The following is a 68080-nucleotide window of genomic DNA, read 5'->3' on the forward strand; positions in this document are numbered from 1 at the left end:
CCAGAGGGGAGCTGAAGGCTGGGGGGGGGGCAAGGGGCTGGGGCTGGCATCTGCCCAGGGGTGCCCAGGGCCAAGGGGCACAGAGTGGAGGCCAGGAGGGGGAAAGTTGCTTGGGGTGAGGCTGCCAGCTCTGGGCTCCCCACCACCAGCAGCTGCAGAGGGCCTGGGAGCTGCTGGGGGGGGAGTCCAGGGGGGGCTGGGAAGGTGCTGAGGGGACCTGGAGCAAAGGCTGAGAGCTGCCTGGGGCTGAGAGCAGCCCCAGAGGGGAGCTGAGCAATGCCCCCAGCAGCAGCTTGGCCATTTGGGGGGGGGCTCAGAGCTGAGGCTTCACTGGACAAAGGCTGTCCCTAAAGTGGGGGGGGTCAATGAAACCCCAACAAAAGAGCACAGCCAGGCTTGGCCTGCAGCTCTCCTGGGCTGGGGGGGCACTGAGCTGGGTGCCAGGGGGATGTGGAGTGGAAAGCAGGAGCCAGAGCAAGGGGCTGGAGGTGGCTCCTGGCCAAGAGGGTTGAGAGACCTCCACCCTCAGCAGCCCTCCCCCTCCAGAGCTGCTCCCTGAGCCCCTCTCAGCCCCGAGGCAGGAATGCAAAAGCCTCAGGAGTGGCCTCAGGCTGCTGCCCAGGCTGATGCCAGCAGCCCTGGGCAGGGCACAGTGCCAGCAGCCCTGGGCAGGGCACAGTGCCAGCAGCTGTGCTGAGGCAGCCCCAGACCCCAGCAGAGCCAAGTGTGGGCAGGGGGCAAGGCTGCCCGCATCCCTCTCACACCTCCCAGCACAGGGACAGCACCCTGGCACCACCTCTGCCCACAGGGCTGGGAAGGGAACCCCCTGGAGGGCAGCTCCTGCACCCCCTCTGCCCCAGCAGGGCTCCCCCCAGGGGGGCACAGTGCCCAGGAGGGGTTGGAAGCTCTCCACAACCTCTCTGGGCTCAGCCTGCTGCAGGCCTCCAGCAGCCTCCCCCCCAACAACTTTCCCACTCCTGGGCTCTACTCTGTGCCCCTTGGCCCTGGGCACCCCTGGGCAGGTGCCAGCCCCAGCCCCTTGCCCCCTCCCTGGGCACCACTGAGCAGATACCAGCCCCAGCTCCTTGGCCTCTCCCTGGGCACCCCTGGGCAGATGCCAGCCCCAGCCCCTTGCCCCCCCCCCAGCCTTCAGCTCCCCTCTGGGGCTGCTCTCCTCCAGGCTCTCAGCCCCAGGCAGCTCTCAGCCTTTGCTCCAGGTCCCCTCAGCACCTTCCCAGCCCCCCCTGGAGCCTCCCCAGGCCCTCTGCAGGTGGGGAGGGGGAGCCCAGCCCTGGCCTCCAGCCCCTCCAGAGGTGACCTCCCCGGGAGGGCGGAGAGCAGAGTCTGGCCCCAGCCCCTCGCTCCCTGCCGCACCCTTTGGATGTTGATAAGCACTGATAAGGCCCTGCTGGGGCAGCACTGAAGCATCACAGCTGGGAGGATCAGCCTGGCCCCAGGCACCATCACCTTCACCCTTCACCATCATCACCATCATCACCTTCACCTCGGGGAGGAAATTGGTTCACAGCCAGCCCTGGGAGAAGCTGACTCAGCACAGCTGCCCTCAGCCCACTTTGGCTTTGTGGCCTCTCTGTGGGCACCTCAGAAACCACCTCCTACCTCCCCTCCCCCTCCCCCCCCACCCCGAGGCTCTCTCCTTCATACCCACAGCCCCCCCCCGGAGGCTGTGCCCCCTCTCTGATGCCCTCCCCATCCCCCCTGGCTGCCCCGAGAGAGGGGTGGGAGGGACGCTCCCAACCCCTGGGACCACCCCAGGTCAGGTTGGGTTTGAGCATAGAGCCCTAAAGGTTGGGAGGGGGTGCACGGGGGGGGCAAAAAAAGCTCTCAGTGAGAGCCTTGAGTCCAACCTCCTGCCCAGCACCTCCATGCCCACCAGCCCAAGCCCCCCCAGTGCCAACCCTCAGCACTTCCAAGCATGGTGACTCCACCACCCCCACCCTGGGGCAGCCTTCCCAGGGGGGTCCCTGCTGCCTGCAGGACCAGAGGAGCTTTGGGGGATCCACCACAGCCCCCCCCAGAGTCCAGCCTTGAGTCCAACCTCCTGCCCAGCACCTCCATGCCCACCCCAGTGCCAACCCTGAGCACTTCCAAGCATGGTGACTCCACCACCCCCACCCTGGGGCAGCCTCCCCAGAGGGGTCCCTGCTGCCTGCAGGACCAGAGGAGCTTTGGGGGATCCACCACAGCCCCCCCAGAGTCCAGCCCCCTGCCCAGCACCTCCATGCCCACCAGCCCATGCCCCCCCAGTGCCAACCCTGAGCACTTCCAAGCACGGTGACTCCACACACCCCCACCCTGGGGCAGCCTCCCTGCAGCCTGCAGGACCAGAGGAGCTTTGGGGGGTCCACCACAGCCCCCCCCAGATACCAGCCTTGAGTCCAACCTCCTGCCCAGCACCTCCATGCCCACCCCAGTGCCAACCCTGAGCACTTCCAAGCACAGGCACTTCACCACCCCCACCCTGGGGCAGCCTCCCTGCTGCCTGCAGGACCAGAGGAGCTTTGGGGGGACCCACCACCCCCCAAACCCCCCCCCCAGGCTGGGGGTTTATGGACTGAGGCTTCCCCAGCATGGCCCAGAGCCAGGGCAGGGCTGCAGCTGCCAGGGGGGGGAGCTGCTGGGGGGCTGCTGCCAGCCCCTCGCAGTTGTTCAGCTCCACACTGAGGCCATTCAAGCCTGGGCAGGGAGGGGGGTGGGAGGGCAGACAGGTGGGCACCCCGGCCCTGGCACCACCACCCCCCCACCTCAGTGGGGCAGATGGCCTCAGGGCCTCAGCTTCAGCTGTCTGGGAGCGTGGCAAAGGGAACAGGATGGGGGCATGGGGACCCTGGCTGCTGGCAGGGCAGCAGGAGGCGATGCCAACCAGGCTGGTGCCCCCCCCCAGGGACTCCTCCTGTGCCTGTCCCAGTGCCACCTCCAGGGGTTGCAGCTCCCTGGGCACCCTGTCCCAGTGCCACCCTCCAGGGGTGAGGACTCCCCTGGGCACCCTGTGCCAATTCCTGTCCCAGTGCCACCTCGAGCTCCTGGGCACCCCTGCCCCTGTGCCACCTCCAGGGGTGGCAGTTCCCTGGGCACCCTGTCCCTGTGCCACCTCCAGGGGGTGGCAGCTCCCTGGGCACCCTGTCCCTCCTCCAGGGGTGAGGACTCCCCTGGGCACCCTGTCCCAGTGCCACCTCCAGGGGGTGGCAGCTCCCCGGGCACCCTGTCCCAGTGCCACCTCCAGGGGTGGGAGCTCCCTGGGCACCCTGTCCCTGTGCCAATGCCTGTGCCAGTGCCACCTCCAGGGGGTAGGGACTCCCCTGGGCACCCTGTCCCCTGTGCCTGTCCTAATGCCTGTGCCAGTGCCACCTCCAGGGGGTGGCAGCTCCCCTGGGCACCCTGTCCCAATGCCTGTCCCAGTGCCACATCCAGGGGGTGGCAGCTCCCTGGGCACCCCTGTCCCTGTGCCTGTCCCAGTGCCACCTCCAGGGGGTGGCAGCTCCCCTGGGCACCCTGTCCCCAGTGCCACCTCCAGGGGGTGGCAGCTCCCCCTGGGCACCCTGTCCCAGTGCCTGGCATCTATTCCCAGGGCAGGAACCTGCTGCCCCTCAAAGGCAGAGACCAAGGAGCCGGCAGCAGCTCCCTGTGCCCCACCCTGGCCCTGCCACTCTCTCCACATGCCAGGGAGGGCTCCCACGCTCCTGCTGGGGCCCCGGGGGGGGAAGCCTCTCGCCGGGCTCCAGACAACTGAAGTGAGTGGCAAACACTCGTGGCAGCGCCGCCTGGCACCGCCTGGCAACAGGGGGCACCTTCCCGCAGCCCACCCGGGGCCGATTCCCCTTCCCAATTCGCTTCTACAGTGCCTCAGCTGCGAGGTTCTGCTCCTGATTGTCACTGGGGGCGGGGGGGGGGGGGGGGAGGATCCTACAGTACCCCCGGGAGCCGACGGGGGACCCCCCGGGAGCCGCCGGGAACGGGACGGGGCCGGGCGGGGGACACACACCCGAGAGCCGCCGGGGCCGGGGGGCCGGGGACCCCGGGAAGCCGCCGAGCCGGGCCGGGGAGGGGGGGACGGGGACCGCGGGACGGGCCGGGGAGGGGTTGTTGCCGGGGGGGGGGGAACACCCGGGAGCCGCCGGGACGGGACGGGGGAGGGGGTGGCCGGGGGGTGGGGGAACACCCGGGAGCCGCCGGGACGAGGCGGGCCGGGGGGGGGGGGACCCCCGGGAGCCGCCGGGACGAGGCGGGCCGGGGGGGGGGGACCCCCGGGAGCCGCCGGGACGAGGCGGGCCGGGGGGGGGGGGACCCCCGGGAGCCGCCGGGCCGGGGCGGGCCGGGGGGGGGGGGGGGGCCGGGGACCCCCCGGGAGCCGCCGGGCCGGGGCGGGCCGGGGCGGGGGGGACACCTCAGCGACCGCAGAGGCACAAAACGAAAGCGCTGAAGGGTTTTCCCCCCCCCCTTCCTCCACCCAACTCGCTCGGGGTGGCGGGGGGGGGGGGGGGGGGGGGGAAGAGCTGGAAAAAAAGCTCCCTGGGGCTGTTTGCAAGGCCAACAAAATGCCCCCACCCCCCACCCCCCCCCGGCAGAAATAAGCGGGGGGAGGGCACAAAATATTCAGCCTCGAAGCGAGGGAGCTGCGGAGCCCCTTGGCACCTCCCGAGCTGGGCACCAGCAGTCGGTCCCTGCGCCGGGGCGGCGCGTCCGAGAGGGTCCCCAAGGGGCACGGAGGGGGGGGGTGGAATGTGTGTTGGGGGGGGCGGGGGGGGGTCCACGTCGCCTGCTCTCCCCCCCCCCTGCTCCCCCTACAAGCTGCTCTTTGTTGGCTCCAAAGGGCAAATCCAAACCGTTCCCTGCCTGGCAGCGTTTTTTCCATCAGCCGGGGGGGGGCGGCAGGGGGGAGGGGGGAGGAAAGGAAGCAGCTCAGCAGCCTCAGCTTCACCCCCACGCAAAAATGTTCCCAGCGCAGGGGCAGAGAGGCAGCGCCCAGCCCCGCGGCCAGGAACAGTTGGGGTTGGAGGTTTTGGGCTTTCCCCCCCTCCCCCTTTCTTTTTCTGGTTGTTTTCCTTTATTTTCCCCTTCCCTCCCTCTTCTTTCTTTCTTCTTCCCCCTTTCTTTTCCCCCTTTATTCCCTTCCTTCCTTCCCCGTTTCCTTTCTTTCTTTCCCCCCTTTTTTCTTTCTTTCCTTCCTTTTCCCCCCTTTCTTTTTCCTTTCTTCCCCATTACTCCTTTCCTTCCTTCCTTTCTCTTCCTTTCCTTCCTTTTCCCCCCTTTCTTTTTCCTTTCTTCCCCATTACTCCTTTTCCCCCTTTACTTCCTCCTCCCTTCCTTCCCTTCTTCCCTTCCTTCCATTTCTTTTCCCCCTTTACTTCCTTCCTTTCCCCCTTCCTTCCCTTCTTCCCTTCCCTTCCTTCCATTTCTTTTCCCCCTTTACTTCCTTCCTTTCCCCCCTTCCTTCCCTTCCTTCCTTCCCTTCCTTCCATTTCTTGTCCCCCTTCCCTTCTTTCCTTTCCCCCTTCCTTCCCTTCTTCCCTTCCCCCCTTCCTTCCCTTCCTTTTCCCCCTTTATTTCCTTCCTTTCCCCCCTTCCTTCCCTTCTTCCCTTCCCTTCCTTCCATTTCTTTTCCCCCTTCCCTTCCTTCCTTTCCCCCTTCCTTCCCTTCTTCCCTTCCCTTCCTTCCATTTCTTTTCCCCGTTCCCTTCCTTCCTTTCCCCCTTCCTTCCCTTCCTTCCATTTCTTTTCCCCCTTTACTTCCTTCCCTTTCCCCTTCCTTCCCTTCTTTCCTTCCCTTCCTTCCATTTCTTTTCCCCCTTTACTTCCTTCCTTTCCCCCCTTCCTTCCCTTCCCCCTTCCTTCCCTTCCCCCCTTTCTTTTTCCTCTTTCTTCCTTTCCTTCCCTTTATTTCTTTCCCCCCTTTACTTCCTTCCTTTTCCCCCCTTCCTTCCCTTCCCCCCTTCCTTCCCTTCCCCCCCTTTTTCTTTCTTTCCTTCCTTCCCTTTCTTTTTCCCCCTTTCTTCCTTCTTTCTTCTTTCCCCCCTTTTTTCCTTCCTTCCCTTTCTTCTTTCCTTCCTTCCTTCCTTCCCAGTCCCCGGATCTTCCTCTTCTGCTCTTTCCCCCGAAAGGAAAACAGCTTGGAGCAAAAAACCAAATCCAATCCACCTGGGGATGGGCAAAGGGCGCTGGGGGTTCACCCCAACTCTCCCTGCAGCCTGCCCTGCCCTTGGCTGAGGTTTTCCTCCCCACAACGACCTTCAGAAGAGGGAGGGAGGGGGGGAGGAATTTTTTTGCCTCGTTAGGGCCTGGGATGAGATGTGGGGGAGGAGCAGGCACAGCCCAGGCGCTGCCCAGGGCGCCGAGGTGTAATCAGGTTAAGGGCTGCAATTCAGGAAGCCATCGCTCCTCAGGCGAGCTGCTAACGAGGGCCTCCTTCCTCTTTTCAGGGGAAGGAGCTGGCCACAGCACGGCCACAGCGCGGCCACAGCGCGGCCACCCCCCGGCCCGTGGGAACGGCGAACTGAGAACCCCCCTGCCCGAGCTCATCCTTTGGGGGTACCCAAAGGCCACATCCACACAGCCCTGTGACCCCCCCCCCCGACTGGGGCCGGCACTGCCAAACGCCTCTGGGTCTGGGCTGAGGTGGCTCCTAAGGTAGCAGCTGGGCTGAGCTGACTCCTGAGGGGAGCAAGGCGAGGGCTGGGGCTCCTGTTTGCACCCCAGAGCCGGCCCGCGGGGAGGGGGGGTGATGGGCAGGACCCAGGCTGCAGAGCATCTCCCTGCAGCTGCAGCCCCAGTGCCCTTCAAAGCCACCTGGCTGCCCTCCCCTGGGGAATGCAGCTCAGGGGACCCCTGGGAGAGTGGCAATTCAGGCTGGTGCTGGCTCTCCCCACACCCTGGGAGGGGATGATGCCAGGCAGTGCCAGCGCCCCTGAGTCACCAAGCACCCTGCACCGCACCCTCTACCTCGCCTCACGCGTGGCTCTGGCACCGCCGGTGGGCTGGGGAAGCCCAGGGCCTTGGGGACACAAGTGGCACAGGCCCAGGCAGAGATGCCCAGAGGGGGAAGGAGGAGTCCACTGTCCCTGGGGCACCAGCAGTGCCCAGGCTGCACAGGGACCGGGGTGCAAGGAGCTGGGGCTGGGCGCTTCGGGAAACCCCTTCCGGGCCAGCGAGCAGGCAGGGGGAAGGGTGCAGCCTGCAGGGAGGAGCAGGCAGGCAGGAGGCAGTGGGGGTGGGCAGGGAGGCAGTGGGGTGGCAGGAGGCAGTGGGGTGGCAGGAGGCAGTGGTGGTGGCAGGAGGCAGTGGGGTGGCAGGAGGCAGTGGGGGTGGCAGGAGGCAGTGGGGTGGCAGGAGGCACAGGGCAGGCACCTCTCGACCCACCTGTGCCCCAGGCTGGCCCAGACCCTCCTCCACCCACGCAGCTCTTGCCCCACCGCATCGGCAGCTGGCGAGACCGGTCTGCTGCCTGCACCCCACCCCCAGATGGGGCACCTAGCTCCTCACCCTCCCCAGTGAGGGCCAACAGAGCTTGGGCACCGTGCCCACAGCCAGAAATGCCCTCCCCAGACCCCCACCCCCCCCCCCACCCCCCAGCCTGCCTCCCGCCCTTCCTCCTGCGCCGCCGAGACAAACCCCCGCGGGGGCGGCAGCGGCGACGCTGTGGGCACTGATAAGAGGGTCCCCGAGCTGCCTGCCCCATGGCAGATACCCAGGCACATCCCCGGGCCCCCGAGGGGCACAGAGAGCTGCACCCACGGTGTCCCTGCACCCAAGGCAGCCCAGAGAGCCCCAGGGGCTCAGGGATGGGCAGGTGGAGCCGGCGCCTCCCTGCCAAGGTCAGCACCGGAGTGCCCCACCCCCGAGAGTGGCACCCAGGCCCTTCCTCACCCCCCTGGACCTCTCTGCCCCATCCACAGGGTTTGGGCTCGTGGCTGCCCCATTGGGTAAGGCTCAGGGTACCCCTGGGCTCCGTTGAGAGCCCTGGGGGCAGCACTCACAGCCGGCAGCCAATTTCTGCTCCAAGCTGCCGCACCGAGGAGGTGCCCAGCGGCACCAGAGGAGCTGCAGCCCCCTTGGCAGGGGGGGTTTGGGGGTTGGAAAGTGGCCTCAATCCCCCTGCCCAAGGCAAAAAGAGGGAGGAACGAAGAGCATTGGTGGAGCCACTCTCTCCCCCCCCAGCCCAAACCATGACTCAGAGACAACTCAGCTCCAAACCTCCTTCAGGAACTCCCCTACAAGCCATCTCCGACCCAAGAGCTGCTCTGGGGGAACCCCTCCCTGGAGTCAAAACTCACTTTCAGGGGGATCTGCCAGCGGCAGGGAACAAACCCAGCAGCTCCAGAAGACAGAAAAACCTTAAACCCACATTTTTTTTCCCCCCCCGCCTGCCGCCGCTGCGGGCCGGGCATTTTTTCCAGCCCTCGAAAGATCGCGGCCAAGATAGCTCCGGGTTTGCACAAGGCAGCAAGAAAGCCTTGGGACGGCCCCCAGCCCGCGCTCCCCCCCAGCTCCTAGCTGCTCGGGGTCTGCTGGGAAGGGGTTGGGGAGCTCCCCCAAACCCTCCTCGGAGGGGTTTTTCCTTTTCGCTGGGCCCCGCTGCCTTTATCTAGGATCGGAGCCGCACGGGAAACAGAGAGAGGCAGAGAGCTAAATATAAACCAGCGCCCGGCGCTCGGAGACAGCTGGGAGGGAGGCTGCGAGGCTGAGCCCCCCCCTGCCCTGGAGGTAGAATATTTATGGCAGCTTCTGAAGCAGTTAATTTTAGCCTCATTTTGGTCCAGGCTCCCAACGAGGTGGTGCAGGAGAGGCAAAAGGAGGTGAAACGGGAGGCAGAGGAATCCCTCCCGCCCGGTCCCCCCGAAGGCAAAAGCTGAGGCTGGAAAGGGAACTGCTGGTCCCTTCCGCGGAGTGGGGCTACAGGACCTGAGCGTGACAGGGACACCATCCCAGCGCCACACCGGCTCGGCCGAGCCCCCGGGGCAAGCCCTGCAGCCAGTCCCAGCGGTGTGGCACCGGCCCAGGGAGAACCGCGCTGGGCGTCTGCCCACCGCACCCCGCCGGGAGGGGGAAGGGGCAGAGGCTCCCAAGCGGCCGACGGGGGTGGGAAGCTTCTCCCGTGGGGGATGGCAAAGACCAAAACCCGACGGGAAGAGGCCGGGTGGGGGACTGAGCTTCAAAACGGACCTGGAGCACATCACCCCACAGCCAGGCGATGGTGGGGGGAGAGAAGCGGGGAAGGAGTCGCCCCAGCCTTGCTTGACCCGAAGCAGGGGAAACCCCTCCACGGACCACCACCACCACCACCCCTCCAGGGAGCAGTTCGGCACAGGGAGGGTTAAAGGCGAGCAAAACCCCGAGCAGGTCGTTTAAGGGGGTGCCAGAAACAGCGGAGGAAAGCCCGGACGAGCGGCAAGGTCTGTGGGCAGGACGGAGCCAGCTGGCTGGCACCGCTTCCCGCTCCGCGCCTGCCGGAATAGCTCCGGGATGACGAAGGCAGAGGAGCGGCCAGCGCCCCGCAGACCCTGCCCGGGGAGCGGCCCCTCAACTCCCAACACCCCCCCCTACCCCCCCCCCCCAGCTTTGCCAGCTCCCCAACGCCCCTCCAAGGCCAGCCCGAGCCGAAAAAACGCCCCACGGAAGCCGGGCAGCCACAGGGATACTTTTCTTGCCTCCCTCCCTCCCCTCTCTCTCTCAGTCCTTGCCCTGCACTCTCCTGCGCCTGTCACGGGTTTCCCTCTTCTCCCTGCCTCCTCCGGGTCTCCTTTTCCTCCTGGCCGGCTCCCTGCCAAGCGTGACGACAGCGACAGTCCCACCGACGACAGCGACAGTCCCACCGACGACAGCGACAGTCCCACCGACGAGTCCATTCCCCTGCCCCTCCCCCCCCCCCCCCCGACCCCAGACGCAGACCCTCCCGAGGGACACTCACCGAGCTTTCAGCTCCTTGTGCTCCTCCCGGACTTTGCTGAGCTCCAGCTGCAGCCGAGCCCTCTCCTTGGCCACCGAATCCAAGGTCTTGCGGGCATCGGCCAGCTCCGACTCGTAGGCAGCCTTGATGCCGGACACCTCCCGGCTCACCACCTCCTCCGACTCGGTGATGCGGAGCCGCAGCCCCCGCGTTCTCCAGCTCCAGCGACCGAACCTTGTCGATGTAAACGGCCAAGCGGTCGTTCAGCTCCTGCAGGTCCTCCTTCTCCTGCAGGCGAGTGATGCGGGTCGGGGGACAAGGGGGGTCCCCCGAAGCCCCGCTGCGGGTGCTCCTCTTCTGCGAAGGCGTCGTCGCCCATCGGGGCCGGCGTCGGAGACGAAGGACACGGCACAGGTCACGGCTCGCTGGCCCCCACGCCACGCCACCCACCCAGCTGTCTCGGCTCTCCGCGGGTGCCTGAGGGAGTTGCTTATATCCCCAGCCGGGCTCTGCGCGGGGAGGAGGAGCTGCGAGGAGGAGGAGGAAGAGGAGGAGGAGTTTAGGCCGAGCCTAGGTGGGGCCAGCAGACTTGCATCAGGCTCAGGCTTTTCCTTGGGGAAAAGGCTGGAAAAGCATCCCTGGGGGCAAAAAAATAGGGGGGGAGACACTCGGTGGGCAGGTCCTGGGGGGAGAGGGGGAGCATCGCAACCTATGGGATTGCAGCCGGTTGGAAGGGGGTGCCCTCCCCCACCCCCCCCTAAAAGGTCATCTTGTCCTGCAGAGGCAGCAGGGACAGCTCCGACCAGAGCAGGCTGCCCGAGGGCCACATCCAGGCTGAGCCTGGAAGTCTCCCGGGATGGGGCCCCCACCACATCCCCTGGCAGACTTACTCACGGCCCCCCCTTTTTCACTGACAGCCGAGGCCGCCCAGCTCAGGGGCACCCCGAGGTGCAAAGTGAACCCTCAGAGGGGCTGCAGCAGCAACAGGACACAGCCAGGCACCGATGCCCCCGGGGGACAGGGCAGGTGGCACCTCCCAGGGGTGCTGGGGGGGGGGACCCCTGGCACACACCAAGTGCAGGATCCTGCCGGGTCCCCAGCGCTGGGCTCCAGGCACCCAAAGCTCCAGGTCACTCCAGACGCTGTTGCTTGGATCCCTCGGGGACAACACAGCCCTGGGGCTCCAGGGGACTCCCCCCCCTCCCCAGTTCCCCACTTCCCAGCTCTTCCCAGTCCCAGCCGTGTCCACTTTAATCCTCCTCCCCCCCCCCGCTGTCCCATCCCAGCCGTGCCCAGTTCCCTGCACCAGCCCAGTCCAGTTCCTCCCCCAATCCTCCCCCACTCCTCCCCAGCCCCCTGTGCCAGCTGCTTCCCATTCTCCCAGCCTCCCAGACCCAGCCATTCCCAGTTCCACCAGCACCCAGCCAGTCCCTCCAGTTCCCTGCAGGAAGTGATTCCCTGCCCTCCCAGCTGGGAGCTGGGTGTCCTGCCTGCCCCCCAAGCCCTGCTGGCACTCAGCCCTGTGGCACTGCCAGCTCTGCCACAAGCTTCCTGGAACCACCAATGCTGCCAAGGGGGAGGTTGTCCTCTCTTTGGACTTTGTTCCCCCCCCCATGCTTTGCAGCACAAAACCACCCCCACCCCCCACACCTGCACGGGGCTGGGACAACTGGGAATGGGTTATGGAGTGGTAGGGGGTGGGAAGGGAGCTCTGGAGAGCATCTCCTGCAACCCTCCCCCCCGCTGCTGCCCATGCTCCGGCAGGACCAGGCAGGGCAGGGGACACAGGGACACATCCAGGTGGGTTTGGAAAGCCCTCCAGGCAAGGAGACTCCACCAACCTCTCTGGGCAGCCTGCTCCAGGCCCCCCAGCAGCCTCTCACCAAACAGCTTTCAGCTGCCTGGGCTCCACTCTGTGCCCCTTGAGCAGATGCCAGCCCCAGCCTCTTGCTCTTGCCAGGCTGCAAGCTCTCCACAACCTCTCTGGGCAGCCTGCTCCAGGCCCCCAGCAGCCTCTCCCCCAAAGAGCTTTCAGCTGCCTGGCCTCCACTCTGTGCCCCTTGAGCAGATGCCAGCCCCAGCCTCTTGTCCCCCCAGCCTCTTGCTCCTGCCTGGCTGCAAGCTCTCCACAGCCCTCTCTGGGCTCAGCCTGCTCCAGGCCCCCAGCAGCCTCTCCCCAAACAGCTTTCTGCCTCCTGGGCTCCACTCTGTGCCCCTTGAGCAGATGCCAGCCCCAGCCTCTTGCTCTTGCCTGGCTGCAAGCTCTCCACAGCCCTCTCTGGGCTCAGCCTGCTCCAGGCCCCCAGCAGCCTCTCCCCAAACAGCTTTCTCCCTCCTGGGCTCCACTCTGTGCCCCTTGAGCAGATGCCAGCCCCAGCCTCTTGCCCCCCCAGCCTCTTGCCCCCCCCAGCCTCTTGCCCTCCAGCCTCTTGCCCCCCCAGCCTCTTGCTCTTGCCTGGCTGCAAGCTCTCCACAACCTCTCTGGGCTCAGCCTGCTCCAGGCCCCCAGCAGCCTCTCCCCAAAGAGCTTTCTGCCTCCTGAGCTCCACTCTGTGCCCCTTGAGCAGATGCCAGCCCCAGCCTCTTGCCCCCCCAGCCTCTTGCTCCTGCCTGGCTGCAAGCTCTCTGCAGCCCTCTCTGGGCTCAGCCTGCTCCAGGCCCCCAGCAGCCTCTCACCAAACAGCTTTCTGCTTCCTGGCCTCCACTCTGTGCCCCTTGAGCAGATGCCAGCCCCAGCCTCTTGCCCCCCCCCAGCCTCTTGCCCCCCAGCCTCTTGCTCTTGCCTGGCTGCAAGCTCTCCACAACCTCTCTGGGCTCAGCCTGCTCCAGGCCCCCAGCAGCCTCTCCCCAAACAGCTTTCTCCCTCCTGCTCAGCTGGAAGCTGCTGGGCTCCAAGCCTGGCAAAGTGAATGGCAGAAGCCACCACCTTGGCACCCCAGGAACGAGAGGCTGAGGCAGGACCTTAGTGGGTGGTGGCCACGGGGGGTGTGTGGGGAGTGGGGAGTGGTTGGAGGGGGGTGGGAGGGGCAGCACATCTCTCCCTCCTGGTGCAATCAATTGGGTGAAGCCAGCTGGGACACCAAAGGTGCCCCACGCTCCTGGGCACACTGCTGGCAGCCCCGGGCAGCGTTGCCCACTCCCCATACCCCACTCTACCCCCCCTCTCCACCCCCCTCCATGTGGCATTCCCGGGCCCGGGGCTTGCCCAGCTCTCCTGCCGCTGCCTCCAGCCGGCTCCACTCTCTTCCCAGTTAATTGTGAGCTCTGGGCAGGCTGGGAATGACTCACGCAGCAACCAGAGCAACAAACAAGGGGGGGTTCCCCTCACCCCCCCCCGCCGGCCCCACGCGTGTGCCTGTGCCGCTGATTCACCACCGGCAGCCCTGACTCACCGCACGGTAGCGGCCCCGGGGGGGGAAGGAGAGGGAGGGGAGGAAGAGGGAGACCCTGGCAGAGGTCCAGCCTCCAGCGTTCAAAAAGCAACGGCCCAAGGCTGGGGGCATCGGCCCTGGCACGGTGGCAGGGCTGGGAGGGGGCACCGCTGGTTATGGAGGATGGGATGGGGGTGGGGGGCCGGGGGGGGGAGGGAAGGGAGGCTGAGTACCCCCAGGTTGGGTGCCAGCCCCTTCCTCCTCCTCCTGCTTGCTTGCTGAGGGTCTCTCTCTGCACCCTAAGGCAGCCAGGGAGGGGGGTGACCATGCTGGCACCCACCTGGCTGGTAGTCCTGCCTGGGGGGTGCCAACACTCTGCTACCCACCCCCCCCACTTCCTATCCCCCCCCCCCCCCCCCCCCTCTTCAATCCTTGCCCTCCCTTGTGTCTGGATTCTCCTTTGCCTCCCTCCTGCTCCTGGGCTGCTTTGCCTCCCCCCCCCCCCCCGCCCCCTCCAGGTCCCCTGCCCCGGGGAGGTGCTGCGGGGGGTGGGGACTCTACAACGTGGCACCTCTCCAAGGGGGGGGTGACAGGGTGGCACCTAAGAGGGGTGCCAGGGTGGCATCTCACTAAGAGGGGTGCCAGGGTGGCACCTAGGAGGGGTGCCAGGGTGGCATCTCACTAAGAGGGGTGACAGGGTGGCACCTAGGAGGGGTGCTAGGGTGGAACCTCACTAAGAGGGGTGCCAGGGTGGTACCTAAGAGGGGTGCCAGGGTGGCATCTCACTAAGAGGAATGCCAGGGTGGCACCTAGGAGGGGTGACAGGGTGGCACCTCTCTAAGGGGGGGTGACAGACTGGGACCTCACTAAGAGGGGTGGAACCTAAGAGGGGGTGCCAGGGTGGCACCTAGGAGGGGTGCTAGGGTGGCACCTAGGAGGGGTGCCAGTGTGGCACCTAAGAGGGGTGACAGGGTGGCATCTCACTAAGAGGGGTGCCAGGGGTGGGCACCTAGGAGGGATGACAGGGTGGCACCTCACTAAGGGGGGGTGACAGACTGGGACCTCACTAAGAGGGGGTGGAACCTAAGAGGGGTTACAGAGTGGCATCTCACTAAGAGGGGTGCCAGTGTGGTACCTAAGAGGGGTGCCAGGGTGGCATCTCACTAAGAGGGGTGCCAGTGTGGCACCTAAGAGGGGTGCCAGGGTGGCATCTCACTAAGAGGGGTGCCAGGGTGGCACCTCACTAAGAGGGGTGCCAGGGGTGGCACCTCGCCAAGGGGGGGTGGTGGTGGCACAATGTCACTTCCCCGAGGCGGGGGGGGGGTGTCACAGTGTGGCACCTCACCAAGGGAAGTGCCAACCCACAGCCCCCCCCGGGGCCTGGGCAGTGCATTCAGGAGCCACAGGCGAGGGTGGCGCTGGCACCGCCACACGCCGCGGGCCTGGGCTGGGGCTCGGTGCCCCCCGGTGGCCCCCCGCGGGGCACAGGGCGCAGCCGCGGGCGGGGTCGGTGGCGGCGGCGGCCAAGCCGCAGGGCAGTGTGGGACCGGCGGCAGCCTTCCGCTCCCGGCTGTGTTTGCGTTCAAAAAGTGACCCCGGGGAGAGGAGGCGAAGGCAGCCGGGGAGGGAGCAGGGAAAGGAGAAAGGAGGGATGGGAGCAGGCATGGGAGCAGGGATGGGAGCAGGGATGGGAGCAGGGATGGGAGCAGGGAAGGGAGAGAGAAGGGAAGGGTGCAGGGAAGGGAGAAAGGGAGGCAGCAGGGGAGACAGCAGGGAATGGAGCAAGGAAGGGAGCAGGGAACGGAGCAGGGAAGGGAGACGGGAAGGGAGCAGGGAACGGAGCAGGGGAGCAGGGAAGGGAGAGGGAAATGGAGCAGGGATGGGAGAAGGGAAGGGAGAGGGGAAGGGAAAGGGGAAGGGAGCAGGGAAGGGAAAGGGGAAGGGAGCAGGGAAGGAGAAAGGAGGGATGGGAGCAGGGATGGGAGCAGGGAAGGGAGAGAGAAGGGAAGGGTGCAGGGAAGGGAGAAAGGGAGGCAGCAGGGAATGGAGCAAGGAAGGGGAGCAGGGAACGGAGCAGGGGAGCAGGGAAGGGAAAGGGGAAGGGAGCAGGGAAGGGAGAGGGGGAAGGGAGAGGGGAAGGGAGAGGGGGAAGGGAGCAGGGAAGGGAGAGGGGAAGGGAGAGGGGAAGGGAGAGGGGAAGAGAGCAGGGAAGGGAGAGGGGAAGGGAAAGGGGAAGGGAGAGGGGAAGGGGAGCAGGGAAGGGAGAAAGGAAGGCAGAAGGGAAAAGGGGAGAAGGGAAGGGAGGGGGAAGGGAGCAGGGAAGGGGAGCAGGGAAGGCAGCAGAGAAGGGAGCAGAGAAGGGAAAGGGGAAGGGAGCAGGGGAGGCAGCAGGGAATGGAGCAAGGAAGGGAGCAGGGAAGGGAGAGGGGAAGGGAGCAAGGGAGCGGGGAAGGGAGCAAGGGAGCGGGGAAGGGAGCAAGGGAGCGGGGAAGGGAGCAGGGGAGCAGGGAAGGGAGCAGGGAAGGGACCAAGGAAGGGAGCAGGGAAGGCAGCAGAGAAGGGAGCAGGGGAGCAAAGAAGGGAGCAGGGAAGGGAGAGGGGAAGGGAGCAGGGGAGCAGGGAAAGGAGCAGGGAAGACAGCAGAGAAGGGAGCAAGGAAGGGAGAAGGGAAGGCAGCAGGGAAGGGAGCAGGGGAGCAAAGAAGGGAGCAGGGAAGGGAGCAAGGAAGGCAGCAGGGAGGGGAGCAGGGAAGGCAGCAGGGAATGGAGCAAGGAAGGGAGCAGGGAAGGCAGCAGAGAAGGGGAGCAGGGAAGGGAGCAGTGAAGGCAGCAGGGAATGGAGCAAGGAAGGGAGCAGGGAAGGCAGCAGAGAAGGGAGCAGGGGAGCAGGGAAGGCAGCAGAGAAGGCAGCAGGGAAGGGAGAAGGGAAGGCAGCAGGGAAGGCAGCAGGGAAGGGAGTAGGGAAGGCAGCAGGGAAGGGAGTAAGGAAGGCAGCAGAGAAGGGAGCAAGGAAGGCAGCAGCTCGGTGCCCTTTGCCTCCTGGAGCTGTCATGAGCTTGGCCATGGTGATCCCGTGGGATGAGGGCAGCCCTGGCGTGGGAAGCCAAGGAGGGAGCAGGTTGGGCAACAGCTGGAATCACAGCTAAGGGTCACTGGCACCTCCTGGCACTGTCCTGCCAGTCCCAGCGAGCCCTGGGCTGCTTCTGGTCCCCATGTGGCAACCCTGGCACTCAATGCCATGTGCCCTGTCCTGGGGGGTGAGCCTGGGGCTTGTCCTGGGCTGGAGGCAGCAGGGGGGACTGCAGGGGGGGGTCTGCAGGCTGGAGGTCTGCCTGCAGTTGTCCTTGGTGGGGTTGGTGGCAGGGAGGGAAGAGAACCTGGGGAGGGTCAGAGCCTGGTTCATGGATGTGTGGAATTCCAGACTAGGATGGGTGGGAAGAGACCTTCAGAGCTCCTCCCTGCAGCCAGCAGGGACAGCCCCAAGCAGAGCCCCAAACCAAGCTGAGCTGAGCTGGTGCCAGCCCTGGGGGCACCTCCCACCCCCTCTGGGCAGCCTGGGCCAGGCTCAGCAGCACCAATTGCTCCTCCTCTCCACTCTCCATCTCTCTCTTGTGCTTCCAAACCATCTCCCCCCTTGTCCTGCCACCGCAGGCCCTGCTCCAAACTCTGTCCCCAGCTTTCTGCTCAGCCCTGGGAGGTCTCAAGGTCTCCCCAGGTTGTTCAGCTTGGAGAGGAGGAGGCTGAGGAGAGACCTTCTGGCTCTCTACAGGTCCCTGGAAGAAGGCTGGAGCCAGGTGGGGGTTGGGCTCTTCTGTCAAGGACCAAGGGACAGGACAAGAGGAAAGGGCCTCAGGTTTGTCCCAGGAGAGGCTGAGGTTGGACAGCAGAAGAAACTTCTCCACTGGGAAGGGTTCTCAGACCCTGGCCCAGGCTGCCCAAGGGAGAGAGGGAGGCTGAGTCCCCACCCCTGGAGGGGGTTTGCAGAGCTGTGGTGCTGAGGGCCACAACTGAGCCCCAGCCTTGGTAGGGGCTGGAGCATGCTTGGAGTGGAGGAGCTGAGAGATCTTTTCCAAGCCAAGCCAAGCCAAGCTGTGGCTCTAGGACTCTGCTCTCTGATTGAAACCAGACGAGCTGGGCTGCAGCAGAAGGCAGCTGGGAGGCTGCCCTGGGCTCTGCTCCTCACCTCCCTTCCCCTCCCCACCGTGGCACAGCGCAGGCTGGGGGCACAAGGGGGGTGGGATGGATGCTTCAAGCCCCAGAAAGGGATTCCTGTGGTTTCCAGAGGCTGCAGCAGCAGCAGAAGGGGTCCAGGCTTGGGGGGGAGGAGGGGGATGACAATGGGGTGGAGGCTCTGTGGGGCTGCAGGAGAGGCTCAGGACCGTGGGCTGCAGATCCTTGGCATGACTCAGAGGGCTGAGAGCAGTCACGTCCCTGGAATCTCAATCCCCCCTCTTCCAGCCTCCAAACCTCCCTGGCCCTGCACAGCAGCCTGCAAACGTTTGTGGCCTGCAAATGCCACGCTGCAAACTTCCCTGGGCAGTGGCCAAGCTGCTCTGTGTGGGGGTCAGGGGCACCCCCAAGCTGAGGGACACAAGGAGTAGGGGGAGGGGGGTGGGATGTGGCATCAAGGCTGGGCAGAGCCTGCTTGGCAAAAAGGCTTTCCAGCTCTTTTTGGGGGGGGACTCTGGGGAGATGGGGGTGGTCAGAAGCCAGGCAGGACTGAGCCACCCCCCCTTTTGTCCCAGCACCTCTTCAAGTGCTGTCCCCAACCTCTGTGTTCCCCCTCGCTCCTGGCCCCAGCCCCCGGGGGCTGCGTCTCCAGCTCCTTCCTTTCCAAACCAGACACACCCCAATTCCAAGCAGGGATTTTCCTTTCCCAACCCTTTCTTCTTGGCCAGCCAGGCACAGGCTGTTAGCTCCACAGCCCCAACCAGCCTGGGAGATGGTCCCAACCTTTCCCCCCCCCCACCCCCACCCCCCTTCCTTCCCAGTCTGCTCCCCAGCTTGGCTGCCCCCAGCAGTTCCCCTTCCTCGCAGGGAGCCTCAGAAGGCTTTGGGGTTGGGAAAGCTCTTTCCAGCTCCTCCACCCCAACCATTCATTCTCTCAGCCTAAGCAAGGCTGGGGCTCAGCCATGGCCCTCAGCACCACAGCTCTGAGGGTGGGGGTTCAGCCACCCTGCCCTGCCTGGGCAGCTTGGGGCAGGGTCTGAGAACCCTTCCAGGGGAGAAGTCTCTCCTGCTGTCCAGCCTCAGCCTCCCCTGCTGCCACCTGAGGCCATTTCCTCTTCTCCTGGCCCTTGCTCCCTGGGAGAGGAGAGCTCTGCTGCTTCCTCTGCTGCCAGCATTGGGAAGGCTCCGAGGTGACCTAATTGTGGCCTTCCAGGCTCTGCAGGGGGCTGCAGGAGGGCTGGGGAGGGACTGCTCAGGATCTCAGGCAGTGATAGGACTGGGGGGGATGGAATGAAGCTGGAGGTGGGGAGATTCAGGCTGGAGGGAGGAGGAAGTTCTTCCCCATGAGAGTGGTGAAGCCCTGGGATGGGTTGGCCAGGGAGGTGGTCGAGGCCCCATCCCTGGAGGTGTTTAAGCCCAGGCTGGATGAGGCTCTGGGCAGCCTGACCTAGTGTGGGGTGTCCCTGCCCATGGCAGGGGGGTTGGAACTGGATGATCTTTGTGGTCCCTTCCAACCCTGAAACTATGAAGAATGGAATGGACTGGACTGGACTAGACCAGACCAGACCAGACCAGGTTGGAAGAGACCTTCAAGATCATCACATCCAACCCACCAACCAATCCAACCCCACCTAAACAACTAACCCCTCTGGAGAGCTTCTGACCTTCCAGCAGCCCCTGGCCAGCTTGCTGTCACCTGCAGAGTGACTTGGGGAGGGCTTCCATGTCCTCACCCTAGGACTGAAGCGTCCCCAGCTCTGAGCAGCACCAACTGGAGTCACCTCCCTCCCTCCCCCACCCCTTGGGCTTTGCCATCAGCCACTTTAGGATAATAATGATCACAAAAACCAGGTTGGGAGAGACCTTTGAGATCATCACATCCAACCCATCAACCAATCCAACCCCACCTGAACAACGCCCCCCTGGCACCCAGCACCCCACCAAGTCTCCTCCTGAACACCTCCAGGGATGGGGACTCCACCACCTCCCCAGGCAGCACATCCCCAGGGCCAATCTCTCTCTCTGGGTAGAACTTCTTCCTAACATCCAGCCTGAACCTCCCCTGGCACAGCTTGAGACTGTGTCCTCTTGTTCTGGGGCTGGCTGCCTGGGAGAAGAGACCAACCTCTGCCTGGCTGCAACCTCCCTGCAGGGAGTTGCAGAGAGCAATGAGGTCTCCCCTGAGCCTCCTCTTCTGCAGGCTAAGCAGCCCCAGCTCCCTCAGCCTCTCCTCCCAGGGCTGTGCCCCAGACCCCTCCCCAGCCCTGTGCCCCAGCCCCCTCCCCAGTCCTGTGCCCCAGACCCCTCCCCAGCTCTGTTGCCCTTCTCTGGACACCTTCCAGCAGCTCAACCTCCTTCCTAATCTGAGGAGCCCAGAACTGGACACAGGACTCCAGGTGTGGCCTCAGCAGTGCTGAGCACAGGGCAGGATGAGCTCCCTGCTCCTGCTGGCCACACTCTGCCTGCTGCAGGCCAGGCTGCTCTTGGCTGCCTGGGCACACTGCTGGCTCATGTTCAGCCTCCCATCCACCAGCACCCCCAGGTCCCTCTCTGCCTGGCTGCTCTCAGCCACTCTGCCCCCAGCCTGTAGCACTGCCTGGGGTTGCTGTGGTCAAGGTGCAGCTCCTGGCACTTGGATGTGTTCAACCTCCTGCCCTTGGGCTCTGCCCCTCCCCGTGCCCTCCTCCCCCCTGCCCCCAAACCTCTGCGGGAGGGAACTCTCGGAGCCCTCTCCCCACACTGCAGACCCTGCCTGGCAGCCTCGGCTCGGGGCGGGGGGCAGCTGCTGGTGCTGCAAGGACCCTCCCCCCCCCCTCCTCATGCCCTCCCCACCCCCTCTCCATCCCCCTCCTCAGACCCTCTCCATCCCCCACCCCCAACCCCAGACCAAAGAGGTCCCACCCCCAAACCAACAGATCCCACCCCCAAACCAAGAGATCCCCCTGATGCCAACAGATCCCACCCCCAGACCAAGAAGATCTCCCCCAGACCAAGAGATCCCCCCCAAGCCAACAGATCCCACCCCCAGACCAAGGAGATCCCACCCCAGAGATCTCCCCAGACCAAAGAGATCCCACCCCCCCAAACCAAGAGATCCCCCTGAAGCCAACAGATCCCACCCCCAGACCAAGAGATCCCAACCTCAGACCAAAGAGATCCCCCCAAAGCCAACAGATCCCACACCCAGGCCAAGGAGAACCCCCCCAGACCAAGAGATCCCTCCTAAGCCAACAGATCCCACCCCCAGACCAAGAGATCCCCCCCAAGCCAACAGATCCCACCCCCAGACCAAGGAGCTCCCACCATCCACCACCCCCCCCAGGTCCCTCTCTGCCTGGCTGCTCTCAGCCACTCTGCCCCCAGCCTGTGGCACTGCCTGGGGTTGCTGTGGCCAAGGTGCAGCTCCTGGCACTGGGATGTGTTCAACCTCCTGCCCCTGGGGCTCTGCCCCTCTGCCCAGCCTGCCCAGGGCCCTCTGCAGAGCCTCTCCTGCCCTCTAACAGACCAACTCCTGCCCCCAGCTTGGTGTCATCTGCACATTCACTGCTGATGGACTCAATGCCCTCCTCCAGCTCATCCATGAAGATGTCACTGAGCACAGGGCCCAGCACTGCTCCCTGGGGCACAGCCCTGGTGCCTGGCTGCCAGCTGGCCGTGGCACCATTCACCACCCCCCTCTGGGCTCAGCCCTCCAGCCAGCTCCTCACCCAATGCACTTCCACCCTCATGCCCATGCTAGAGGCAGGGATGAGACCTGGAGCTCCTCTTCCATCATCCCAACCCATCCCTACCATCACCTCCTCCGCCCCACCCCAAGTCCTTCTGACCCACCAGGCAAGGGGGCTTCCAGCTCCCCCTCCCCCCCCAATCTGTGCACACAAGGGGGGGGTGGGGGCTTGGGCTGTGTGTGGAGAGGAGCTTTAATTAGCTAATAATCTTTAATAGGCCTTAATTGCCTTGTTATAAAAGGTAATTACTGCAATACATCAATTAGAGCTGGAAAATTAATTGATTTACCAGTTGGATTTATGGAGGGAGCTGCAACCCCGCAGTCAGCAGCAGCTGGAGCCACCCTGGCACCACCTCTGCCCACAGGAGTGGGAAGGGAACCCCCCTGGAGGGCATCCCCTGCACCCCCCCCTGCCCCAGCAGGGCTCCCCCCAGGGGGGCACAGTGCCCAGGGGGGGATTGGAAGCTCTCCACAACCTCTCTGGGCTCAGCCTGCTGCAGGCCTCCAGCAGCCTCCCCCCAAACAACTTTCCCCCTCCTGGGCTCCACTCTGTGCCCCTTGGCCCTGGGCACCCCTGGGCAGACCCCAGCCCCTTGCCCCCCCCCAGCCTTCAGCTCCCCTCTGGGGCTGCTCTCCTGCAGGCTCTCAGCCCCAGGCAGCTCTCAGCCTTTGCTCCAGGTCCCCTCAGCACCTTCCCAGCCCCCCCTGGAGCCTCCCCAGCAGCCCCCAGGCCCTCTGCAGCTGCTGGTGGTGGGGAGCCCAGAGCTGGCAGCCTCACACCAAGCAACTTCCCCTCCTGGGCTCCACTCTGTGCCCCTTGGCCCTGGGCACCACTGGGCAGATGCCAGCCCCAGCCCCTTGCCCCCTCCCTGGGCACCCCTGGGCAGATGCCAGCCCCAGCCCCTTGGCCTCTCCCTGGGCACCCCTGGGCAGATGCCAGCCCCAGCCTCTTGGCCTCTCCCTGGGCACCCCTGGGCAGATGCCAGCCCCAGCCCCTTGCCCCCTCCCTGGGCACCACTGGGCAGATGCCAGCCTCAGCCCCTTGGCCTCTGCCTGGGCACCACTGAGCAGATGCCAGCCCCAGCTCCTTGGCCTCTCCCTGGGCACCCCTGGGCAGATGCCAGCCCCAGCCCCTTGGCCTCTGCCTGGGCACCCCTGGGCAGATGCCAGCCCCAGCCCCTTGGCCTCTCCCTGGGCACCCCTGGGCAGATGCCAGCCCCAGCCCCTTGGCCTCTCCCTGGGCACCACAGGGCAGATGCCAGCCTCAGCCCCTTGCCCCCTCCCTGGGCACCACTGGGCAGATGCCAGCCCCAGCCTCTTGCCCCCTCCCTGGGCACCACTGGGCAGATGCCAGCCCCCGCCCCTTGCCCTCTCCTTGGGCACCCCTGGGCAGATGCCAGCCTCAGCCCCTTGCCCTCTCCCTGGGCACCACTGGGCAGATGCCAACCCCAGCCCCTTGGCCTCCCCCTGGGCACCACTGAGCAGATGCCAGCCCCAGCCCCTTGCCCCCTCCCTGGGCACCACTGGGCAGATGCCAGCCCCAGCCCCTTGGCCTCTCCCTGGGCACCACAGGGCAGATGCCAGCCCCAGCCACTTGGCCTCTCTCTGGGCACCACTGAGCAGATGCCAGCCCCAGCCCCTTGGCCTCTCCCTGGGCACCACTGGGCAGATGCCAGCCCCAGCCCCTTGGCCTCTCTCTGGGCACCACTGAGCAGATGCCAGCCCCAGCCCCTTGGCCTCTCTCTGGGCACCACTGAGCAGATGCCAGCCCCAGCCCCTTGCCCCCTCCCTGGGCACCACTGGGCAGATGCCAGCCCCAGCCCCTTGGCCTCTCCCTGGGCACCCCTGGGCAGATGCCAGCCCCAGCCCCTTGCCCCCTCCCTGGGCACCACTGGGCAGATGCCAGCCCCAGCCCCTTGGCCTCTGCCTGGGCACCACTGAGCAGATGCCAACCCCAGCTCCTTGGCCTCTCCCTGGGCACCACTGAGCAGATGCCAGCCCCAGCTCCTTGGCCTCTCCCTGGGCACCCCTGGGCAGATGCCAGCCCCAGCCCCTTGGCCTCTGCCTGGGCACCACTGAGCAGATGCCAGCCCCAGCCCCTTGGCCTCTGCCTGGGCACCCCTGGGCAGATGCCAACCCCAGCTCCTTGGCCTCTCCCTGGGCACCCCTGGGCAGATGCCAGCCCCAGCCCCTTGCCCCCTCCCTGGGCACCACTGGGCAGATGCCAGCCCCAGCCCCTTGCCCTCTCCCTGGGCACCCCTGGGCAGATGCCAGCCCCAGCCCCTTGCCCCCCCCCAGCCTTCAGCTCCCCTCTGGGGCTGCTCTCCTCCAGGCTCTGCTGTGGGGCTGAGACCTCCCCAGGCAGGGCTGGAGCTGGCCTGGGCTGGAGGACAGCTCCGTGGCACAGCCAGGGACGCCTGGCAGGGCTGTGGGAGGTTTCCACCTGCACCAGCTCAGCCTGGCATCCAACTGCCAGAGCCTCTGAGCCCTTGGCAGGTCTGGGGTGCCAGCACCCCCCTGGGCAGGATGCAGACCTCCTGCCCTCATCCCCTGGCCAGAGGAATCCCTTCTGTGTCAGCAGGGGCGGCAGCTGCCCAGCTTCCTCCCAGGGCAGCAGAGGTGCCAGAGGGGATGTGTGTGCAGGATGGGAGCTGGAGGAGGTCCAGGGGCGTTGGGGGTGCTCAGCCTCCCTCAGCTGCCATGCTGGAAGGCCCACAGGAAAGGTGGAGAAGAGCTGCTCTGCTCCCCAGCATCCTCCCCCAGCCCAGCTGCGGAGGGGAAGGGCTGGGGGGAGGGACCCAGGGGGGATGCCCAAGTGGCCAAGGGCACAGGGAGGGGGAGTCAGGCCTCAGGCCCAGGAGCTAAAGAGCCTGAAACAGGACCTCAGGTTGCACCAGGAGAGGTTTAGGTTGGGTAGGGAGAACAATTTGTGCCCTGCAGGGGTGCTCAGGGGCTGGCCCAGGCTGCCCAGGGAGTCCTGATCCCTGTGGCCATGGCACCTGGGGGCCAGGGTTTGGTGCCCAGGGTGGGGTTGGGTTGCTGCTTAGCCTTGGAGGGTCTCAGAAGGCTTCTCCAACCCAACTAATTCCAAGGTTCAATGTCATAAGGAACCTTTTGTGCCCTGCTGGGGTGGTCAGGGATGGGCAAAGGCTGCCCAGGGAGGTGGTGGAGTCCCCAGCCCTGGAGGTGCCCAAGAAATGTGTGGCCATGGCACTTGGAGGCCAGAGTTTGGTGCCCAGGGAGGGGTTGGGTTGCTGGTTGGCCTTGGAGGGTCTCAGAAGGCTTCTCCAACCCAACTAATTCCAAGGTTCTGTGTCATGAGGAACCTTTTGTGCCCTGCTGGGGTGCTCAGGGGCTGGCCCAGGCTGCTCAGGGAGTCCTGATCCCTGTGGCCATGGCACTGGGGGCCAGGGTTTGGTGCCCAGGGTGGGGTTGGGTTGCTGCTTAGCCTTGGAGGGTCTCAGAAGGCTTCTCCAACCCAACTAATTCCAAGGTTCTGTGTCATGAGGAACCTTTTGTGCCCTGCTGGGGTGCTCAGGGATGGGCAAAGGCTGCCCAGGGAGGTGGTGGAGTCCATAGCCCTGGAGGTGCCCAAGAAATGTGTGGCCATGGCACTGGGGGTCAAGGTTTGGTGCCCAGGGTGGGGTTGGGCTGCTGGTTGGCCTTGGAGGGTCTCAGAAGGCTTCTCCAACCCAACTAATTCCATGGCTCTGTGTCATGAGAATCCATTTGTGCCCTGCTGGGGTGGTCAGGGGCTGGCCCAGGCTGCTCAGAGAGTCCTGATCCCTGTGGCCATGGCACTGGGGGCCAGGGTTTGGTGGCCCAGGGTGGGGTTGGGCTGCTGGTTGGCCTTGGAGGGTCTCAGAAGGCTTCTCCAACCCAACTAATTCCATGGCTCTGTGTCATGAGGAACCTTTTGTGCCCTGCTGGGGTGGTCAGGGGCTGGCAGAGGCTGCCCAGGGTGGTGGTGGAGTCCTGATCCCTGTGGCCATGGCACTGGGGGGCAGGATTTGGTGCCCAGGGTGGGGTTGGGCTGCTGCTTGGCCCTGGAGGGTCTCAGAAGGCTTCTCCAACCCAACTAATTCCATGGCTCTGTGTCATGAGGAACCTTTTGTGCCCTGCTGGGGTGCTCAGGGGCTGGCAGAGGCTGCCCAGGGTGGTGGTGGAGTCCCCAACCCTGTGGCCATGGCACCTGGGGGCCAGGGTTTGGTGGCCCAGGGTGGGGTTGGGTTGCTGGTTGGCCTTGGAGGGTCTCAGAAGGCTTCTCCAACCCAACTAATTCCAAGGTTCTATGTCATGAGGAACAATTTGTGCCCTGCAGGGGTGGTCAGGGGCTGGCCCAGGCTGCCCAGGGTGGTGGTGGAGTCCCCAGCCCTGGAGGTGCCCAAGAAATGTGTGGCCATGGCACCTGGGGGCCAGGGTTTGGTGCCCAGGGTGGGGTTGGGCTACTGCTTGGCCTTGGAGGGTCTCAGAAGGCTTCTCCAACCCAACTAATTCCATGGCTCTGTGTCATGAGGAACCTTTTGTGCCCTGCTGGGGTGGTCAGGGGCTGGCAGAGGCTGCTCAGGGAGGTGGTGGAGTCCCCAGCCCTGTGGCCATGGCACTGGGGGCCAGGGTTTGGTGCTCAGGGTGGGGTTGGGTTGCTGCTTGGCCCTGGAGGGTCTCAGAAAGCTTCTCCAACCCAACTAATTCCATGGCTCTGTGTCATGAGAATCCATTTGTGCCCTGCTGGGGTGGTCAGGGATGGGCAAAGGCTGCCCAGGGAGGTGGTGGAGTCCCCAGCCCTGTGGCCATGGCACTGGGGGCCAAGGTTTGGTGCCCAGGGAGGGGTTGGGTTGCTGGTTGGCCTTGGAGGGTCTCAGAAGGCTTCTCCAACCCAACTAATTCCATGGCTCTGTGTCATGAGAATCCATTTGTGCCCTGCTGGGGTGCTCAGGGGCTGGCCCAGGCTGCCCAGGGAGTCCTGATCCCTGTGGCCATGGCACCTGGGGGTCAAGGTTTGGTGCCCAGGGTGGGGTTGGGCTGCTGCTTGGCCTTGGAGGTCTCCCCCAGCCTTCATGATTCTGACTCTCTGCTTCTCCCCTGCAGCAGGCTGTGGGCTGCTGGCCCCAGCAGGCTCCAGCTCTGCAGGAAAACCACCAAAGAAGAGAGAATTTGCACTCGAAATAGCAGCAGGAGGAAGTGCTGGGGGAGTCCCCTGGCCCGGAGGAGGGAAGGGAAGGAGCTGAGCTGCAGAGAGGAGAGCAGGGCACAGCCCCAGGATTCGCTCACTGCTTGCTCCAGAGCCTCAGCCAACCCCAGAGGGCTCCCTGCTCCCAGCTCTGGGTGCCAGAAGCTCTTCCCTGCCAGGCAGGGGGAATCCAGCAGCCCCTTGTGGGGCAGAGCTCTGCTCCAGAGAAGGGAGCAAAGCCTCCCCCCGTCCAAGACCCCCCTAAAATGCTTTGGAAGTGGGAGCCACAGACCACCAAGGCGGAGGAAAGCCTGGAGCAGCATCTCTGGGCATGGGGGTGGAGGAGCTGGGGGCGGGGAGGGGGCCAGGAGAGGAACACCAAAGGACCAAGGGGGGTGGAAAAGTGACTCCTGTGGGGCCTGGCCCAGCCCAAGCAGCAGGCTGGACCTTTCCTCCCCGGCCTGGAGCAGTGCCAGGCTGTGGGGCGGGCAGAGCCCAGCGCCCAGCTCGGGCTGCCGGGTGTTTGTTTGCCTCGTTGCCAAGGGGCTGTGGCTTGGGGTTGGTGCTGCAGCCGCCCTTGGCCAGCAGGGGGCAGCGGGGAGCCAGGGACAGCCTTGCCCTCGACATGAGAGCAGAGCTGGAAGCAGAGGCTTGGGAGGGACCGGGCGGGGTGGAGCCTGCGGCACCACCCCCGAAGGGGTCTGAGGTGGTCCTGCTGGCGCCAGAGGAGAGCCTGAGGGCCGCAGGAGAGGGGAGGGTGGAGGTGGTGCCCTCAAAAGCGCCATCAGCAACCCCCCCCCCCAGCTCGCCCAGGAGGAGCCTGGGGGGGGTGGGGGGGTTGGGGGTGGGGGCAGGTGGCACAAGCCCTGAGAAACCAATCGGAGCTGGAGGAGAAATCCCAACAGGAATGACCCAGGGAGAGGCAGGGAAGAACTTTGGCTCTGCTGGCAAAGAGGGAGACCAGCAAAGGATCCCTCCTGGGCTCAGCCGTGGGTGCTGTGCCAGGCGGAGCGGGTCCGGGGCTGGGCTCAGCCGTGGGTGCTGTGCCAGGCGGAGCGGGTCCGGGGCTGGGCTCAGCCGTGGGTGCTGTGCCAGGCGGAGCGGGTCCGGGGCTGGGCTCAGCCGTGGGTGCTCTGCCAGGCCGGGACTGGGCTCAGCCGTGGGTGCTGTGCCAGGCGGAGCGGGTCCGAGGCTGGGCTCAGCCGTGGGTGCTGTGCCAGGCGGAGCGGGTCCGGGGCTGGGCTCAGCCGTGGGTGCTGTGCCAGGCTGGGCTCAGCCGTGGGTGCTGTGCCAGGCGGAGCGGGTCCGGGGCTGGGCTCAGCCGTGGGTGCTGTGCCAGGCTGGGCTCAGCCGTGGGTGCTGTGCCAGGCGGAGCGGGTCCGGGCCTGGGCTCAGCCGTGGGTGCTCTGCCAGGCCGGGACTGGGCTCAGCCGTGGGTGCTGTGCCAGGCAGAGCGGGCTCGGGGCTGGGCTCAGCCGTGGGTGCTGTGCCAGGCCGGGGCTGGGCTCAGCCGTGGGTGCTGTGCCAGGCGGAGCGGGTCCGGGGCTGGGCTCAGCCGTGGGTGCTGTGCCAGGCGGAGCGGGTCCGGGGCTGGGCTCAGCCGTGGGTGCTGTGCCAGGCTGGGCTCAGCCGTGGGTGCTGTGCCAGGCGGAGCGGGTTCGGGGCTGGGCTCAGCCGTGGGTGCTGTGCCAGGCCGGGCTCAGCCATGGGTGCTGTGCCAGGCGGAGCGGGTTCGGGGCTGGGCTCAGCCGTGGGTGCTGTGCCAGGCGGAGCGGGTCCGGGGCTGGGCTCAGCCGTGAGTGCTGTGCCAGGCCGGGCTCAGCCGTGGGTGCTGTGCCAGGCTGGGCTCAGCCGTGGGTGCTGTGCCAGGCGGAGCGGGTCCGGGGCTGGGCTCAGCCGTGGGTGCTGTGCCAGGCTGGGCTCAGCCGTGGGTGCTGTGCCAGGCGGAGCGGGTCCGGGGCTGGGCTCAGCCGTGGGTGCTGTGCCAGGCTGGGCTCAGCCGTGGGTGCTGTGCCAGGCGGAGCGGGTCCGGGGCTGGGCTCAGCCGTGGGTGCTGTGCCAGGCGGAGCGGGTCCGGGGCTGGGCTCAGCCGTGGGTGCTGTGCCAGGCGGAGCGGGTTCGGGGCTGGGCTCAGCCGTGGGTGCTGTGCCAGGCTGGGCTCAGCCGTGGGTGCTGTGCCAGGCCGGGGCTGGGCTCAGCCGTGGGTGCTGTGCCAGGCGGAGCGGGTTCGGGGCTGGGCTCAGCGCTGCGCTCCCAGGCAGGTCCAGCAGCGCCACCTGGTGGCTGCCGTGCGCAGCACAGCAGAGTCCAGCCCCGGCGCAGCGCTGCCTGCGGCTCCTCCCTGCCCCAGCGCCTGGCACCCTGAGGCAGGAGGCCGCTCTGAGAGCTGCCAGCCTCTCGGCCACCCTCAGCCTGTGGCTCCCAGAGGAGATTCCAGACTGGGTTGGGCGGGAAGGGATCTTCAAAGCTCCTCCCTGCAGCCAGCAGCGACAGCCCCAACCACAGCAGGTTGCTCGCAGCCCCAAACAAGCTGAGCTGGGCTGGTGCCAGTCCTGGAGGCATCTCCCACCCCTCTGGGCAGCCTGGGCCAAGCTCTGCCCAGCCTCAGCAGCACCAATTGCTCCTCCTCTCCCTCTTCTTGCACTTCCAAACCATCCCTCCCCTTGTCCTGCCAGCACAGGCCCTGCTCCAAGCTCTGTCCCCAGCTTTCTTCTCAGGATTGGAAGGTCCCAAGAAGGTCTCCCCGGAGCCTTCTCTCCTCCAGGCTGAACTCTCTCAGCTTTGCTGTCACTCATCTCTGAGAGGTTCCCAGCCTGGAGCCTGCCCAGCTCCTGGCAGCTCCTCCAAGAGCTTCCAGGGGGCTCCCATCAGTCTCACCCCTGAGGATGCCACCCCCTGGGTGCCCTGTGCCACCCTGCTGCATGCATCCCTGCTCTCCCTGCAAGCACATGGCACAGAGAGCAGGGGCACAGCTTCATTTCCATGGGCACAGCTTCATTTCGACGGGCACAGTGCCAGGGCTGAGAAGCTGCTGCTCATTAGAAGGGCAGAGCCTGGCAGCCAGCGGTGCCCAGCCTCCCATAAAGGGCTGGCACCCTACCAAGGGCTGGAGAAGGGCAGAGGGAGAGGAGGTTCCCTCAGCAGGGTCTGCACTGCCTGCAGTGCTTCTCCCTGGGCACCCAACACAGCTCAAGGTGGTGGAGACCACCCCTGCAGCCCCTTGCTTCTGCTTGGGGCCGGTGTGGGCAGGAGCAGCCATGCCAGCCCTGGGGTTGGCAGCAGCTCCCTGTCTGTGGGCAGCAACCAGGCCTAGGGTTGGCCCAGTTCTCCCTCCGGGCTGTTGGCCAACAGGAGGCTGCAGAGGGAGGAGAGAGGGCCAGCAGATACCCCCCGTGTGCCAGGCAGGAGCCAGGACGCGGTGCCAGCCGGGCTGCTGGGTGAGAGCAGGACTCAGAGAGCAGCTAAGGTGGTGGCACCGAGGAGCAGGGCTTTGAGAGGAGCCCAGAGCAGGTAAAACCTGACAGAGGCAGACCAGAGAGACAGCTCTGGGCCATGGAGAGCTGGGGTGCTGCCAGGAGCCTCCTGAAGATCCAGCAGGGCATGGGGAGGGTCCTGCCCCCCCCTGGGGAGGGACAACCTCCTGCAGCAGGACTCTCCCCAGCAGCTCCACAGAGAAGGAGCTGGCAGTGCCTGGGGGGGCAAGAAGGTGCCCAGGAGGCAGCAAGGAGCCCCCCATGGGCAAGGAGCCCCCCAGGGGCTGCTGGGGGCAGGCAGGGTGGGCAGCAGGGCAAGGGAGGCTCTGCTGCCCCTCTGCTCTCTGCCCTCCTGAGGTCACCTCTGCAGCGCTGGGGCCAGGGCTGGGCTCCCCCTCCCCACTTGCAGAGGGCCTGGGGGCTGCTGGGGAGGCTCCAGGGGGGGCTGGGAAGGTGCTGAGGGGACCTGGAGCAAAGGCTGAGAGCTGCCTGGGGCTGAGAGCCTGGAGGAGAGCAGCCCCAGAGGGGAGCTGAAGGCTGGGGGGGGGGGAAAGGGGCTGGGGCTGGCATCTGCCCAGGAGTGCCCAGGGAGAAGCCAAGGGGCACAGAGTGGAGGCCAGGAGGAGGCTGTAGCTGAGCAGGAGGAGAAAGTTGCTTGGGGTGAGGCTGCCAGCTCTGGGCTCCCCACCACCAGCAGCTGCAGAGGGCCTGGCAGCTCCTGGGGGGGGAGTCCAGGGGAGGCTGGGATCTGGTTGCTGCCCAGGCAGGGAGCCAGGAGCTGGGAGTGGGGCTGGGGGGCAGGAGGATGTTTGGCCTGAGCTGCAGGTGTTGGGCTGAGAGCTTTCCCCTCCCTGGGCTCAGCTCAGGGCAGTGCCAACACTTCTCTGGTTTCCAGACACAGGATCCCTTGGGGAGGTTTCCTGACTCCAGCACCAACTGGCAGCCACCATGGAACCTTCCCAGCCCCTTCCAGGACACCACAAAACCTTCCCAGCCCCTCCAGGGCACCACAAAACCTTCCCAGCCCCTTCCAGGGCACCACAGAACCTTCCCAGCCCCTTCCAGGGCACCACAGAACCTTCCCAGCCCCTCCAGGACACCAAAGATCCTCCACTTCCAAGCCAGGGATGGAGACTCCAAGCCTCAGCCAGGTCTGGCCAAGCCTCCAGGGGCAGAAATTGTTCCTCCTGCCCAAGCTGAACCTCCCCTGGGGCAGCCCTGAGGTCATCTCCTCTTGTCCTGGCCCTTGGTCCTGGCTGATTTTCCCTCCAGGTCACAGCTCCAGTGATGCCTTCATGCCCTGAGCATGGGGAGGTCCAGAGCAGCTCCCAGGGCACCTCACTGCCCACCAGGGCTCACTGCTGCCTCCTGGGCACCTCACTGCCCACCAGGGCTCACTCCTGGCCCCTGGGCACCACACTGCCCACCAGGGCTCACTGCTGCCTCCTGGGCACCCCACTGCCCACCAGGGCTCACTCCTGGCCCCTGGGCACCACACTGCCCACCAGGGCTCACTGCTGCCTCCTGGGCACCCCACTGCCCACCAGGGCTCACTGCTGGCTCCTGGGCACCACACTGCTGGCTCCTGGGCACTCCACTGCCCACCAGGGCTCATTGCTGCCTCCTGGGCACCTCACTGCCCACCAGGGCTCACTGCTGCCTCCTGGGCACCCCACTGCCCACCAGGGCTCACTGCTGGCTCCTGGGCACCTCACTGCCCACCAGGGCTCACTGCTGGCTCCTGGGCACCTCACTGCCCACCAGGGCTCACTGCTTGCTCCTGGGCACCTCACTGCCCACCAGGGCACACTGCTGGCTCCTGGGCACCACACTGCTGCCTCCTGGGCACCCCACTGCCCACCAGGGCTCACTGCTTGCTCCTGGGCACCTCACTGCCCACCAGGGCACACTGCTGGCTCCTGGGCACCACACTGCTGGCTCCTGGGCACCCCACTGCCCACCAGGGCTCACTGCTGGCTCCTGGGCACCTCACTGCCCACCAGGGCTCACTGCTGGCTCCTGGGCACCACACTGCTGGCTCCTGGGCACCCCACTGCCCACCAGGGCTCACTGCTTGCTCCTGGGCACCCCACTGCCCACCAGGGCTCACTGCTTGCTCCTGGGCACCCCACTGCCCACCAGGGCTCACTGCTTGCTCCTGGGCACCCCACTGCCCACCAGGGCTCACTGCTGCCTCCTGGGCACCCCACTGCCCACCAGGGCTCACTGCTGCCTCCTGGGCACCACACTGCCCACCAGGGCTCACTGCTGGCTCCTGGGCACCCCACTGCCCACCAGGGCTCACTGCTGCCTCCTGGGCACCACACTGCTGCCTCCTGGGCACCCCACTGCCCACCAGGGCTCACTGCTTGCTCCTGGGCACCCCACTGCCCACCAGGGCTCACTGCTTGCTCCTGGGCACCACACTGCTGCCTCCTGGGCACCTCACTGCCCACCAGGGCTCACTGCTGCCTCCTGAGCAGCTCATTGCCCACCAGGGCTCACTGCTGCCTCCTGGGCACCCCACTGCCCACCAGGGCTCACTGCTGGCTCCTGGGCACCTCACTGCCCACCAGGGCTCACTGCTGGCTCCTGGGCACCTCACTGCCCACCAGGGCTCACTGCTGGCTCCTGGGCACCTCACTGCCCATCAGGACTCACTGCTTGCTCCTGGGCACCTCACTGCCCACCAGGACTCACTGCTGCCTCCTGGGCACCACACTGCTGCCTCCTGGGCACCACACTGCCCACCAGGGCTCACTGCTGCTTCCTGGGCACCACACTGCTGTCTCCTGGGCACCTCACTGCCCACCAGGGCTCACTGCTGCCTCCTGGGCACCCCACTGCTGGCTCCTGGGCACCCCACTGCCCACCAGGGCTCCCAGATCTTTCCCCAGAGCTAAGGATGGATTCTCAGCTCCCTCCTGGACCCCCACCCCACCCTCCTTGCCCCAGGCTGCTGGTGCCAGCCTGCTCTGGAGGAGGCCAGGGAGGTGTCCACTTGGCAGTGCCCGGGGGAGCAGCTGCCCCCTCCCTCCCTCCCCATCACCATGGCAACTCTGCCTTTAAAGCAAACCACATCCCAGCAGCAGCAGCAGCACCTCCAGGAGCAGCAGCAATAAAGGCAGCAGTAATGACTGCTAATTGGGAAAGAGCTCTTAATGAGGGAGGTGCCCTCAGCTGCCTGCCCCTGCAGGAGCCAGGCCTGGGGACAGGGATCTGCCACCCAAAGGGGGGGAGGAGGGGAGGGGAGGGAGATGGGGAGGGGAGGATGAGGCCAAGCAGCCTCGGAGGCAGCAGAGTGGAGGCAGCAGCTCAGAAGGGCTCAGGGAGGGCTCAGCCCTTGAGCTGGCTCAGGAGGGTGTCTAGACTGCTAAGCAGCAAGAGTTCAGTTGGCTCAGGGCCTCATCCTGCTCCCCCTCCCCCCCCCAGGGCCTGGCAGGCACCAGAGAGAGGCTGGGGGGCAGCCCATGGGTCCTGGGGGGTCACATCCTGGCTTGGGAAAGGCCTCTGGGATCCTCCAGGCCGAGCAGGGAGCCACCAGCAGCGTGGCCACCAAGCCAGGCAGCCCCTCAGCACCTCCAGGGGTGGGCACTGCGCCACCCCCTGGCCTGGGCCAGGCCCCTGGGGCCTTGAGCAGCTTGGGCTGGTGGCAGGGTGGAGATCATCCAGGCCCAAGGGCTTCGCCCAGGGCAGGGGGCTTGGAACTGGATGGTCTTCAAGGCCTCTTCCAACCCAGCTCAGGATCTCTTCCAACCCAGCTCAGGATCTCTTCCAACCCAGCTCAGGATCTCTTCCAACCCAACTGGATGGCCTTCAAGGCCTCTTCCAACCCAACTGGATGATCTTCAAGGTCTCTTCCAACCCAGCTCAGGATCTCTTCCAACCCAACTCATGATCTCTTCCAACCCAACTCAAGGTCTCTTCCAACCCAACTCAAGGTCTCTTCCAACCCACTTCAAGGCCTCTTCCAACCCAACTGGATGGTCTTCAAGGTCTCTTCCAACCCAACTGGATGGTCTTCAAGGCCTCTTCCAACCCAACTGAATGGTCTTCAAGGCCTCTTCCAACCCAACTGGATGGTCTTCAAGGCCTCTTCCAACCCAACTGGATGGCCTTCAAGGTCTCTTCCAACCCAACTGGATGGTCTTCAAGGTCTCTTCCAACCCAACTGGATGGCCTTCAAGGTCTCTTCCAACCCAACTGGATGGTCTTCAAGGTCTCTTCCAACCCAACTCAGGATCTCTTCCAACACAACTGGATGATCTTCAAGGTCTCTTCCAACCCAACTGGATGATCTTCAAGGTCTCTTCCAACCCAACTCAGGATCTCTTCCAACACAACTGGATGGTCTTCAAGGTCTCTTCCAACCCAACTGGATGGTCTTCAAGGTCTCTTCCAACCCAACTCATGATCTCTTCCAACCCAACTGGATGGTCTTCAAGGTCTCTTCCAACCCAACTCAAGGTCTCTTCCAACCCAACTCATGATCTCTTCCAACCCAACTGGATGGTCTTCAAGGTCTCTACCAACCCAACTCATGGTCTCTTCCAACCCACTTCAAGGCCTCTTCCAACCCAACTGGGTGGTCTTCAAGGCTTCTTCCAACCCAACTGGATGGTCTTCAAGGCCTCTTCCAACCCAACTGAATGGTCTTCAAGGCCTCTTCCAATCCAACTGGATGGTCTTCAAGGCCTCTTCCAACCCAACTGGATGGTCTTCAAGGCCTCTTCCAACCCATCTCAGGAGCTCTTCCAACCCAACTGGGTGGTCTTCAAGGTCTCTTCCAACCCAACTGGATGGTCTTCGAGGCCTCTTCCAACCCAACTCAAGGTCTCTTCCAACCCAACTCAGGATCTCTTCCAACGCACTTCAAGGCCTCTTCCAACCCAACTGGATGGTCTTCAAGGCCTCTTCCAACCCAACTGAATGGTCTTCAAGGTCTCTTCCAACCCAACTGGATGGTCTTCAAGGCCTCTTCCAACCCAACTGAATGGTCTTCAAGGCCTCTTCCAACCCAGCTGGATGGTCTTCAAGGCCTCTTCCAACCCAACTGGATGGTCTTCAAGGCCTCTTCCAACCCAACTGAATGGTCTTCAAGGCCTCTTCCAACCCAGCTGGATGGTCTTCAAGGCCTCTTCCAACCCAACTGGATGGTCTTCAAGGCCTCTTCCAACCCAACTGAATGGTCTTCAAGGCCTCTTCCAACCCAACTGAATGGTCTTCAAGGCCTCTTCCAACCCAGCTGGATGGTCTTCAAGGTCTCTTCCAACCCAACTGGGTGGTCTTCAAGGTCTCTTCCAACCCAACTCATGATCTATTCCAACCCAACTCATGATCTCTTCCAACCCAACTGGATGGTCTTCAAGGCCTCTTCCAACCCAACTGGATGGCCTTCAAGGCCTCTTCCAACCCAACTGGATGGTCTTCAAGGTCTCTTCCAACCCAACTGGATGGCCTTCAAGGCCTCTTCCAACCCAACTGGGTGGTCTTCAAGGTCTCTTCCAACCCAACTGGGTGGTCTTCAAGGTCTCTTCCAACCCAACTGGATGGCCTTCAAGGCCTCTTCCAACCCAACTCAAGGTCTCTTCCAACCCAACTCAAGGTCTCTTCCAACCCAACTCATGATCTCTTCCAACCCAACTGGGTGGTCTTCAAGGCCTCTTCCAACCCAACTGAATGGTCTTCAAGGCCTCTTCCAACCCAACTGGATGGTCTTCAAGGTCTCTTCCAACCCAACTCAAGGCCTCTTCCAACCCAACTCAAGGTCTCTTCCAACCCAACTCATGATCTCTTCCAACCCAACTGGATGATCTTCAAGGTCTCTTCCAACCCAACTCATGATCTCTTCCAACCCAACTGGATGATCTTCAAGGTCTCTTCCAACCCAACTCATGATCTCTTCCAACCCAACTGGATGGCCTTCAAGGCCTCTTCCAACCCAACTGGGTGGTCTTCAAGGTCTCTTCCAACCCAACTGGGTGGTCTTCAAGGTCTCTTCCAACCCAACTGGATGGCCTTCAAGGCCTCTTCCAACCCAACTCAAGGTCTCTTCCAACCCAACTCAAGGTCTCTTCCAACCCAACTCATGATCTCTTCCAACCCAACTGGGTGGTCTTCAAGGCCTCTTCCAACCCAACTGAATGGTCTTCAAGGCCTCTTCCAACCCAACTGGATGGTCTTCAAGGTCTCTTCCAACCCAACTCAAGGCCTCTTCCAACCCAACTCAAGGTCTCTTCCAACCCAACTCATGATCTCTTCCAACCCAACTGGATGATCTTCAAGGTCTCTTCCAACCCAACTCATGATCTCTTCCAACCCAACTGGATGGTCTTCAAGGTCTCTTCCACCCCAACTCATGATCTCTTCCAACCCAACTGGGTGGTCTTCAAGGTCTCTTCCAACCCAACTCATGGTCTCTTCCAACCCACTTCAAGGCCTCTTCCAACCCAACTGGATGGTCTTCAAGGCCTCTTCCAACACAACTCATGATCTCTTCCAACCCAACTCAAGGTCTCTTCCAACCCAACTCATGATATCTTCCAATCCAACTGGATGGTCTTCAAGGTCTCTTCCAACCCAACTCATGATCTCTTCCAACCCAACTGGATGGTCTTCAAGGTCTCTTCCAACCCAACTCATGGTCTCTTCCAACCCACTTCAAGGTCTCTTCCAACCCAACTCACTCTTTGAGTGCCTTGAGCAACCTGGGCTGGTGGGAGGTGTCCCCTGCCCACGGCATGGAGGGAGGTGGGGGTGGGGTGGTTGGTCCTGGATGATCCCAAACTGCATCAGGTTGGAAGGAACCCTCCAAGGTCACCTTGCCCAACCCCCCTGATCCAGCAGGGCCTCCTCCAACCAGGTCAGGCTGCTCTGGGCCACGAGTTTGCCCCTCAGTGCCTCCAGGGATGGGACCTCAGCCACATCTCTGGCCTCCAACACCCCCAGGGAGGAGAGAAGGAAGGGCCTGGGGTGGTTCTGCCATGCTTGCAGCCAGGAGTCCCTGGACACAGATCCCTGCACCTGCTCTGCACAGCTGCACAACCACCCTGGCTGGCTTGGGACTGCTGGGCACCCAGGAAGCCTTCTGGCCAGCACAAGGTCCTCAGGCCTGCCCTGTCCTGGAAGCAGCTGGGAGCTCTGCCCCCTTCCCCAAGCCTGGCATGGCAGCAGAGGATGGGTGATGCCCAAGGAGCTGCTGTGGCCATGCCTGGATTTCCAGGCTGGAATCCCAGACAAGAGGATGGAAACCTAACCCCCCCCTCCCTGGATCCAGAAGCATGGAGTCAGAGAAGTGTGGAAGAGGCCTTTGGGATCACCAAGTCCAACCCCAGAGCTCACAACCCTCCCCCTGCTGCTCTGCCACCAGCACCCCACAGCCCTCAGCACCACAGCCTTGAGGCTTTGAGACCCCTCCAGGGATGGAGACTCCACCACCAGCACCCCACAGCCCTCAGCACCACAGCCTTGAGGCTTTGAGACCCCTTCCAGGGCTGAGAACTCCACCACCAGCACCCCACAGCCCTCAGCACCACAGCCTTGAGGCTTTGAGACCCCTCCAGGGCTGAGTACTCCACCACCAGCACCTCACAGCCCTCAGCACCACAGCCTTGAGGCTTTGAGACCCCTCCAGGGCTGAGTACTCCACCACCAGCACCTCACAGCCCTCAGCACCACAGCCTTGAGGCTCTGAGATCCCTCCAGGGCTGAGGACTCCACCACCAGCACCCCACAGCCCTCAGCACCACAGCCTTGAGGCTTTGAGACCCCTCCAGGGCTGAGGACTCCACCACCAGCACCCCACAGCCCTCAGCACCACAGCCTTGAGGCTCTGAGACCCCTCCAGGGATGGAGACTCCACCACCAGCACCCCACAGCCCTCAGCACCACAGCCTTGAGGCTTTGAGACCCCTCCAGGGATGGAGACTCCACCACCAGCACCCCACAGCCCTCAGCACCACAGCCTTGAGGCTTTGAGACCCCTTCCAGGGCTGAGAACTCCACCACCAGCACCCCACAGCCCTCAGCACCACAGCCTTGAGGCTTTTAGACCCCTCCAGGGATGGAGACTCCACCACCAGCACCCCACAGCCCTCAGCACCACAGCCTTGAGGCTTTGAGATCCCTCCAGGGCTGAGAACTCCACCACCAGCACCTCACAGCCCTCAGCACCACAGCCTTGAGGCTTTGAGACCCCTTCCAGGGCTGAGGACTCCACCACCAGCACCTCACAGCCCTCAGCACCACAGCCTTGAGGCTCTGAGACCCCTCCAGGGTTGGAGACTCCACCACCAGCACCCCACAGCCCTCAGCACCACAGCCTTGAGGCTCTGAGACTCCTCCAGGGTTGGAGACTCCACCACCAGCACCCCACAGCCCTCAGCACCACAGCCTTGAGGCTCTGAGACTCCTCCAGGGTTGGAGACTCCACCACCAGCACCTCACAGCCCTCAGCACCACAGCCTTGAGGCTCTGAGACCCCTCCAGGGTTGGAGACTCCACCACCAGCAGCACCCCCAGAAAAACCATCGACCCCACCACCCTGAAGGACTTTTGCCCAGCATAAGGGCATTGAGTCCAGCATCAGTAAAGGTGCAGAGGACACCAAGCTGGGGGCAGGAGTTGAGCTGTTAGAGGACAGAGAGGCTCTGCAGAGGGCCCTGGGCAGAGGGGCAGAGCCCCAGGGGCAGGAGGTTGAACACATCCCAGTGCCAGGAGCTGCACCTTGGCCACAGCAACCCCAGGCAGTGCCACAGGCTGGGGGCAGAGTGGCTGAGAGCAGCCAGGCAGAGAGGGACCTGGGGGTGCTGGTGGATGGGAGGCTGAACATGAGCCTGCAGTGTGCCCAGGCAGCCAGGAGCAGCCTGGCCTGCAGCAGGCAGAGTGTGGCCAGCAGGAGCAGGGAGTTCATCCTGCCCTGTGCTCAGCACTGCTGAGGCCAAACCTGGAGTCCTGTGTCCAGCTCTGGGCTCCTCAGGTTAGGAAGGAGGTTGAGCTGCTGGAAGGTGTCCAGAGAAGGGCAACAAAGCTGGGGAGGGGTCTGGGGCACAGGGCTGGGGAGGGGGCTGGAGCACAGCCCTGGGAGGAGAGGCTGAGGGAGCTGGGGTTGCTTAGCCTGCAGAAGAGGAGGCTCAGGGGAGACCTCATTGCTCTCTCCAACTCCCTGCAGGGAGGTTGCAGCCAGGTGGGGGTTGGGCTCTTCTCCCAGGCAGCCAGCAGCAGAACAAGAGGACACAGCCTCAAGCTGTGCCAGGAGAGGTTCAGGCTGGATGTTAGGAGGAAGTTCTACCCAGAGAGAGAGATTGGCCCTGGGGATGTGCTGCCTGGGGAGGTGGTGGAGTCCCCAGCCCTGGAGGTGTTCAGGAGGAGACTTGGTGGGGTGCTGGGTGCCAGGGGGGAGTTGTTCAGGTGGGGTTGGATTGGTTGGTGGGTTGGATGTGATGGTCTCAAAGGTCTCTCCCAACCTGGTTTTTGTGATCATTATCATCCTAAAGTGGCTGATGGCAAAGCCCAAGGGGTGGGGGAGGGAGGGAGGTGACTCCAGTTGGTGCTGCTCAGAGCTGGGGACGCTTCAGTCCTAGGGTGAGGACATGGAAGCCCTCCCCAAGTCACTCTGCAGGTGACAGCAAGCTGGCCAGGGGCTGCTGGAAGGTCAGAAGCTCTCCAGAGGGGTTAGTTGTTCAGGTGGGGTTGGATTGGTTGGTGGGTTGGATGTGATGATCTTGAAGGTCTCTTCCAACCTGGTCTGGTCTGGTCTGGTCTGGTCTGGTCTGGTCTGGTCTGGTCTGGTCTGGTCTATTCTAGTCTATTCTAGTCCAGTCCATTCCATTCTTCATAGTTTCATAGTTTCAGTCAGGGTTGGAAGGGACCCCAAGGCTCAGCCAGTTCCAACCCCCCTGCCATGGGCAGGGACACCCCACACTAGGTCAGGCTGCCCAGAGCCTCATCCAGCCTGGGCTTAAACACCTCCAGGGACAGAGCCCCAACCACCTCCCCCTGGCCAACCCATCCCAGGGCTTCTCCACTCTGATGGGGAAGAACTTCCTCCTCCCCTCCAGCCTGAATCTCCCCACCTCCAGCTTCATTCCATCCCCCCCAGTCCTATCACTGCCTGAGATCCTGAGCAGTCCCTCCCCAGCCCTCCTGGAGCCCCCTGCAGAGCCTGGAAGGCCACAATGAGGTCACCTCAGAGCCTTCTCTTCTGCAGACTGAGCAGCCCCAGCTCCTTCAGTCTGTCCTCACAGCAGAGCAGCTCCAGCCCTCTGCTCATCCTCCTGGCCCTGCTCTGGACACCTTCCAGCCCCTCCAGATCCCTTTTGTCCTAGGGGCTCCAGAGCTGGAGGCAGTGCTCCAGGTGGGGTCTGCCCAGAGCTGAGCAGAGGGGGAGAATCACCTCCCTTGCCCTGCTGGCCACACTTCTGCTGCTGCAGCCCAGGCTCTGCTTGGCTTTCTGGGCTGCAAGTGCAGACTGAGAGCTCCTGGTGAGCTTCTCCTCCCCTAGCACCCCCAAGGCTCTCTCCTCAGGGCTGCTTTCCAGCCTGGATTTGTGCCTGGGGTTGCCTCCAGCCAGCTGCAGGACCCTGCCCTTGGTCTTATTGAACTTCATGAGGTTGGCTTGTGCCCAGCTCTGCAGCCTGCCCAGCTCCCTCTGGATGGATCCCTTCCCTCCAGCTGTCAGCTGCACCACACAGCTTGGTGTCAGCAGCAAACCTGCTGAGGCTGCACTCAATGCCACTGTCCATGGCACCGACAAAGATGTTGAACAAGCCTGGTCCCAGGACTGATCCCTGAGGGACTCCACTTGTCCCTGGCCTCCACTGGGACATGGAGCCATTGACAGCCACTCTTTGGGTGCAGCCATCAAGCCAGTTCCATTCCATCCCATTCCATTCCATCCCATTCCATCCCATTCCATCCCATTCCATCCCATCCCATCCCATCCCATCCCATTCCATTCCATCCTATCCCATTCCATCCCATTCCATCCCATCCCATCCCATCCCATTCCATCCCATCCCATCCCATACCATTCCATTCCATCCCATCCCATTCCATCCCCTTCCATCCCATCCCATTCCATTCCATTCCATCCCATCCCATCCCATTCCATCCCATCCCATCCCATCCCATCCCATTCCATCCCATTCCATCCCATCCCATCCCATTCCATTCCATCCTATCCCATTCCATTCCATTCCATCCTATCCCATCCCATCCCATCCCATTCCATTCCATTCCATTCCATCCCATCCCATCCTATTCCATCCCATTCCATTCCATCCCATCCCATCCTATTCCATCCCATCCCATCCCATCCCATTCCATCCCATTCCATTCCATCCCATCCCATCCCATCCCATCCCATCCCATTCCATCCCATTCCATCCCATCCCATCCCATCCCATTCCATCCCATCCCATCCCATACCATTCCATTCCATCCCATCCCATTCCATCCCCTTCCATCCCATCCCATTCCATTCCATTCCATCCCATCCCATCCCATTCCCATCCCATCCCATCCCATCCCATCCCATTCCATCCCATTCCATCCCATCCCATCCCATTCCATTCCATCCTATCCCATTCCATTCCATTCCATCCTATCCCATCCCATCCCATCCCATTCCATTCCATTCCATTCCATCCCATCCCATCCTATTCCATCCCATTCCATTCCATCCCATCCCATCCTATTCCATCCCATCCCATCCCATCCCATTCCATCCCATTCCATTCCATCCCATCCCATCCCATCCCATCCCATCCCATTCCATCTCATTCCATCCCATCCCATCCCATCCTATTCCATCCCATTCCATTCCATCCCATCCCATCCTATTCCATCCCATCCCATCCCATCCCATTCCATCCCATTCCATTCCATCCCATTCCATTCCATCCCATCCTATTCCATCCCATCCCATCCCATCCCATCCCATCCCATCCCATTCCATCCCATCCCATCCCATCCCATCCCATCCCATCCCATTCCATCCCATCCCATCCCATCCCATCCCATCCCATCCCATTCCATCCCATCCCATCCCAAGGGTCACTTCTCCCACAAAACCTGGGCCCCAGCAGCCTCTCTCCCCTGCCCTCCCCAAGCCCCCTCCCCACTTCCAGCCAGCAGCCAGGCTGCAGATCCCAGGCATCCCCCCCCAGCCCCTGGCAGATTGTGTCTGCCTTCCCCCTCCCCCCGGGTGGCAGATTGGCAGCCAATCTGCTGAGCTCTCAGCCAAATTGAGGGGCTTTAAAAGCTCCTCTCCTGGGCCTGATCCCCCTGCCCCCCCCCCCCACCTGGAACCTGGGCTCACCAAACCCAAATGGGCTTGGCAGGAGCTTTGGGAGCAAAGCTCTGCTGCTAATTTGCTTAGCTGGGAGATGAGCTTAAGGAGCAAAGCACTTTAGGGTCCCTGCCTGGGGGAAGGAGGACACCTCCTGGCTGGGGCCTGTCTGCAAAGGCAAAGAGGTTTAAAAAGCCAAAAGGGGGCAGCCACAGATGGGGGCAGCAGCGAGGGACACCCTCCCCCACCCCCTCCCCCTCCCTCCCCTCCCCCCTGATTGCCACAGATGAGCCTGGAGGTGCTGCAGGATGTGGCCAAGCCCTGGAGCTGCTGGAGGAGAGGTGAGCTCCAAATCCCTCCTGCCTGCAGGCTGTGAGGGATCTCCTCTCCCCCCCCCCCGCAGCTCTGGAGCCTTTAGGATCTTCTGAGGACAGAATCATGGAAGTGTTTGGCTTGGAGAAGACTTTTCTGGCCACTGAGTCCAAGCCTTGCCCCAGCACTGCCCCAGGGCACCACCACCCCTCCATGACCCTCAGCACCACAGCTCCAGGGCTGGGGAACCCCTCCAGGCATGGAGACTCCAGCACTGCCCTGGGCAAGCTTGGGCCAGGCCTGGCCAAGCCTCAAGGGGCAGAAATTGTTGCTGGTGGCCAAGCAGAACCTCCCCTGGGGGCAATTGAGGCAATTTCCTCTTGTTCTGTGCCTTACTCCTTGGCACAAGAGCCCAACTCCGCCCCCCCCCCCGCCCAGTGGCTCCAACCTCTTGTCAGGGAGCTGTGGAGAGCAGTGAGGTCTCCCCTCAGCCTCCTCTTCTCCAGGCTGAAGACCCCCAGAGCTCCCTCAGCTGCTCCTCCCCAGCCCTGTTCCCCAGACCCTTCCTCACCTTCATTTCTCCTGACTCAACCACTGCCTGGAACCCCCAAATGAAACCCCTCCCAGGGTCCAGGGAGCCCCAGAGGTGGAAGCTCCTGGCAGCACCAAGCTCCACTGAGCTCTTTCCAGCTCCCCACCTCCATCCCAGCCACCTGGCAGCCACTTAGAACCTGAACTGCCCTCAAAATTCAGCTTCCCCAGAGGGCAACCATGCCAGACAGGGAGGGAAGGTCAGCCCTAAGCAGTTGCTATCAGCAGGAGGAGGATCAAAGCCTGGCTTGGAAGCCAGCTGCACCCCCAAACAGCATTGTGTGCAGGGAGGCAGGGCTGCTGTCAGGCACCCATCAGGATTAGTCACTGCCCATGCTGCCAGCTCCCAAAGCTTCCCTCCCAAGCCCTGAGTCATGAGGAGATGCATGAGGAGGAAATCTTCAGGCTTCCCAGAGAGCTTCCAGACCTCCTGGCTGGGCAGAAATGGGAGGTGATGTAACTGGAGTGCAACCTGGAAGCCTCAGGAGGAGGCAAAAGCGAAGGACCCACTCCCAGGGGTGAAATCCCTGGAGCCAGGCAAACTTTGGGGTGAGCTTTGGGGCTCCTGGGGCTGCCCTGTGCTGGCTGACAGCCTGCAGCTGGAGCCCTGCAGGGACTCCTTTCCCTGGCCTCTTTCCAAGGGCACTTCCCTCTCCTGAAAGCTCCAGGAGTGGAGCTTCAGATGGAGGTTGGAAGCCAAAGTGTGTCCCCAAAGCGATGTGGTAACGACTGAGGAGGTATCAGAGGGGGGAAAAAAATGGCCTCAGGTGTCCTCAGGACAGGTTTGGGTTGGACACCAGAAGAGATTTCTCCACTGGGAGGGTTCTCAAAGCCTGGCCCAGGCTGCCCAGGGAGGTGGCTGGATCCCCATCCCTGGGGGGGGTTTCAGAGCTGCAGAGATGTGGTGATGAGAGGTGGGAAGGGACCTCTGGAGAGCATCTCCTGCACCACCCCTTCCTCCTCCCCTCCCTCCAGCAGGGCTCCCCCAGCAGCTTCCCCAGGGGGCACAGTGCCCAGGGGGGGTTGGAAGCTCTCCACAACCTCTCTGGGCTCAGCCTGCTCCAGGCCTCCAGCAGCCTCCCCCCAAACAACTTTCTCCTCCTGACCTCCACTCTGTGCCCCTTGGCCCTGGGCACCCCTGGGCACCCCTGGGCAGATGCCAGCCCCAGCCCCTTGCCCCCACCCCAGCCTTCAGCTCCCCTCTGGGGCTGCTCTCCTCCAGGCTCTCAGCCCCAGGCAGCTCTCAGCCTTTGCTCCAGGTCCCCTCAGCACCTTCCCAGCTCCCCCTGGAGCCTCCCCAGCAGCCCCCAGGCCCTCTGCAAGTGGGGAGGGGGAGCCCAGCCCTGGCCCCAGCCCTCCAGAGCTGCCCTCAGGAGGGCAGAGAGCAGAGGGGCAGCAGAGCCTCCCTTGCCCTGCTGCCCACCCTGCCTGCCCCCAGCAGCCCCTTGGGGGCTCCTTGCTCATTGGGGGGCACCTTGCTGCCTCCTGGGCACCTTCTTGCCCCCCCCCCAGCACTGCCAGCTCCTTCTCCTTCCCAGCTCCCCCCCTGCCCTGCCCTGTCCTGCTGCAGCACTGCCCCCAGCCCTCCCGAGATGACCTCTCCCGGCGCAGAGCAGAATCCCCCCTTGCAGATCGCCGTCCCCGCTGGGGTGCTGCGCGCACACGGCTGTGACACGCGTGTGACCCAGCTGCTCCCACCCGTGCCCGCGGCCGGAGCCGGCAGGGTGCGTGCAGGAGGAGCCAGCAGCGAGTAGCGGAGCGGCCACGTGGAGTAAACAGACACAATCCTGTCCCCTGCCAGCTCCATGTGACACACGGGGCTGAGCCTGGCCGTGGCAAACCGCCCCGACCCCACCTCCCCTTACCCACCCCCCCACCAGGTGCGATGCTTCCGCCCCCTGCCCACCCCTCCAACCCCTCCTGGACCAACCCCGCAGCCGCCAGACCTTCCCACGGCTCCTCGGAGCGCAAAGCATAACCGAGCCAGGCTCACCCCCCTCCGTCGTGCCGTGGGATCGTGGAATGGTGTTGGGGGGCAGGGAGGGGGGTCGGAAGGGATCAAAAAGGACCCAAACCCTCCCCCTGCGAGGCGCAGCAGCCCGCGGTGAGGTCCTTCTGCTCCCAGCTCTGCTTTCTCCCTTTTTATTTGATCCCTCGCAACACAACCCCCACCCCACCCCCCCAAAAAACAACTCCCAACGAACCCAACCCCCCCCCAAACCCCCCCCCCCCAAACCTCCAACTCCCAGCGCAGCTCCTCCCCACCTCCCGCAGCAGAAGGGAACCACCGGCACCCCACCTTGTCCCAGCATCTCCTGAAGGAGGACTTCGCGCTCAAGGATTTGGGATGGGGAGGGAGGGGAGGGGAGGGGGAGGGGAGGGGAGGGGGGGGGGGGGGAACAGTGGACGCCCAGCAGGGGGAAAAAAAAAGGGGGGAGGGGGGGAGGAAGCCAAATTCCCGTCCCCAAAGCGCTTTGGGCAGCCTCGCAAGGGAAAGCTGCAGCAACACCTTACCGTCTGAGTCAGTGGATGAGACATTTCCTTGTGCCGGGTGCCCCATCTGCTTAGTTCATCTGCAAGCTGAGATCTTCTGCTTGGAGACCCAGAAAGAGGAAGAGGAGGGAGGGGAGGAGGGGGGAGAAGAGAAAGAAAGAGAGAGAGAGAGAGAGAGAGAGAGAGAGAGGAGAAACCTGGCTGCAAGGCTCCGGCAGAGGAAATCGCAGCGAATGCAAAGAGGAGGGAGAAAAAGGGGGTGGAGGGTGAGGAGGTGGTGGTAGGGGGGAGCGGAGGTGTAAAAAGGGGGGAAGAAAATTCCTGCCTGGGTGACCGAGGTGTCGGTGCCACCATCCCCACACCCCCCACCCCGCCCAGCCTCGCCGCTTCTTGCCAGGGGGCTGCGGCTCGCTGGAGGGGGGGGCTCGGTGGGAGCCTCGCACGGCCCCCGGCATTGTCTCTCCCTTTCTCCCTCTCTCCCTCTTCCCCCCCGCCAGTGCGAGCGCAGGCAATCGCGTTTCATGGGAGAGAGAGAAAGCGACGAGGGGAGAGACATCTGGTTTGATTCAGAGGGAAGAAAGGGGACGAGGGGAGAACCTCGCAGCCGCGCACACATGGCCCAGCCTCGCTGGCGGGGAAGCTGGGAAGCTATTTTCAATGCTTTCCCCCTCCCCTCCCCTCCACCACCACCACCACCACCGCCACCACCGCCACCCCTCCTCCCCAGAGCTGATCGCTCCTCATTTCAATGAGAAAAAGCCAAGGCGAGGCAGCGAGGCTGTCCCAGGGCTCTCCAACCCACCCACAACCCCCCACCCGGGTCGCAGGGTGGGCTTTGCCGGGGCAGGGAGCCAAGGGGAGAGGAGCTGAGCCCCGCCGAGCATCGTTGTGCCTGCGCCCGAAGTCACCAGAAGGCCTTTGGGGTGCTCGGGGAGGGGGGATGGGGGAAGGAGGGGAGGGGTCCCCATTCTTCCCTCTTTCCAGGATTCCCAGAGCTGTGAGCTCGGCGCTCAGATCCTTGGGGGGGGTTTAGTTGGGGGCTTTCTCCGTGCTCGGGGGGCACCCAGCAGCTCTTCGAAGGCTGTGTGCGTCCGGCCCCCCCCCCCCCCTGCATGAGGATGAAGCCAGCGAGCTGCCCGGCCGTGGGGGGGGTGGGCTTGTCCCTTCAGGACCCTTCCCCCCACCCCCCCCCCGGTGCCACCGGAGCCCACAGCAGCCTGAGGTGGCCCTGCCCAGCCGCTGCTTCTCCCCAGGGGCCCAAGAAGTCCTTGACTTCTCCACAGCACCTTTCACGAGTGGGCAGTGGCAGGTCCCCACGCAGTCCCTCCTTGAAGCATTGACAGGTCCCCTGCAGCCCCCCACGTCACCGTGACCCCCCCCCCTCCGTCCCGGGGTGTACACGGCAGGGCCCCACGCAGACCCCAATGCCTGGTGGGGCCCCATGCCTCCCACGCCCACCCGGGACACAGTGGGTCCCCTCGTGGCCCCCCTCCACTCTGCTCCCCTCACATCCCCCACCAGCTGTGTCACAGCTAAGTCACCCCAGCCCCCCCTTTCACCCTTGGCACAGTGGGTCCCCCACACAGCCCCTTCCCCTCTCAGCCCCCTCCAGCTTTGCCCAGTGGGTGCCCTCTCCCCCCCACGGCACAGTGGGCGCCCACAGGGCCTCCTGCACCCACCTGCTCCAGTCTCACCCACCCAAATCACAGCAGCCCCCACCACAGCCCCTCTCCCCCTCGCCATGGTGGGGGCCCCCTGCACACACACCCCTGTCCCCCCCATGACACAGTGAACCCCCACCCCCCACTTCCCACTTCCCACTTCCCCCACAGCTCAATTGGGCCCCCAACAGCCTCTCCAGGCTTGGCATGGTGGGTGCCCCCCTCACCCCGGGTCCCCCCTGTGTCCCTCTCCATCTGTGACACCCCCCCCCCCCCATCCCTGCCTACATCCCCCTCCATCCCTGCCCAGTGTCTCCCCACTCCCCTTTTTGTTCCCCCACATCCCCCTCCATCCCTGCCCAGTGTCTCCCCACTCCCCTTCCTGTCTCCCCAACATCCCCCCTCCATCCCTTCTCATTGTCCCCCCACATCCCCCTCCATCCCTGCCCAGTGTCCCTCCACTCTCCTTCTGTTCCTATCCAGTGTCCCCCCACTCCCCTTCCTGTCTCCCCAACATCCCCCCTCCATCCCTGCCCAGTGTCCCCCCACTCCCCTTCTGTTCCTACCCAGTGTCCCCCCACTCCACTTTCTGTCCCCCCACATCCCCCTCCATCCCTGCCCATTGTCCCCCCACTCCCCTTCCTGTCTCCCCAACATCCCCTTCCATCCCTGCCCAGTGTCCCCCCACTCCCCTTCTGTTCCTACCCAGTGTCCCCCCACTCCCCTTTTTGTTCCCCCACATCCCCCCTCCATCCCTGCCCAGTGTCCCCCCACTCTCCTTCTGTTCCTACCCATTGTCCCCCCACTCCCCTTTCTGTCCCCCCCACATCTCCCTCCATCCTTTCCCAGTGTCCCCCCACTCCCCTTTCTGTCCCCCCACATCCCCCTCCATCCCTGCCCATTGTCCCCCCACTCCCCTTCCTGTCCCCCCACATCCCCCCTCCATCCCTACCCAGTGCCTCCCCACTCTCTTCCCGTCCCTGCTCAGTGTCCCTCCACATCCCCCTGCACCCCTTCCCACTAACTCCCCCCTTCCTCTCCCTCCCTCGGCCGCCGGTAACCGGTGGGGATGGGGTGGGGGGGCTCTGTGTGTGCGTGTGCGTGTCTCGGGTGCGTGTGCCCGCGCGCCGTTCACCGGGGACTACATCCCCCAGCAGGCCGCGGGCCGGGGCAGGCTCCCGCTGCGCCCAGCCGCCTTCAAACAAAAGAGTTTTCCCCCCGCGGGGCTCCGCGCCCCGCCGCCCCCCGCGCACCCCTCCAGGCGGCTGCGAGCCGGGGGCGGAGGCGGCGGCCGCGGCGGCGGCGGCGGCGGCGGCGGGGGGACCCCGGGCGGGCTGGAAGTGCCTGGGCGAGGGAGCTCTCGGGTTACAGAGAGAAAGGGGCTTGGCCAGGCAGGAGGGGAGGTGGGCGGAGGGTCCTTTTCTCTCTCTCTGTTTCTCTCCCTCTGCCTTTTTTTTTTTTTTTTTCCTTCTTTTTATTTTTTTTTCTTCTTTTTTTTTTTTTTCCCTCTTTTTTTCCTCCTCTCTCTCTCTCTTTTTTTTTTTTTTTTCCTCCCTTCTCCCTCCCGAGCTCTTTGTGTCCCCCCCCCACCCCCCTCTTCTTTCCCCAACTCCCCTCCTCTCTCGCTCTCACACCCCCCCCACCCCCCCCCACCCCCCCTGCTTTTACTCCTAACCCCCCCACCCCCCTCCCCAACCAACCACCACCACCCAACCCCCTCTCAAGTCTTTGTTAGCCATGCCTAGCCTGGTAGTACCAGGGATAATGGAAAGGAACGGGGGTTTCGGCGATTTAGGCTGTTTCGGTGGGAGCGGCAAAGACAGAGCGCTGCTGGAGGATGACCGGGCGCTACAGCTCGCCCTGGACCAGCTCTGCCTGCTGGGGCTAGGCGAGCCTTCCTCCTCCTCCTCCTCCTCCGCCGTGGTGCTGGTGGAGGACAGCAACAACAACAACAATAACCCGCCGCCGCCGCCGCCGCAGCAGCCCCCGCCGCCGCCGCCGCCACCGCCGCCGCCGCCGCAGCAGCAGCAGCAGCAGCAGCAGCAACAGCAACAGCAGCAGCAGCAACAGCAGCAGCAGCAGCAGCAGCAGCAGCAGCAGCAACCGCCGCCGCCTCCACCACCTCCACCGGCCCCGAAAGGTTCGGCGGTCCCCGGCGGCGGAGCGGCGGAACCGAAGTTGTGCGCTCTGTACAAAGAGGCCGAGCTGAGGCTGAAGAGCAGCTCCAACACCACCGAGTGCGTCCCGGTGCCCAGCTCCGAGCACGTGGCCGAGATCGTGGGACGGCAAGGTGAGCACCGGGAGGGGGGAGCCGCTCCCCGCCGCGGCCGCCGCTCCCCCCCCCCCCCCCCCCCCTTCATCCGCCGTCCCCCACCGGGGCGCCGGTCCCTGCTCAGCCACCGCTCTCCTACCCCACCCCTCCATCCCACCCTTCCCCCCCCTCAATCCGACCCGCCGCTTTTCGGTCCTCGTTTCCTTCCTCCCGCCGTCCGTCCGGCTCTCTTCCTCGGCAAACTTGCACCCCCTCCTCCCTCCCCCCCCACCCCCAGTTCCACCATCGCCTCCGCCGTCTCCCGCCGCATCCCCGGGGCCAGGAGGGCTGGGACCGCCCCAACAACTTCCCCCCGCGGCTCGCCCCTCGCCGCTCCCTCCCTCCTGCCATTGTTCGGGGCACCGGCCGGCTCAGCCCTACCGGGGACAAAGCGGAGGGGACAGCCCCGCTCCCTCTCCGGGACTCCCGGAGCAGGGCAAAAGAGGAGGAATCGGTCGGAATCTTTTTTTGGGGGGGGGTGGTAGTGGTGTTGGTGGTGGTGTTTTTGTTGTTGTTGTTGTTGTTGTTGTTGTTCGGTGCGTGCGGGAAATCTATCGGAATGTCTGCGTGGGTTCGTCCGGTTTGTCTGCACCCGGAGCCGCCGAGCCCGTGCGCTTCCTCCGGTTGTGCCCGAGAACGGCGCCGGTCCCTTAAACGAACCGTAAAAATCAAAAGGGCAAATGAAGCTTGAAAGGGGGGCAAGAAGGAAGGGAGGGAGCGGAGCTGGCCGAGGGCTCAGCCCGGCCCCGGTTCCCCGAGCCCCGGCCGGGAGGAAAAAAAAAATCCTCTTTGTTGGGTTCGGCGGAGCCGAGGGGGTGTGGTTGGAGCGGGGCCGGGCATGCTGCCGGGCACAGCCCCGCTGCCAGCTCCCGCTGAATGCAACTTCAACTCCTTCTGCAAGCGTGTGACTGGCGAGCGGGCACCCCCCCCCCCGCCCCGGGGTGGGCACCCCCCACCCCCGCAGCGGGCACCCCCGCAGCGGGCACCCCCTCGAGCAGACCATCCCCCTCAATAGGCACCCCTAGAGCGGGTACCCCGGAGCAGGCACACCCCCCACACCCCCCCCACCCCCCACACCCCCCCCCACCCCCCACACCCCCCCCCACCCCACACACACCCACCCAGAGTGGGCACCTCCAGAGTGGGCACGCCTAGAGCGGGCACCCCTGGCGCAGGCACCTCGGAGAAGTGACCCGCAGAGTGGGCACCCCAGAGAGGGTACCCCTAGGGTGATCATCTCTGGAGCAGGCACTTAGGAGCAGTCACCCCCAGGACACCCCCCCCCCCCCCCCCCCCCCCAGAGCGGTCACCCCCTGCTGGAGTGGGCACCCTTGGAGTGGTCGCTCTGGACCGGGCACCTCAGAACGGGTACCTTTGGGATGTGCACCCCTGGAGCAGGCACCTCGGAGCGGTCACCCTCAGGGTGGGAGGGAGGAAGGGCGGGGGGTGGGGTGGGGGGGAGAGGGGTTGTGAGCATCCCTGCAACGAACGCCTCCGAGCAGTCACCCCGAGAGTGGGCACCCAAGGGTGGGCACCCAACTGTCCCACATGTCCCCAGCCACCAGCCACGCTGCCACCACAGGGATGCTTTTGTTCTCCTTATGGCTCTGTCGGGAGCGAGGTGGGATGGAGGGAGGGCTTAAAAAGAAATTATATATATATATACACACACACACACCACACCCACTCTTAAGTCACCCCTTGCCCACCCCCACGAGCGTGGGGGTGGGGGGTGAGGTGCTTGGGGGGGAGGAAGGGGGGTGGGAAGCTCCACCAAGCTCTGCTCTGGCATCGCCAGGAAGTTTTGTGTTGCTTAAAGAGAGGCGGGGGGGGGGGGGGAGGGGAAAAAAAAATCATCCTAATGGTGGTGAGGCTGAGGAGGGGGGGGGGCTGGGGGTGGTTTCTTTCCCCCCCCCCCCCCCCCCTTCTCCTAGCAAGTAACTTGATGCTCTGCAAGTGCGAGGGGCAGAGACTGCGGCTCCACGCATCCAGATGCTTTCCTCTTGGATCGGGAATCGGGACGGCCCGAGCCGGAGGGGCTTGGGCCAGTCGGCACCTCGGTGCTGCCCGACAAGGGATGCGCCCGGAGGCTGTGGTGGGCACGGTGTGAGGAGGGGAGGGGGAAGAGGGATTGGGGGCTGGCTAATGGCTGTGCCATCCCTCGGCTGGAGCCTGTTCTGGGAACAATGGGGCCTCTGGTGGCACGGCTCTGCTCCCACCAGTGAAGCCAGGAGCTGGTCATGCTGGCACGGCGAGCGGGCAGGGGCACGGTGGGCTGCTGTGTGTGTCCCCCTTACCCCCCAAAACAAACCCCTCGGGGTGTCTGCGGCGGAGGGAACGCCTCCTGCTCGCCTGCCTCCCCCCATCCCCTCCCCGCGCTCTGGGATGGTGATTCCAGCGCTGGGGAGTTGGGGAAGGGCTGAGGGGGAGGGGGGTGGGGAAGGTATGGCCGAGGAGATGCCAGCAGGCCTGATCCCCACCATACCCCCCTTGATGCTTTTCCTCCACCGCCATGAGCGGAGCGCGGCCGGAACCGGCGGAGGCTTTGCAGCGGCAGCCCTGCGCCGGCGGGTGGGAGGCCGGGGGAGAATCAGGCCCCCTTTGTTCCGTAAAGTTGGAAAAGAGAAAGGATTCGGCGGGCAGAAGCGAGGGGGAAACGTTGGTCGGTGCAGGAGGTGCTCGGCCTGGGTCTCTTTTTTTCGCCGTCTCCCCTCTGCCCCAAACTCGCGGGGATGGGGGGTGGGGTGGGGGGGTGTGCCCCTGCCTTCCGCCCGCAGCGGCGTGGCCGGAGGGATGGAGAAGGGATGTGGGGACCTGGATCCTTTTTGCCACCATTTTTTACTGCCTGCCGTGGTGCTGGGAAAACTGGGAGATGGCAACGGGCTGGAGCCTGGCGAGGTGGCCCCGGTGGCAGCCGGGCTCCATCCGTGCTGGGGCAGCTGGTGGAGGGGCTGGGCCCCTTGCTCAGAGGCGGCTGGGCCAGATCCTGTGCTGCTGGGAAGCGAAATTGCTTCAGCAGGAGCCCCCCTCGCAGACCTCAGCGCTCTCTGCCTCCAGCAGGGATCGTGGCCCACGCTCCTTTATTCCTCTAGGAATATCTCCAGGGGGTTGTTTGTTTTGGGGGGGGGGGGAGTGGGGAAGGTGAGGGTTTAAGGGGGCTGCTCTCAGGTGGAGCTGGGCTGCAGGCTGGGTTGAGGGTTTGAGGCGGAGGGGAGGGCAAACCCTGCGCTGCTCTGCAGGACTCCCCGAGGGAAGGCAGTAACTGCAGGTTGGCACTTCCTGGGTGATCCTGCCCGGGGGGCTGGGGGGGTTTTCTGAGGGGTGCTGAAGATCTTGGAAGAGAGAAAGGAGAGAGAGAGAGAGAGAGAGAGAAAAGTGGTAGTGAATGAAAACCGATCCCAGGGCTCGAAGTGGCAGCAGGGCTTGAGCTCTTCCTTGAAGTTGGTGTCTGGGGGGGGGGGGGCAGAGGCTGTTCCTTCGTGTTATTTTAAGATGAAAATCTCAGCGGTCCAAGTCAACCTTCCCTGACACATCCCTGTGGGGAGGAGGCCTGGATCTGGCCACAGGGGTCCCCTTTTTTTACCGTGTGCCTGCTTTTGCCCGGAGGGGTGGGGTGGTGGCTTCCACCTGCCACCGGAGGCCACCCCTCCGGGTTCCTGAGCCGCCCCCCACCCCCGATATTTCGGTGGGGATTTGAGCTGAGGCTTTTTTTAAACCGTGGTGGAGGAGAGGTGGTTCTGCTTGCAAGGGGGAGATGCTGCAGGAGCTCGAACCTGTGCCTGGCAGCTCCCTGTTTTCCCCGGGAGCTGGTAACGTGCCCCCGGCGGAGCCAATCGCCTGCTGCAAGCGGCGCCGGAGTTGGCGCCGGTGCCGCTCTCTGCGCTGGCTTCCAGCGGTGCTCCTCCGGTGCCCGCTGGCCAGATGGGGCAGGAGGACTTGCTCGGGGTGAGGCTGTGGGCTGCTTGTAAACCGGAGACCTCCGTGGGGATTGGTTGGAGAGATGCTGGGAGCTGCTTCTCCAGCCTGCTGCCCTCCCTCCCCCCCACCCACCGCCCCGCCATGGAGCCGTGGCGGAGAGTCGGGTAGCTGGAGGGGTGTGCCAAGGAGCGCTTTGGAAGTGCCAGGAGAGGGAAGGATGTGGGATGAAGATGCTTCTGACTGACATTTATGACCTCTCCCACTCTGTCCCTGGCCATGCTTGGCAAGGGCTTCCCTTCCCTGGCTAGAAGTGGAGCCATGACCTCCACAGGCGCCTCCTCTTGCTGCTGGGGCGAGGAGCAGAGGTGTCCCTGCCTGCATCTCAGCTCCTTCCTTGCTTCCCTTGGGGTGAACTCTGACCAGGCTGAGCTTGGGTGGCTGCACTTCGTGGCAGGTGCCCTGGCATGGTGCTCCCTGGCTCTGGGGCCTGCCTGCTGCGCTGGGGTGCTTGCTGGCTGCTCTCTTTCACCTGCCAGCTCTTGGTGCCAGCTCTCGGAGCTGCGCCGCTCCGCTTGCCAAGGGTGCAGGGACGAAAGCCCCGAAGTGGTTTGCAGGTGGTCTGTGGGCAGCTGGTGGGGCACCAGAGGAGGAAGTTCTTCCAACCCAAGGCTGTGGGGAAGAGTGGCTGAAGGTGTCCTGCTTTGGCTGTGGAGTTTAAGACAGGAGCAGAAATCCTCAGCGCTGAGCTGTCCAGGATCTTCCCTAGAAGCAGCTGGAGATCAGCTTGATGGAGAGGTCACTTCTGTGCCAGCCTTCAGCGTGCTCCTGGTGCCCAGCTGTGGGGCTGCCGGCAGTGGAGCCAGGGAGGAGGCTGCTGGGCTCCCCAAGCGGGGAACATTTCAGGCTGGAGCTGAGGGGGCCGTGCTCAGCGGTCCTTTGTGTGCCTGGTGCGTGGAGGTGTGAGGAGAAGGCTGTTGGGGGTCAGCTCAGCTTCCCCAGGGCAGTGCTGGCTGCCTGCTGCCAGCCAGGACCATCCCTGGGAGTGTTTTAGTTGCTCTGCTGGTCCCTGGGAGCCACCCATTGGCACCTGGACCCAGAGACACCCTTCCATGAAGCATCTCCCAGCCTCACAACAGCAGCAAGGAGGTGATGACAGTGAGGAGCTTCACAGAAATTGCTCTTTCTTGGTCAAGGTGAAGTTAAATAAGAAGTGTGTGCGTGTCCCCACCCTGCCCCGTTCCCTCCCGCAGCCCCCCCAGGTGATTTGGGGCTCTTTGTGTAGCTCCAAACGTGCTCCAACGCTTCCAGCGTTTAAAAATAGTCCGAGGGAGCCTTTTTCATTGAGGAAGTCTGGAGATTGCAGCTCCCCCACCCACCATGTGGAGGTGGATGGATGCACAGCAGCCTGCGAGCGGCGAGGCAGCGGGGGGAAGGGGGAGGGTCAGATCCTGGGGGTCTGCTCGCTCCGTCTAAACCATGGGGGGAGCAGAAGCCTCGCGGCTCTGGTGGGGCCAGAAAACCCTAAACCCTCCTTCTGCTCGCTCCCGGCAGCGGGAGATGGGCCGGGAAAGGAGGAAAGGGAGGGAAGGAGGGAGGGAAGAAATGGCAGTTGGCGTCCGAATCGTTCGCGAAGCCTCCTCCTGGAATTACAGCGAGGGGAGACACACAAAAAAAGTGCGGCACGGGCTCGGACTTCGTGGGGTTTGGAGGGGAGGTGGTGGGAGGGGAGGGAAAACATGGGTCTGGGAGAGAGGAGAAGGGAAAAGGGGAAGAGAGAGAGAGGGAGAGAGAGAGAGAGAGAGGAGACAAAGGGAATTTTTCTAGGGAAGACACAGCGCAGGCTGCGCGCATCGGCTCCGGTTCGCTGCTGGCCGCCGCCGCTCTGACCGAGTGAACCTCGCCGCAGCCGGCCGGAATCTAGGGCAGTGGGGAAGAGCCTCGGCGGTGGCCGTCGGGTGGGGGGGCCTCCACCACCACCCCACCCCGCCCCTGCTCCTTGCCTTTGTCTTCGCCAGCCCCAGCCTCCTGCCTCGCCTCTGCCCCGCTCCGCCCGCATCGGCCGGGCTCCCGCTTGCGCGCCCGCCGCGCCGGATTGGTGCCGCTACGCCGGGGCCGCGGTGCCATGCGGAGGGCCCCGCCGGCACCACCCACCCCGGGGCGGCCGGAGCCGCGGTGGCTGGGCCGGGGGCACGGCCGGGAGGGGCTGACAGCTCCGGGTGCCAACTTTCTGCCAATGGATTGCTTGGGGGGGGGGGACGGACGACGACACATCCGAGGTTGCTTTTCGGGGCGCGGGGCTTTGAATTTCGGGGATCTTTTTCCCCCTTTTTGGTGTTTCCCCCCTTTTTTTTTCCCTCCTCCCCTGGTGTTTAGCCAAATTTTTGGTGGTTTGCCCTTTTTTTTGTGGCTTCTTCTTCTGGTCTTTTTGTTTTAGTGGCTTGCCCTCTTTTTTTTAAGTGGTTTTTGCCTCTTTTGGGGACGTTTTGCCCTTCCTTTTGGGTGTTTTGCCCTTCAGGGGCTATTTTGCCCCCCTCTTTTTGCTCCCTTTGCCCTTTTATTTGCTACTTTGCCCTCTCCTCTCTTTTTTGGTGCTTTGCTCTTTCTGGGGTGGTCTTTTGCCTTTTGGGGGGTTATCTTTTGCCTTTTGGGTGCTTTTTGTTGCCTTTTCTGCTGGTTTGTTGCCTTCCAGGTGCTTTTTGTTGCCTTTTCTGCTGGTTTGTTGCCTTCCAGGTGCTTTTTGTTGCCTTTTTGTTGCCTTTTCTGCTGGTTTGTTGCCTTTTGGGTGCTTTTTGTTGCCTTTTCTGCTGGTTTGTTGCCTTTTGGGTGCTTTTTGTTGCCTTTTCTGCTGGTTTGTTGCCTTTTGGGTGCTTTTTGTTGCCTTTTCTGCTGGTTTGTTGCCTTTTGGGTGCTTTTTGTTGCCTTTTCTGCTGGTTTGTTGCTTTCCAGGTGCTTTTTGTTGCCTTTTCTGCTGGTTTGTTGCCTTTTGGGTGCTTTTTGTTGCCTTTTCTGCTGGTTTGTTGCTTTCCAGGTGCTTTTTGTTGCCTTTTCTGCTGGTTTGTTGCTTTCCAGGTGCTTTTTGTTGCCTTTTCTGCTGGTTTGTTGCCTTCCAGATGCTTTTTGTTGCCTTTTTGTTGCCTTTTCTGCTGGTTTGTTGCTTTCCAGGTGCTTTTTGTTGCCTTTTCTGCTGGTTTGTTGCCTTCCAGGTACTTTTTGTTGCCTTTTTGTTGCCTTTTCTGCTGGTTTGTTGCCTTCCGGGTGCTTTTTGTTACCATTTTGGCGTTTCAATTTCCTTTCCCGTCGGTTTGTTGCCTTCCAGGTGCTTTTTGTTGCCTTTTCTGCTGCTTTGTTGCCTTTTCTGCTGCTTTTTGTTGCCTTTCAGGTGCTTTTTGTTGCCTTTCAGGTGCTTTTTGTTGCCTTTTGGGGGGACACACACACACACATCTTTTCCAAACAACTTCCAGCGTTAGCTGCCAGAGCTCAGCACTGCCGCACTCGGAGGGGGCGGCTGCGACCTTTCCTTGGCTCGGGGGCGTCTCGGTCGCGGCGCTGCCAACTTTTTGGCGTCCTTCCTCCCCCCTCCCCCTTGCGAACACAACTTGCATCACCGGGACAATAAAAACCTCGAGGCAAAGGGTTTTAGTGGGCGGCTGGAGGCTCCATTTTTGTGTCCGTGCTTTTGGGGAGGCGTTTTGCCGCCGCTTTCATCGGGTTTTGGGGCTGTTTGGGTTTTAATGCAGCAAAACCTTAACACACCCCCCCCCCCACGACCGCCCGCCCCGGATGTTCGGGAGGGTTTGTTTTGTGGTGTTCTTTGTGTGCTCCTCTCTTTTAAGCCTGGCTTTCATCTCCTAATGGGAGGAGAGTGCCCCACCTTAAGCAGGGAGAGGAGCCGAGGGCTGGGTTGGTTTATGGTCCCTCTTTAATTTGATGACTTGGAAGAGAAAGGAAAACCAACCAACCAACCACACACACACACAAAAAAGGACCTAATTTACCCCTTTAGGCTCTTTCCTACCACCCCAGCAAGGTGCAAATGGTCTAAGTGGGGTCCTCCCAGGTGTCACTTCGACCAGCAGAGCATAACTGTGCCTTGGCATGGAGGAGAAGAGGCCTGAAAAGTCTTTTGTCTCTGGAGATATAATTCAGTGGCTGATGCAAACCAGGAGCAGAAGGAGCTGGAGTGGTTTCTGGGGTGGGGTTTTTGGAAGGCACAAAATCAACCTCCCCCCCCAACCCACCTCAGGGCTGGACCTGGGCCTCCAACAGCAGCTGCTGGAGGTGTTTGCCAGTGGCTGCCAGCTCAGAGCCTTTAGGCTGCAGCAGGCTGTGCAGGAGCTGACCTTGAGAAGGGTTTTGTGGGGCTTTAGGGCTGGGTTTACACCAGGGTGGAACACTCCATGGAGCTAACCCCCACCGTGGAGCTACTCCAGAGGCATTTCCCACAGTGCCATCCTCCTGCTGGCATTGCCACCCTGCATGGTGCAGCTGGCACAGCCACCCTGTGCCCCTCCTCCAGCCTCTGCCAGCTGCCAGGGCAGCGCAAGGCAGCCTGGGTGTGGACCACGCTGAGGTCCCATGGAATCACCTTGGGTTGAAGGCACTCTTCAGAGAGAGAGAAGATTTGGGCTGGGGTGGCTCAGATGCATCCTCCACCCCTGGCTGCCCTGGGAGGCACTGCCACAGGCAGCTTAGAGAAGCTGTAGATGCCTCCTGCACGGAAGTGATCAAGGCCAGGCTGGAGGAGGCTTTGCACAGCCTTGGTCTGGTGGAAGATCACCCTGCCCACAGCAGAGGGGTTGGAACTGGATGGTCTTTGAGGCCTCTTCCAACCCCAAACCATTCTGTGATTGATTCCACCTGAGCTGGGCAGGTGCTTTCCCCCCCCTCATGGCCCTCCAGCCCTCCTCCATTAGCTGTGATGGATTGGTTGAACCCTTGGTGCAGGAGAATGTGGCTGTGGAGCCAAATCTCCCCCTCCCCAGCTTGGCCACGTCTAGACTCGATTGATTTCTTCATTTGTAATCCCAGTTAGCAAACTGGTGCTGGAGGGCTCCACACACACCCCCCCCAGGATGTGAACTGGGGGTGAGTTGGACCTCCCTTGGAGTCCACTGGCAGTTAAGTGGAGTTAGGAAGCAAATAGGGTGGGGAGGGGGAGGAAAGTGTCAACACAGACCTTTGTGGAAGCTTTGGGATGGGGGTTAGGGGCCCAAAAGTGAGCTAATGGGAGGTAGGAGGTGGAAAGACGACAAGAAAGGGTTTAATTCTCCCTCTAATATAAACCCAGCAAGGAAAGGCTTAGTTCTCTGCCTGATAGAAAGACCTCAGTGGCAGGAGGGCTGCCAGGGATCAATTAGCTGCTGTCTGCAGGCTGCCTGCAAGAGTCAGAGCAGCACAGGACAGAGTTCTGTGTTTTGCTGGAGTTTCTGCAGGTCCTCAGTGCTAAGAAGTCCTCTCCCCTCTCCCCTCTCCCCTCTCCCCTCTCCCCTCTCCCCTCTCCCCTCTCCCCTCTCCCCTCTCCCCTCTCCCCATCATCCACCCAGGAAAAATGGAGCCTTGCCTGCTGCTGGCAAATTCCAGCCCAGGTGCAAAGAAAACCTTTCAAGCCTCCTCCCCTGGAGGTGTTCCAAGGCCAGGGCTGGAGGAGACCTTGAGCAAACCTGGGCTGGGGGGGAAATTGTCCCTGGGACCTTTGAGGTCCCTTCCAACCCAAACCCATTCTGTGAAGGAAACAAATCCCAACCTTGAGGACAAAATCCCTTGGGGAGAAGCAGGTGGGACAGGGATGCTCCTCCTGGTGTGGCTGGGGGGCCCTCAGCCAGCTGGTGGGAGCCCCTCAGTGAGCTGCTAGGAGCAGCTTGAGGTTGAGGTGGGCTGGGAGCAGTGGTTGGGGAAGTCAGCCTGGTTCGAGCTGCTTGGCCAGTGGCTGTTGGAAGTTGGGTTGGGAGCTGTCTGGGATTGCCACTGCTGCTGTCTGGGCACCAGTTTAGAGCTGCTCAAAGCGATCAGCTGGGCCTCTGGACCCTGCTGCTGGGGCTTGGGCTTGCTCTCATTTCCTGTGGGGTTTATTTCTCTCCCAGTTTTTTTTTTTTTAAGCACAGGATCCCCCATCTGTCCATCTCTGCAAAGCTGGCTTTCCTGTCTGCAGGCCTGCCAGGAGACCCTCCCTCCCCCTCCTCCCCTCCTCCCCCTACTTCTCACACCATGACTGCACCACGCGTCCTTTTGTCCGTTCCTGGATCCTCCCTCCCCCTCTCGCCACGCTCTCTCCTTGCCCATCTCCCTTTTCAGTGGTGGGGGTGGTGGGGGTCTTTTCATCTCCTCCACACCCCTAATCCTTCCCCCTCCTCCTCCTCCTCCCCTTCCTCCCTCGGAGGGATCCCAGCAGTCCCCTCCCCTCCCATTTCCATCCCCTCCCAGCCGGCAGCTGCTGTAACTGGCTCAGGTTTGCCCTCGTTCCTGTGGATTCCTTCCTCGCCCCACCGTGTGCCTTCCATCTGGCCCCAGCGTGGAGCTCCCTCTCCTTTGTCACCACTCTGCTCTCCTGACCCTTCTGAGTCGCCTCCTTGATTGTCTCCCGGAACCCACCCCCCCGCCCAGGGTCATTGTCCCATGGCTTAGAAACAAAACCCAAGCCCGGCCTTGACTAACGCCCACCTGAGGTCTTTGCGAGGGCCTCCCGAGGTCCTTTAGCGAAGGAGAGCAAAGTGTGCAGTCCTGGGAGGCAGGGCACAGGGCCCTGAAGCTCCTCCGGGCTGGGAGGACTGCAGAGGAGTCCTTCCCAGGGTGGCTGCTTGCTGGCTTGCTAGCAGCCCCTGCTTGATCCCCTCGGGGCAGACGGCGGGTTCACCTCCCCGAGCTGGAATCTCCATCTCTGGGGGGGGCGGAGCAGGGAAATAGCTGCCCAGGGATGGGGGCAGGAAGAGGCAGATCCTGCCCCGGGGGCAGGAGGAGGGCAGAAGGTGTTTCCCTTGTCCCCACCCTGCTTGGGCTCAGCCTTCACTTGGTGCAGCTCTGCTCCCCGCGGCTGCTTTGTGCCTCCCACCAGGAAGTCTCCATCGTGGAGTTTGCAAAGTAATTCCTGATGATCCCAAAGTGTCCTTAGCAGCACAGCACCGCAGCTGGGCTCCCGGCTCCATTGAGAGGCTGGGGAGGGGACAGAGAAGGGCAAGGAGGCTGAGGGAGGGTCTGGAGGAAGAAGGCTGGGGAGGAGCAGCTGAGGGAGCTGGGGGGTGGTGAGGCTGGAGGAGAGGAGGCTGAGGGGAGACCTTCTGGCTCTCTGCAGCTCCCTGAGAGGAGGCTGCAGTGAGGTGAGGTTTGGGATCTTCTTCCCACTCACAGGTGATAGAAGGAGGAGAGGAAATGGCCTCAGGTTGTCCCAGGGGAGGTTCAGGTTGGCCATGAGGATCAATCTCAGCCCTGCAAGAGTGGTTCAGGCTGCCCAGGGAGGTGGTGGAGCCTCCATCCCTGGAGGGGTTTTCAGGCCCTGGTGGCTGAGGGCCGTGGTTTTGGTGCTGCCCTGGGGCAGTGCTGGGTTCAGGCTTGGACTCCACGATCCTAAAGTTCTCTACCAACTTGATCTGCTTGATGATTCCATGGTCTCCAGAGGGCTCTTCTGTCCCCTCTGTGAGCCCATGGTGAGGTCGGGGGGGTCCATGGTGAAGGTTGGGGGGTCCATGGTGAGGTAGGGAATCCATGGTGAGGTCAGGGGGATCCATGGTGAAGGTTGGGGGGTCCATAGTGAGGTTGGGGGGTCCATGGTGAAGGTTGGGGGGGTCCATGGTGAAGGTTGGGGGGTCCATAGTGAGGTTGGGGGGTCCATGGTGAAGGTTGGGGGGTCCATAGTGAGGTTGGGGTTCCATGGTGAGGTCAGGGGGTCGGTCCATGGTGGCCCCCACCTGAGGGGAGCTGCTGAGGGAGGACCTCTCTGGGCACACTGAGGGGCATACCCTCCCCTGGCATTTCTGCTGCCAGGGCTGCCAGGACAGGGACCTTCCCCTCCTTTTAGGTGCCCAGGCCAGCGGCACAAGGGCATCGGGAGGGGGGGGAGGGGGGAGGGCACACCTGGCAGCCGCGCCTGGCACCCGAGGGGCAAGGGCAGGCAGCAGGGTGGCCTCTAACCTCCCTGCCCTTTTTTTCCCCCTCCTATCATCCCCCTCCCCGCCCCCCCCCTTCCCCCAAGGCTGCAAGATCAAAGCCCTGCGCGCCAAGACCAACACCTACATCAAGACGCCGGTGCGGGGCGAGGAGCCGGTGTTCATGGTCACCGGGCGGCGGGAGGACGTGGCCATGGCTCGGCGGGAGATCATCTCCGCCGCCGAGCACTTCTCCATGATCAGAGCCTCCCGCAACAAGGCTGGCACCGCCTTCGGCAGCGCCCCCACCCTGCCCGGCCAAGTCACCATCCGGGTGCGGGTCCCCTACCGCGTGGTGGGCTTGGTGGTGGGACCCAAGGGGGCGACCATCAAGAGGATCCAGCAGCAGACCAACACTTACATCATCACCCCCAGCCGCGACCGGGACCCCGTCTTCGAGATCACCGGAGCGCCGGGCAACGTGGAGAGGGCCAGGGAGGAGATCGAGACCCACATCGCCGTCAGGACGGGGAAGATCCTGGAGTACAACAACGAAAACGACTTCCTGGCCAGCAGCCCCGACTCCGGCATGGAGAATCGCTACTCGGAGGCGTGGAGGGTCCACACGCCGGCGCCGGGCTGCAAGCCCCTCTCCACCTTCCGCCAGAACAGCCTGGGCTGCATCGGGGACTGCTCGGTGGATCCCGTCTACGAGACCCCGCGGCTGAACGACCAAAACGACTTCAATTACGGTTACCTCTTCCCCAACTACGGCGGCGGCGGCGGCGGCGGAGGCGGCGGCGGCGGCGTCAGCAAGCAGGATCTGTACTACGGCGTGCCGGAGTCTGGCGCCCCCATGTGGGCAGGGCAGGAAAACGCCAACCCGGTCTCGGTGCTCTTCTCCAAGCAGCAGAGGTCCGGCAGCGCCGGCGCCCTCCACCCCAACTCGCATCGTTCCCCTTCGTCCTCCATCCAAGAGCCCAACCTCGGCGGTCTTCCCAGGAGGTCCCAGGGGGACGCCCTCCAAGGTTTTAGCAAGCTGGGGAGCAGCGGAGCCGCCCGGACGTCCGTCTCCAGCGGCAGCAGCCGGGAGTGCATGGTGTGCTTCGAGAGCGAGGTGACGGCGGCGCTGGTGCCCTGCGGCCACAACCTCTTCTGCATGGAGTGCGCCGTCAGGATCTGCGAGAGGACTGATCCCGAGTGCCCTGTGTGCCACGCTGCAGCCACTCAGGCCATTAGAATATTTTCCTAAAGAGACCCAAGAGTAGGGATTTTTTTTCTGGGGGAGGGAGGTGGGAGGGGAGGGAGGAGGTGGTGGTGGGGGGGGGAAGGAGAAGGGGGAGGGGGAGAGGGGAGGGGAGAGGGTTTGTGGGGGTCAGGGGAGGAAAAGAAGGGAAAGAGCTTTGGGGGGCGTGTGCTTTGGGGGTGGTGGAGGTGGTAGAGGGGGGTTTGGAGGAAGGAATAATGATGCTGATGATGATAATTAATTATAGTCCTGGTTAATAGTAATAATAATGAGGAAGAGGAGGAGGAGATCTGAAGGAAACAAAAGGAATGGGCAAGAGGATCAATTAATGGAAGGGAAAGGAAGGGGGAAAAGGGGGAGAGGAGGGGAGGGGGGGAGAGGGGGAGGGAGGGGAAAGAACCAAACCACAAAACAAACAAAAAAGCTGAAGAAATTATTTTAGGAGCAATCTTATTTTTGACAAAAACATTGGAAAAGGAAAAAAAAAAAGGAGAGAGACAAAAAAAAAAAGGAGAGAGACAAAAAAAACTACAACAAAAGGAGGGGGAAGGAAAGAAAATAATGAAATAATCAAAGGGGGAAAGGAAAAAAAAACCCAAAAAAAGAAGAACAAAAAGCCAGAAATGGTGGAGGGCAACCTGTGCTCCAGCCTGGAAAAGGTCCTCTTTAGTTTTTGGTTACTTTTGGACCCAAAGCCTCTGAAGGTTTTGCTTCAGGTCACTCCTTTTTAGGTTTGCTTTTTCTTCTCTCCCCTGTGGTGAGCTTGGGACCTGCCCCGGAGCCACCAAAGCTGAGCCCAGAGGGGCAGGCAGCAGGGCTGTGGGGGAGGCCCCTGCTTGGCTTGGGGGCTTCTCTTGACTTCTCTTCAAGCCTCAGCTTGGTTTGAAGGCTCTGCTCAGCTCCTCTTCGTCCACCAGCCCAAGCAGCACCAGCACCAACCCCCCACCAGGGATGCCAGCCCAAGGGGGAGCACCACCACCCATCACCTCCACCACCACCAGCCAGCACCATCAGCACCCCCACCAGGGATGCCAGCCCAAGGGGGAGCCCCACCACCACCAGCCAGCGCCATCACCACCCCCCCAGGGATGCCAGCCCAAGGGGGAGCTCCACCACCACCACCCAGCACCATCACCACCCCACCAGGGATGCCAGCCCAAGGGGGAGCCCCACCACCACCAGCCAGCGCCATCACCACCCCCCCAGGGATGCCAGCCCAAGGGGGAGCTCCACCACCACCAGCCAGCACCATCACCACCCCCACCAGGGATGCCAGCCCAAGGGGGAGCTCCACCATGACTCCCCATGGATGTCAACCCAAGTAAGGGCTCTACCCTCACCACCACCCCCCAGGGATGCCAACCCAAGTGGGAGCTCCAGCACCCTCCCTGGATGTCTACCCAAGTGGGAGCTCCAGCACTACCCAGGGATGCCAACCCAAGTGGGAGCTCCAGCACCACCCAGGGATGCCAACCCAAGTGGGAGCTCCAGCACCACCCAGGGATGCCAACCCAAATGGGAGCTCCAGCACCACCCAGGGATGCCAACCCACATAAGGGCTCCACCACCACCACCCAGGGATGCCTACCCCAATGAGGGCACCGTTACCACCACCACCACCCCCCATGGATGTCCACCCAAGTGGGAGCTCCAGCACCACCACCCAGGGATATCAACCAAGTAAGGGCTCCACAACTCCCCCCCTCAGGGGTGTCTACCCAAGTGGGAGCTCCAGCACCACCCCCCATGGATGTCCACCCAAGTGGGGGCTCCACCACCCAGGATGTCCACCCAAATGGGAGCTCCAGCACCACTCCCCATGGATGTCCACCCGAGTGGGGGCTCCACCACCCAGGATATCCACCCAAATGGGAGCTCCAGCGCCACCCCCCATGGATGTCCACCCGAGTGGGGGCTCCACCACCCAGGATATCCACCCAAATGGGAGCTCCAGCGCCACCCCCCATGGATGTCCACCCAAGTGGGGGCTCCACCACCCAGGATATCCACCCAAATGGGAGCTCCAGCACCACCCCCCCATGGATGTCCACCCAAATGGGAGCTCCAGCACCACCCCCCATGGATGTCCACCCGAGTGGGGAGCTCCAGCACCACCCAGGGATACCAACCAAGTAAGGGCTCCACCACCACCTTCCAGGGGTGTCTACCCAAATGGGAGCTTCACCCCCCCAGGGATGCCAACCCAAGTGGGAGCTGAGAAAGGAACAAGCAGGAAGAAAGGAAAAGGGATGCTGGGGATTGAGGAAAAAAAAAAAAAGAACAAAACTGGGAATAAAAAACCACAAAAAAACCAATAAAAATAGAAACCATCAACCTCTGGGAACCTGTTGGGACGAGGGCACAACTCTATTACCTCAAAGATTTGAACACAAAACAGCAGCTGAAAGAACTTTTCTTGATTTCCTTTTTTGTTTTGTATAAAAAAAAAAAAGCCAGCAAAAAATGGACAAAAAAAAAAAAAGAGAAACAAACAACAAAACAGAAGGGAAAAAAAACCAACAAGAAAAACAAATAAACCAGCAACCAAATGACAGCAAAGAAACAAAAGAGCAAAGGAACAAGCAAGAAAGAAAGGGAAAGGGAAGGAGGAAAAAAGAGAGGGAAGGAGGAAAAAAGAGAGGGAAGGAGGAAAAAAGGGAGGGAAGGAGGAAAAAAGGGAGGGAAGGAGCAAAAAAGAGAGGGAAGGAGCAAAAAAGAGAGGGAAGGAACAAAGAAAGATAAAAAAGAGGCAAAAAAGGCAAAAGGAACAAAAAGAAAAGAGATAAAAAAGAGACAAAAGGAACAAAAAGAAAAGAGAGGAAAAAAGAGACAAAAAAAAAGACAAAAGGAACAAAAAAAAGAGATAAAAAAGAGACAAAAAAAGAGACAAAAGGAACAAAAATAAAAGAGAGAAAAAAAAGAGACAAAAAAGTGACAAAAGGAACAAAAAAAAAGAGAGAAAAAAGATAAAAAAGATAAAAGGAACAAAAAAAAAGAGGGAAAAAAGAGACAAAAAAAGAGATAAAAGGAACAAAAAAGAGGTTAAAAAAGAGATAAAAAGAACAAATAAAAGAGAGGAAAAAAGAGACAAAAATGAGGTAAAAGGAACAAAAAAGAGAGAGGGAAAAAAGAGACAGAAAAGAGGTAAAAGGAACAAAAAAAAGAGAGAAAAAAGAGACAGAAGAGAGCTGAAAGGAACAAAAAAGAGGTAAAAAGAACAAAAAAAAGAGAGAAAAAAGAGACAGAAATGAGGTAAAAGGAACAAAAAAGAGAGAGGAAAAAAGAGACAAAAAAGAGGTAAAAGGAACAAAAAAAAGAGAGAAAAAAGAGACCAAAAAAGAGACAAAAGGACCAAAAAAGAGGCAAAGTAAAAAATGGATCAAATGAAGAGGAAAGAGAGAGAGGAGCAAGGAAAGAGACAAAACAAACAAGACCCAGACAAAAGAAGCAGAAAGGAGGTGAAATGAAGAGGAAAAGAGACAAAACAAAGGCAAAAGCCAGACAAAATGAGGGGAAAAGGAGGGAAAAAGGGGAAAAAGCAGGAAAAAAGAGGCAAAAGGAGGGAAAAAGAGAGAAAATGAGGAGAAAAAGAGGCAAAATGAGGAAAAAGGAGGCAAAACCAGGCAAAATGTGGAAAAAAGAGACAAAATGAGGAGAAAAGAGGCAAAATGAGGAGAAAAGAGACAAAAGAAACAAAACCCAGGTAAAATAAAGAAAAATCAGCTGAAATAAGGAAAAATCAATTGAAATAGGGAAAACCCAGCTGGAATAAGGAAAAACCAACTGGAATAAGGAAAAATCAGCTGAAATAAGGAAAAATCAGCTGAAATAAGGGAAAAAAATGACAAACCAAGGGAAAATCATCTCAAATAAGGAAAAATTGGGTAAAATAGGGAAAAATCAGCTGGAATAAAGAAAAATCAACTAAAGGAAGGGGGGAAAAAAAACCCAACCCAGGTAAAATAAGCAAGAAAGAGACAAAACAAGTGAAAAAGAACCCAAAACCCCCAGGAAAAGGCCAAATAAGAGCCAGGAAAAGCCGAACAAGAGCAAAGTGAAACCCAACAAACCAAGCTGGGGGAAAAAGAAGGCAAGAAAAGAAGGACAAAAAGGCAAGAAAGAAGAGGAAAATAGGCCAAAAAGAAGGGGAAAAGGCAAAAAAGAAGGAAAACAGGCAAAAAAGGGAAGAAGAAGAAAGGCAAAGAAAAAAAGGAGAAGAAAGGCAAAAAAAAGGAGGGGGAAAAAAGAAGCAATAATAGAAATCAACCCAAAAACTCAACCCAGTGAAGGAAGAATCAATCAAAGCTCCATCAAGGAAGAAGCTGCAGGGCTCCCAGCACCACCTGGAGAAGCTCTGCTTGGAGTCCCAGCAGGGGACTTGAAGGTTCTTGGTCTTCTCCTGAGCCTCTCCCAGAGTCTGGAACTTTGTTCTTTTTGGCTCTTTTTAGTCTCTTTTTTGCCTCTTTTTAGTCTCTTTTTTGGCCTCTTTTTTAGCCTCTTTTTTGTCTCTTTTTGAGTCTCTTTTTTAGCCTCATTTTGCCTCTTTGTCTCTTTTAGTCTCTTTTAAATCTCTTTTTTAGTCTCTTTTTTAGTCTCTTTTTTGCCTCTTTTTTGGTCTCTTTTTTGCCTCTTTTTTAATCTCTTTTTTGCCTCTTTTTAAGTCTCTTTTTTGCCTCTTTTTGAGTCTCTTTTTTGTCTCTTTTTAGTCTTTTTTAAATCTCTTTCTTAGTCTCTTTTTAGTCTCTTTTTTGTCTCCTTTTTATCTCTTTTTAGCCTCTTTTGGAGCCTCTTTTGAGTCTCTTTTTAATCTCTTTTTTAGTCTCTTTTGAATCTCTTTTGAGTCTCTTTTTTTGTCTCCTTTTTGTCTCTTTTTTGTCTCCTTTTTATCTCTTTTTAGTCTCTTTTTAAGTCTCTTTTTAAGTCTCTTTTGAGTCTCTTTTAAGTCTCTTTTTAGTCTCTTTTTAGTCTCTTTTTTGTCTCTTTTGAGTCTCTTTTGAGTCTCTTTTGAGTCTCTTTTAAGTCTCTTTTTAGTCTCTTTTGAGTCTCCTTTTTGTCTCTTTTTGAGTCTCTTTTTGAGTCTCTTTTTTGTCTCTTTTGAGTCTCTTTTTTTTGCCTCTTTTTAGCCTCTTTTTAAGTCTCCTTTTAGTCTCTTTCTGAGTCTCTTTTGAGTCTCCTTTTTTGTCTCTTTTTGGTCTCTTTTTTTTTTTGTCTCTTTTTAGCCTCTTTTTAAGTCCCTTTTTGCTCTCTTTTTTAGTCTCCTTTTAGGGTGCTTTTTTTGAGGGGGCCCTCTGAGCCACGCAGGGATTTGCTCCTCAGCCAAATCAGGAGTCACTAACAGGGTATTTGAAAAGCAATCCTGAGGTCCCAATC

The 68080-nt window shown here is 62.1% G+C and overlaps 2 protein-coding genes across 2 annotated transcripts; one reads left to right on the forward strand and one right to left on the reverse strand.

Moving 5' to 3' along the window:
• Positions 1-9715: 9715 nt before the first annotated feature.
• LOC137459652 (uncharacterized) lies at positions 9716-45581 on the reverse strand. Its single transcript, XM_068170445.1, has 2 exons — positions 45521-45581; positions 9716-10428 (listed from the first exon to the last, which is right to left on the reverse strand). The coding sequence occupies exons 1-2, from the start codon at positions 45564-45566 to the stop codon at positions 9716-9718; spliced, it is 759 nt and encodes a 252-aa protein (XP_068026546.1). The 5' UTR covers positions 45567-45581.
• Positions 45582-48861: 3280 nt separating this feature from the next.
• On the forward strand, positions 48862-62742 carry LOC137459646 (RNA-binding protein MEX3A-like). The gene is given in 4 exon segments (XM_068170440.1): positions 48862-49170; positions 49173-49202; positions 49261-49450; positions 61572-62742. Coding segments are annotated over 4 exon segments (1638 nt in total). The 5' UTR covers positions 48862-48897; the 3' UTR covers positions 62717-62742.
• Positions 62743-68080: the final 5338 nt, after the last annotated feature.

The sequence above is a fragment of the Melanerpes formicivorus genome, unplaced genomic scaffold, assembly GCF_026170545.1.
Source record: "Melanerpes formicivorus ecotype bairdi unplaced genomic scaffold, bMelFor1.0.p_v2 SCAF_386, whole genome shotgun sequence".
NCBI lineage: Eukaryota > Metazoa > Chordata > Aves > Piciformes > Picidae > Melanerpes > Melanerpes formicivorus.

Bases quoted from the DNA above. Each gene is read 5' to 3' on its own strand.
- LOC137459652 (XM_068170445.1), bottom strand. From the start codon at position 45,566: ATGGGGCACCCGGCACAAGGAAATGTCTCATCCACTGACTCAGACG. The intron at 10,429-45,520 runs GTAAGGTGTTGC...TCCTCCTCGCAG, and splicing joins CTCATCCACTGACTCAGACG to CTCCTCCTCCCCGCGCAGAG.